Source organism: Quercus lobata, chromosome 11, assembly GCF_001633185.2.
Source record: "Quercus lobata isolate SW786 chromosome 11, ValleyOak3.0 Primary Assembly, whole genome shotgun sequence".
In the NCBI taxonomy this organism is placed as follows: Eukaryota; Viridiplantae; Streptophyta; class Magnoliopsida; order Fagales; family Fagaceae; genus Quercus; species Quercus lobata.
In genome coordinates, this window is record NC_044914.1 from 44553169 (window position 1) to 44624550 (window position 71382).

Genomic DNA, 71382 nt, shown 5'->3' on the forward strand with positions numbered 1-71382 from the left:
ACAAGGCTCATTACAAAGGGGTCCAACACCACCATCTGCACCAAATCCAGGCACCCACATTCCAACTTCAACATTTGGCCAAAAGGCCTTTGTGAGTCATGACAACAAGTTTTCATTACAAGGCTCATTACAGAAGGGTCCAACTCGGCCATCTGCACCAAATCCAGGCACCCACATTCCAACTTCAACATTTGGCCAAAATGCCTTTGTGAGTCATGACAACAAGTTTTCATTACAAAGCTCATTACAGAGGGGTCCAACACCACCATCTGCACCAATTCCAGGCACCCACATTCCAGCTTCAACATTTGGCCAAAAGGCCTTTGTGAGTCATGACAACAAGTTTTCATTACAAGGCTCATTACAGAAGGGTCCAACTCGGCCATCTGCACCAAATCCAGGCACCCACATTCCAACTTCAACATTTGGCCAAAATGCCTTTGTGAGTCATGACAACAAGTTTTCATTACAAGGCTCATTACAGAGGGGTCCAACACCACCATCTGCACCAAATCCAGGCACCCACATTCCAGCTTCAACATTTGGCCAAAAGGCCTTTGTGAGTCATGACAGCATGGTTTCATTACAAGGCTCATTACAAAGGGGTCCAACACCACCATCTACACCAAATCCAGGCACCCACATTCCATCTTCAACAATTAACCAAAAGGCCTTTGGAGGCCACAATATGGCTCTTTTCAAAAGCTCACTAGCAGAGGGTCCGGTTACTCCATCTAACCCTAATCCACCCACCCACATCCCTTCGCCTAATTAACCCCTCTTCAAATTGACCAAAGGGGTTTCCCAAGTCACCTTGAAGTCATGGTTCCCCGCTCATGGTGTAGAAACGGATGAAATAAAACCCATTAAAATTAACATTAATCAAATAAGAAATGGAAACAAACACGGCTAACAGCCATTCTTTTCACTTTATGTTGTTTTATATTCTTTGTATTCATCCTGTTATTTGCTACAAACATATGTATTAGAAATAATTTTATGGAGTTCATGATGAGATCTCTCTCTCTCTCAGAGTGAATCCATGTGTTATTTTTGTCCTAGCTACGAGGTAATAGTACGTATATCCTAATATATTTCATCTTACTAGGTGATGAATTGCATGATCCATGATGGGCATGCACGCTATAATTTTTCTTAAATTATTTTATGGGATTTTTTTAATGGTCACCCTATGCTATATGATGTTATTAATATTTAGGGAATTAGTTTCAAATTGTATTCATGTCATGTCATTGAGGAGAAGGGAAAAATATCAGGGAGAGTATATTATTAAACATAAGATAGTTATTCAAATTATTAAAAATAATATAACTATTAACATTTTGGAAATAGTTTCAAATTATATGCATGTGATTTAATCCTTTAGCTAGTTAATTAATATGGACTAGTCGTAGAACCTATGCGATGCATGGAAAAATTTGACAATTTGTTTTTTGGTTAAGTAAAAAATGAAAATAATAAATAAGATTTATAAGTATTAGTCCAAAACCTTTTTAAAAATGATGTAATCATTTTCTAATAAAATATAGTTTATACAATTAATATATTAGATTTTCTAAATTAGGCTATCTATATTTATTATTTGAAATTGTTTTAAATTTTTAAAAAAAAAATTTCAAGAAAACATAATACATTTTACATTCAATTATTATACAAGGTGAAATATTTTGTAAATAATGTAATGTGTGATTAGAATTTGTTTCTAGTACTCCTTGTAAATGGTTCATTCTCTATACATCTTAAATAACCTAAAAAAAAAAAAAGCAAATATAAGTAACTTCATCACTTATATTAGAAAAAAAATATATAAGACTTTAATTGGATATGAAAAATGTAATTTTATCAAGAATTTACCAACATTAAGTTGAGAATGTGATATAACTGTCAATGAAGTGGCCCATTTTTCTACACAAACTCCTTTTCCAAAGCATCACCAAAGTGGACCGAATGAACCAAAATGCTATGCTAATGTGACTCAACAAAAACATATTAACAATAAATACTACGACTCAACTTTAGATATTATATAGATGAGATCAACAATGTCTATACAGATTAGAATCAAGTTAGAGTTTGTATAATTCTTAATTTTAAAATTGCAACGTTTGATTGCTTTTTATTTTTTCTTTAATATGAATACCAAATTTCATGTTAAATTTTATAAAATTGTAAATTATAACCTTTGTGGTAATTTTCTTTTGCCACCTAAAGTTTCAAAATTTTGACTCGATCTCAGTTATAGTTTGAATTTGTTCCCTTTCATTAATCTCAGTTGTTGAGGTGGCCATTAAGTGCCACCTCAGATCAACACGATGTGGTTTTAATGCATGCTGACGAGCCTAATCCAACTAACAAATCACTTCTACCTTCTCCGATCTTTGTCATTCTCCACTGTATGCTGCTGTTCCAATAAGATCTTGACCACTTTTGGCAAGATCCAGTGAGTCTCTGCAGGACAGATTAGCTCCACATCTGACACATTTGAAACATTAGGAACAAAATTAACGAATATAAATGTTAAGGACCAAAATAGTAATTTACCCTAAGGACAATATAAAATAGAGACAACCATATATCAATTTGTGTTTATAAGTGTAGTTGATAAACTGGTCTTGCTAAATTGCTAGTCAAGTGAATATTGCATACTGTTAGTTTTTAGACCTCTTAAAAACACAATTGGATTAACCTAGGTAATTAGCCAAGTTGTTACTTAGTCCAATTTAACAAATACTAGGTTATCACAATCAAAACAATCATATCATGTAAAACAGCGGAAAGATAAATAATATACAGATATGATCACCTAGGAAACCAAACCGGTAAAAACTTGGGGAGGATTTAATCTAGCTATTCTCAAGGTAAACTTGAATCCACTATCTTGAAAGAATCGAAGTTCATACAATAAGACTTACAAGCCCCCACGCTTGACTTCTTATTGCTACCAACCAGTAGAACTTATTGACACGACCATGTGCAAGCTCCAAATCCACGGACTCCTTCTTTCTTGGATTCACCATCAGATACAAGCACACCCGCTTGTGTTTCTTTAAGCTTCAATGGCAGCAACTGAGTTGATCATCAAAGTGTAGATAACATCTCCTCCTTGAAAACCCTAAGTTTTGTGTAAAAGAAAACTCCTCTAGATCTCACAAGAGATTTACACAAAACAGAAAATATGAGCAACAATACAACTCTCAAGCAACCAAGACTTTAGAGAGGTTTGGGTACAAAACCCTAAAACCAAAAGAGGCACAAGAGGGACTCTAATCTCTCTCGCTTCAGTCTCAAAAACGTGGCTTAGGGTTTCCTTTATATAGTGGGAGAAGTAGATCTGAAACCCTAATCCTTAATGGGCTTAAGCTGCTGTTTGGGCCGACTTAAAATTCTACAGATATGATTTTCGATTGATCGAGCCTGTTCTTCGATCGATCAAACCAGGCAGAATATGAAGTCTTCTTCTTGCAGCTTGTATGTTCTTGGATCTTGACTTGAATCACCTTGTGCATTGTCTAATAAAACCTATAGACTCTAAGATCTATATCTAGACAAGTTTGTGTTCACGATTTGCCAATTTTTCTAAACATTTTGAACCTAACACATACAACAATTTCAAGGCATGGCATGGCATGTTTTATGCTACAAAAATTTGAGTAGTAAAGAAACAGTACATTCACGAGCCAAATGTTAATGCAGATATAATACTGATACAAAAAAGAAAGAATAAGAAGTGAAGGTATTTGTTGAGGGGAAGGTATTTGTTGAGGTGGTAGGGGTAGCAGTAATTTGGTGCAAAATTTGGAAACCTGTTATATTCAGATCAAATGCATAATGAGCCAGTGAGGACAGTCAAAAATCTAAAGCTCATAAATATATCAGTTCAATTTGTTGATTACGCAAAGCATTTCTAATACATCTTCTAGTGCAGTTAGGATCTTATAGAGAAAGAAGCAATACATTTTTGTATAAACTGAGAAGGCAGCTGATGGGATATGTATATGCCCCTCATTCTCTTCTTATTTTTATTCCATATTTGTTTTGGTTATGCATACTATTAGCATTTTTCTAGTGATAACATTAGCATCTTTAATACATGTATTGAGACTTTTTGTTTGTATATTTCTATATTTTCCTTGAATTTATGCTGTCAACTTTTTTCAATTTGTATCTTCATTTCTGGTTGCTAGTTTTCACTGTTTGGAACTGGCCATATAATTGGTTAACAATATTCTTATATACTAGCCAACAGTTGTTGGGCAAAAGCCTCAGGGTCACAATGTTTTTTGCTGGACTCCTATAGCCACGTACTTGATTTTTGTTTGACATGTTCTAGTTTGTATTACTGAGACATTTTTGCATCATCTTGTGCTTTACGGACGCCTTTGCCATTAAATTTAAAGGTAGATTGCCTAACTGATTTTTTAATTTTTGATTTTATCCCTCACTTCTAAAAATCCTGTAGTGGTCCAATCCCAAACCTCTTCTTTAATGAGGGAATGCCAATACCAGAACTACAAGGCTATTGACGAAGAAAAACCATTTTTTAACTTTTCCAAACTATGTACAAATTTTTTAGAACAGCACCTTGATACTTCCAGAACAGTGGTGATATATTGCTAATTCACCTGAAAGGTTACTCTAGTGGTTTCATAGATTTTGATAAATTTTTTACCAGTTTCCAAATAATCTTATTGTCTTAATTAAACAAGGCATAAATAATGGCTGTTTTTAGTCATCTTAAAATTGGCCTGATAACTTGGTCTAGTCTATAACTTTCTCAACAGCATGCCTTCAGTTGCTGTCATCCATGAGAGTCTGATCAATCTTAGGCTAACATTTCAAGTCAATTTTAGGTCCTGTACTTATTAAATGCATATAGTCAAAAGTGTTATGGACTTATGGCAGCTCAAGACTGGCACAAACATGTGCCAAGCCGCCAAGCAACACGGAAACCAGGATCTAAAGAAGTGAAAGGAGGCAATATTCATTGATTTCCATTAGGATTATTTTAACATACTAACCCAACACTTTCACAGAATCAACCAAAGTAGGCACTCAAAGAGGCAAGCACCAACTTTCAATCACACAACCTGAGACAGCAGCAACTATCTTCTACATCTCTCCCAGCTAGACAGAACCTACTTAATTATCCAATAAGATGGTGAAACTCGATTTAGAAGATTAACAATAGCAAAGTTTGGCTCTTTAGACAAAATGATTGAGAAACTCATCCACTGGAGTGTATTTTACATCGGGATAAAGCTGTGCGGCTTCCACTCCAAATGATGGCTCAATTTCAAAGTTGGTTGGATCTCCCTTCACAAAGATAGAGTGATAAACTGCTAAGTACACATTAATTGGAGGTGAGGTTTCTGTAAGAACAACAAAATAAACAAACCAATGTTAAAACACTTGCACCCTTGCCAGCATTTAGTCAATTAAATATACTTTAATCGCTTTCAAGTTCAAGCAATTCAACCGAGAATTAATGTTGCTGAACATCAAAGAAACTTATTGGTAATTTTGAAACTCCAAGAACCAAATTACACATGCCTCGTATTCATTCCCAAAATCATTAGGATTGCCTTTAGATTTGACGATTTGAAGAACAATTTTTAGTCTAAATTGCTTGATATAAATTAAAGAACAGATTATGATTTAGGTTTTGGGGATTTTTCTCAAACAAAAACACTTGCAATAGATTTGAAATGACTTCTTACACCTAATCATCAAATCCACATATTACTGAAGCTCAAGTCCATTCATAAGTTTTCATCAATAAAAAATAATTTGCTATTTCATACCCCTATTCAAGTCATATAAACTAAAATTTGAAATCCAAATCCTCATTTTTAAGTACTTTTTTTCAAAATGAACCATAGATTCTTTTCTTTCCCCTTATAAATCCTAAAATTTATGAAGAGATATTTCTCACTAACCTTTAATGTTCTTTAGAAGTTGTTCCTCTGGAAGATAGATTCTCTTGAGGGTTTTACCAATCTTCTTCTCCCACAAAGACACAAGATCATTGAATGAGCAGATGTTTCCAGGAGGTCTGATGTAGAGAGCTTTGTTCAAGGTTCTTGGATCATCCACAACTCTGATAGTATAAGTGCCAATGTCCTCTTCTCTGTTAAAAATTGCTGCAGATTTTTTTAATTAAAGGAAAAAAAAAAAAAAAGCCTTGTCATTCGCTTTCCATTTTGTTAAATATACAATACATTTTCAACTTTATCCATATACATAGTGGGGGCCTGCATTGAAAAGTATGAGCAACTTAGGCAATGAGGATGCCTGCCAATTGCTTCACGTCTATACTAATTTGTACTCCAGTTGCTTCGCGTTAAGACAGAGTCTTTGAGCAGTCAATTTTGTCCATATTGCAGTTCAAAAATTAAATCTTGTGAAGTCCTTTAGTCAAGTAGGATTAGATTGTGGGAAAACAATGTGAATCAAAAGTAAACATTATTACGTGTGTTTTATGTCCTTTCCAGGAATCTCTTGAAACTATTGTGATCAAATGACAAGTATGAAGAAAACCCATGAAGAAGTTAATTTAATTTCATAATAGCATTATGAATGAAAAATGTTCTTGTACCTTTTGGATTTCCATCCCCTAAGATAATGACTCTTTCTCTGGGGGGGTCCTGAGGCTCCAGTTTGTGCCAAAGTGGGGAGGTGGAAGCCAGAAAAACAGTTGGAACACACAATGGTGTAAGGAATTTTCTCAGCTGCAATCATTTGATGAATTTTAGACTTAATGGCAGATACTGTTTTCATAGGTTCAACTGCTTGGCAACGCTCTGCTTCGTTTGCAAACTCTGAAGGAAAGAATCTCTGACAATGAAAAGCATTTTCACAATAAACCATGTAATTCAAAGACTTCCAACTCTATTCATTTAGTCAGGTTAGCACATCAATAGAAATTCATAGTACATAAGAAAAAGTCTATTGGTTTTGGAACCATAATACAACAATGTATAATCATTGCACAGTCAGTTAATGGCTCAAATGGGAAAATATTACATTATAGGAAAAAAATTCTCATAATAGGATCATGCTCAAAGAAAAAAAAAAAAAACTAACATGAGGAATAAAAAAGCTCTAAAATTTATGCTTTACATAAGATCAGTCCAACTTTCTTTCTTTCTTTCTTATTTAATCATACATGAATCTTACTAGTCCTTACAATTTTTGAAAGCTCATTTAGTGTGTAAAACAATAGTGAATGTTTAGACCCCAATTACAAAATAACCAACACAAACTTATACTCAAACAATATAAGTGCGGAATGATAAATATAAGCCATACCAAAATATTGCAAACTACTCCAAGCCAAAATTTAATCACAACACGGTAGTAATTAAAAGCAAAGAGTAAGGGTTAGAGAGAAGCAAACGCAAGATAACATTAGCACGTGTTATCAAAAAGGAAATCGAAGAACTAGGCAAAAAACCTCTCCGCCGCCCTCCAAGCGGTAAAATGATCTACTAGAAAATCAGTTGGAATACATGAATAGCAATAGACCCTTTAAGCCTAATCTACCCGATGCACTTAAGCTCTCCTAGCTTCTTGCTTCAACAGGATTACGCCTAACCTTGTCTTCTATAGCTTACCGGATCCCACAATAAGCCCATTACATCAACCAAAATGAATTGGTTCTCTCTTGAATTGCTTCCCAAACACCAAGAACCTTCTCATTGATATGAATATGGTGAGGTAAGAATTTGGCTAAAGATCCTCTCAAGGGTATGATAATGGAGAGGGTGAGAGTAGAGAAATTTGGAGAGTCAAAGGTATAAGATTGTGGATGAATCAATCTTGTTGTTCTCTAGGGTTTATGAAAGTTCAAATAGTGTATAAAACACCCTTGAACGTTTAGACCCCCAATTACAAATTAACCAATTAAAGTTTTATGACAAACAACTAGTGTGCCGAAAATGAATAAAAGCTATAAACAGAATTGGTAAACAATCTAAACCAATTAAAATCACAACCCACAGCAGATAATAAAAGGAAAAGATAAAAGGGAAGGAAGAGGCAAACAAACGGACAACACACGATGTGTTATCGAAGAAGAAACCGAAGCTCTCGGCGTAAAACCTCTCTGCCGCCCTCCAAGCGGTAAGTAATCCACTAGAAAATGTAGTTGGGATACATGAACAGTAATAGACCCTCCAAGCCTAATTTACCCGATGTACCTAAGCCCACCAAGCTTCTTGCTCCAACGAGGTTACGCTGAACCTTTTTCTTTTCTAGCTTACTAGATTCCACTATAATCCATAGCATTCGCCATCCTTGGCATCTTCAAATGCTTCCCAAAACTCCAAAAACACTCAATACTCTAAATGGGTGTGGGTAGTGTTTGGATAGAAATCTCCTCTTAATAGGTATGACAATGAGAGAGAGAATGAGAAGAGACTACAAAGATTTCTCTCTAAGAATGAGTAGCTCTCTCTAATTGGGTGGGTGTTTTGAAGAAACCTCTCTTAGGGTTTTTCTTTCTAAATAGCCACACATATTTTGTGGGAATGAGAGGTATTTATACTGGTGTGAGAATGGAATGCGAAGAGTCAATTTTTCCAAAACAGGGTTGGCTGGCGACTTGACCTCGCGACTTGACTGAGTCGCGAGTTCAAGCCGCGAGCTAACTGAATGGCCAGTTTGGATTTTTGTCCTATAGTGCTCCAGCTGGCATGACTGTTTAGCTCCTTTGCATACTCTATGTGTGTGCAACTTTTGGCGGCTTGCAAGCCTCGAGCCTCTCGCAAGATCCAGCCACGAGTCCCTGTTTCACTGCACAGTCTTGAGCATTTCTTCACACTCTCTCACACACTACCCTTACATGATTCCCACCTAAATACAAGGTTTCTAAGTGCTGTATTACAAGCAAATTTATCACGGAATAAAGCCAACATATGGTTGATTAAATTCAACCTTACAGTTTATCTCTCAAAATTCTCTCTGGAAGCTCTCAACATTTCATGGGTACAAGGGTATTTATGGAAGGGTATGATAAGGAATGTGAAAATTCATTTTTCTGCAAAACAGGGTGCACTGGCGAGTCACTCACGATTGGGACAAGTCGCGAATTCCAGTTGCCAGATAACAGAATGGTCAGACTGTACTTTTTATCTTGTAGTGATCCAATTGTCCTGACCCTTCAACTTCTTGCATGCTTCACACATGTGCTAGATTCTGGCGAGTCACCACTCGCGAGTCAGTCACGAGGTCCAATTGTGAGAAGCCTCTTAATGCACACACTTGATCAATTCTTCACACTCTCTCTCACACAACCCTAACATTATTCCCACCTAAATACATGGTTTCTAAGTACTGAATTACAAGAAAATTTGGCATGAAATAAAACCAACACATAATTGAATAAATTCAACTTTACAATTCTGCTTAATAATAAATTACTAAAATGATGCCCTTCTTTTTCTTTTAATAGTTAATTAAACAGAGTGCCTGATCCTCCATTAGAAACTCAACACATGGCTATATTGTTGGGTTGTATTTGAATATGTATGAAAAAGGTTAATAGAATGCAACACATTGTCTACTATGTGGTAAAGACTAGTATCACTGCCTAAAAGATTCATCACCAAGAGAAGAAAATAACAACCAAATACCAAATATATAATCACTAGAACTCTAAAATCAAAATCCACATTTTTTTACTTTATTTTTATGTCAGGAATTATTATTCATCTTTTCATTAACAATGTATTCAGAGTTCTTAAAGCAGTCAATTAATTCTTAGAGAGTTCTTAGAGTTCACTTTTTCTATTCTTTGGTCAATACATATGCAAAATTAGATACTAGAAAAAAAATTGAAAAAAAAATTATGGAGGTAAAGAATGGACAAATCACTATTTTTATCCATGAATTACGTGGCAAAGTTCATTTTCGGACCTAAACTATTGTCCCTAAACTACCACTTATGTAAATCTAGTTCTTGAAATTTTTAAAACAGTTCAATGTTACTCTTGCCCCCACTTTTCTTTTAGAGATCCAGAGATTTTTTCGTAAAATTACTTTACATATCCAGTAATATCTTACTATTAATATAAGACGATAGATTTTGAATGATGCACAATTTGGGGATTGAACTCTAGATTTCTTATACAACTATCAGAAATTTTACCAATTGAGTTAGCTGGAACTCATAGTTTAGGAATGAAATTAATGTTAGTTTTTAGACCCCTTAACACAATATGTTTAACCTAATATTAAGCCAAGTTTATTAATTAGATCTAGATTAGACTAATATTTGTATAACAAATATAATGTGGAAAAATAAAGAATACAAAAATCTGATGACCCAAGAAAACCTAACAATAAGACTTAGACTACTAATATCATATTGCTACCTCGAGTAGAAAACTTACTATCACGACCACATGACAGCTCCGAGTCTACGGACTACTTTTTTCTTTGATCTACAACAACCACAAGTTCTTCTACTTGTGACTTTGAGACTCTACTCAAAGGTTTCAGATCTTCTTTATAGTTCTTTATGTAGCAACTAAAGAAATCATCAAGTTCTTGACGTGAATCTTGATCTTGATAACTCTATGTGTATGTATGAAGGTAAACACCTCTTAGATCTCACAAAAAGATTCAATACACAACTCAACAAAAGACTTCTAAAACATAGCTAGGGTTTTTCCTTTTATACTTGGAGTGAAACGCAAAACCCTACACGTCATACAAGATTGGGCTGGTTTAATAATTCTGCAAAAAATTACTCATCCACGAGGTTCAATCGATCGAGCCTAATTTTCAATTGATCGAGCTTTGCAGATTTTGAATAGTAATTCCTACAATTACTCAATTCCAATTTTACATTAAACCACACTTTGAGCAAGCCTAAACCTAGACTCTATATTTTGATCATGGTTTGCCAACATAATACACATTGAAGTTCTAATACATTACTTCCTAAAGTTTTAGAACCTAACAATTAAAATAACAATTAGAAAAGAAATTTTTATCTAAAAGCAAGGAAGGGTTATTACTCATATTACCTTAACATTACTAGCTTCTTTAATAGCAGCAATGATTTTATCTTGATCGGCCAAATTATGGTGACCAATCGTAGAAATCACCACATCCACGCCTCCTTTATTGCCCTCACCAAACTCCCATGCTCATACAAATCTCTATTAAACATATGTAACACCATAGCAACATTAACCAAATGATTTGTAGCACGAGTCTCACTCACTTATTATTATTATTATTATTATTATTATTATTTAAACCGACTATGTTTCCAATAAAGAAATCCAAAGTTCAAAATTGATCTCCTCCATTGTAATTATAGAGAAAAAAAAAAAAAAATCCTACCATGTCATGATTAGTAAAGAAGGCATTTATTTTCATAATTAAGGGTAGGATTGGATTTGGAACCCAATTCATTCATTATTCTATGACAAAAGATTTGACAGTTGAGTCAACTAAAACCAACATTAATACTATTTTTGGATTGCAATCATATGGGGTTCTAGAGATAATAAGTAATCATCGCCTCCACCACAAGAATGTGGTCTTATATTACTATAAACGTAAGTAATAACAGTGAAAATGTATGAAAGATGTTGAAGCTTATGTACAAAGACAAAGAAGGCTCCTAAGGTGATTAAATGGTGGATGATTTTGGATTTAGCATGGTTAGAGAGGGAGCATTCTCGGACAAGAACAAAAGTAGGATGGCCAGCCTCAGCACTGGCTTCAACTATGAATTTTCCAATGTACCCAGTTCCTCCAATGACCAAGATCTTGCTTTTTGCAGCTATTGGAATTGTTTGGAACCCACTTTAATAATATTAAATTGCAGACAATATCATAGGGATTCTTAGTAGTAAGAAGACTTTGAGAGGATTGAACTAGGAAGGTGCTGCTTCATATTATAGTTGGAGAGTTTTGTGTTTTGAGTTTTGACCGTTTCTGCTTCTCAATGAGGGAAATTACCTTGTGATTATGATAGTCATAGGTTTGTTGGGGATTGACTAAGCTTTTTGTAAAGTTGTGATTTACAACTATGTTTTGTGTTGGCTTCATTCCATGACAAAATGTGTTGTAATTGCTTTAATTTTGTTCTTTGTATTTTGTGGGATTTTATTGTATTGGGTTTAATATTAAGTTGGTGAAGAATCAAGCATAAAATAAAGAATCAACGGATTTCGTGAAAAGCTAACCCGTGAAAAAGCCATGTGAGGAGCACATGATTAGAAGCTGAAGAGTCGTGCCAGGCTGTTGTTTTCGTGAGTGTCTCGCGGGTAAGGCCTTCCCGCAAGGTAGTCGCGAAAGATTCTGCTTGGAGGTTTTTTTATGTGTGACTTTCTTACCCGTCACCCATACTATATATACCCTCATTACCCATAAATGTAGAGGAGGCCTTTCAGAGAGAAAAACCCTAGATAGATTTTCTACAATACACACACCCATCTTTTAGAGAGAGAGCTACTCATCCTTAGTGAGAAATCATTGTAGCCTTTTCACTCCTTCCCTCTCCCATTGTCATATCTTGAGAGGAGATTTATACCTAAACACAACCCACAACTTTTCAGAGTGTAGAGAGTGTTTTGGAGCTTGATAAGCTTTGGGGAATTGCCACAAGAAGCCGATGAGGCTTGGCGGATGCAATCGGGTGTATTGCGGGATCCGGAAAGCTAGACAAGACATGATTTCGAGAAGCCTTGTTGGAGTAGGAGCTTGGAGAGCTTAGATACATCGGGTAAATTAGGCTTGGAAGGTTTCTTGCTAACTCATGTATCCCAACTGATTGTCTAGTAGATTAATTACTGCTTGGAGGGTGGCGGAGAGGTTTTTCACCAAGTTCTTCAGTTTCCTCTTCAATAACACATCAGCGTGTTATCTTGTGTTTGCATTCTCTCTTCCCTTATTCTTGTGCTTTACTTTTAATGATTGTTGTTCATGCTTATGCACTAGAGTAGTTTTATGGGTATATTGCACTTCATTTACTCTTATTTCACACTTAGATAAGTTAGAGTAAAAGCAATCTAGCCGTAATCTTTTAATTAGGGGTCTAAACAAGCTCTTGTGTTTTAACACATTTTCGAGGTTTCACATTTTTCTTAGTTTATTAGCTAAATTTATTGTGCAAATTCGCGGATGTAACTTTTGTTACAAGTTTGACATGGCGGATTGTAAGTGATGGATCCTTACAAAAATGATAGATAACAACTCACAATTGAATCTACTACATGCCTACATCAAACTTGTGGCAGAAATTGCGGTTACTTAGAACTCTACTTTAGGTACAATCTTTTAAATTAATATTACTTTCTCTCTCTTCTAGTCAAAGATTATTTTTATTTGGGGAAAAAAACTCTTAAGAAAAAAGAGGAAAAAATTAGCCAACTTATTTTGTCAAATTATTATATTGATCCTTTAACTGGTAGATAAAATTCAATTTGGTCTTATAACTTTTATAAGCAACCTAATTTCATCCTTAATTATTCCCGAAACTCTAACAAGACCATTTGATGTGAAACAAGTCATATTTAAAATCTTTAAAAAAAAAAGAAAAAGAAAAAAAAAAGAACTGCTCCTACTGTCATCTTAGATAATCCTATCAATTTGGGTTTAGACGTGTAGTTGATAAAGTGGTTGCTTGGAGTCAAGTTGCATTGTTTTTGCAAAAGTTACAAGGCATAACTTGTTTTATGGTAAACAAAGTTGCTTAGTAAAGAAACATTTATGAGCCAAATGTTATTTGGACAATAATGCAGATATAATACCGAAACAAAAATGAAGATTGAATAAGAAGTGAAGGTATTTGTGGAGATGGTAGGTTTGAAGTAATTTGGTGCAAACTTTGGAAACCTTTTATATTCAAATCACATGCATAGTGAACCAGTCACTAATCTAAAGCTCATATATATCAGTGCAATTTTTATTCATTACCTGAAGCATCTCTGATAGGCCAAAAACGTATTGACCCCTTGTGATAAATTAACCAATTAATTTAACCAAGTGAATTAATTAAGTTAATTAATATGCAAACACGTGGTAGCACAAAGAAATCATCAATAAACTAAGTATGTAGCGGAAAATAAATTTGACAGGGTGATTTGATTACGAATGGGGAAAACCTACACAGTAAAAACTCCACCGGGTGATTTTCAGGTCACCACTCCCGAAATTCCACTATTATCACAACAAACGGTTACAAGAAAAGGAATCCAAGTACCTTATACCAACTTACAGTTGAACTCTTACCCCAATACCCAATTAGACTTGTTTTGTAGTGACAATTTCTCCTTTCGATGCACGGCTCCCAAGTACATGACTAACCAATTGCGCGGATCCCAGTACGTAACTTCAATCACCAACTAGAGAAGGTTGTTGGCTGCAAAGTTCTTTAACTCATCCCAACGATGAAGATCAAGAAGATTCTTGGTCACAAAACCCTACGGTGCACAAACACAGCAACTTCTTCAAGAACGATGAACTAGGGCAAATTCTGTCTTCGATCACAATTTGCTTGAACAAACTTTGCTCAACACTTACGCAACTTGTAAACACTTTGACGGCCCTTAAAATAATCCTTTTATATGTTTAGAGTTGTGAGAAAGGAAAACATAAACACATAAAACCGGATTGGAGTCAAAACAGAACTAGAATTCTGTTTTTCATAAATCTTGACAGATACCTGTCTATTGAGATGCTGTCGAGCAGCTATTGAGCCACAGGACTGGAACAGCTTCTTAAGCTCGATGGATAGCTAGTTGTCGAGCTTTAATGACAAGTACTTCTTCAGCTTGTTTCTTGGACAGACTCGTATGTCTTCAACACTTGATCTTGAAACACAGTTTCTTGAAGTATTAAACACATTCTAGATCTACCCAAATACAAGTAAAGTGCATTTTTTCAAAGGATTAGCCAATTACATAAAATAGTGACATATGTTCCAAAACAAGTGAATCACATATGTCCTAACAATCTCTAATACATTATCCAGTGCAGTTAGTGTTTTATTGAGAAAGAAACAATAAATTTTGTGTGTACTGATACAATGAAGTCCAACTCAGAAGAATAAAAAATATATATCATAATGTGTGGTCACTTGAACAAATTAAAAGACTATATAAAGGCCACTTGAACAAATTAATATTTTTTCCTCTTTTTTTTTTTTTTTTTTTTTTTTTTTGGTATTGAATATTACATGCAAGTGGTTTCTTGATATACTTTTTTTGTGGCGTACCAACTTTTTCTACATAGTATCAAATTTAACTTGAATAAAACCTTCAATAGGCACATAGAATCATAGACGCATGCATAAGAATTTAGCTAAAAATATTAATGTGACAACAAATTTGATTGATGTTACTTTAAAAGCAAACCAATTCCATCACCTTTTTTTATTATAATTATTATTAATTTTTTGAGTTATGATAGCTAATTACAAATTGGTATTTGGTTCACTTTTGTCTATTCGTTTCAGTTTGGTCTATTTCAGTCCATTTGGTCTATTTAGTCTACTTCAGTCAATTCGGTCTTGTTTAGTGATCTTCAATCCACTTCGATCCATTCAGTCCACTTCAATCTAGTCCATCCAATTTGGTCCATTACAATCCTTTTGGTCAACTTCAGATTTTTCGGTCCTATATGGTCCATGTCGTCTACTTCAGTCCAACCAGTGTATTTCAGTCCAAGTAGCTCCATTTTGGTATGATTCAGTTCATTGGTTCTAATTCTGTCCAATTTGGTCTTTCCGGTCCAATTCGGTCCATTCTTTTCATTTGGTCTATAGCAGTCCAATTCGGTACTTAAGAATGGAGTTGATCATGGGAATTTAAATAATAATCTCAATTGTAATTATAATCCAATTTGGTCCACAAGAGTACTATCAGTTATTTGAGTAATATCAATTGTAATGATATTTTCTTTAAAAAAAATTGTAATTATATGATAAGTTTTGGCTATCATAATAATCTCCTTAAGTTAATATGAATTTAAATAATAAATATGAAGCTTAAAATTTTTATTTGTACCAAAAGAAATTAGAAAAATATAATGTATAATAACAATAGTTAGAAGAATATATATTTGTAAAAATAGAGTAATGGAAATTACTTTTACATAAATTTTAATTATTAGAGAGAACAAATTATCTACAATAAAATTTAGATTATACCACATCTCAGTATAATTATATATTCGCATGCATCACGTGATCAGTTTGCAACTAGTATCACATACTCTATTCATGTCCACACATGATTTTTCATCGACCAATAGAAAATAATTTCATACTCTATTCAAGTCATTTAAACAAACCATAGATTCTTTTCTTTTCGATCCCCTAAAAAAAATTCTAAAACTTATAAAGAGAAATTTCTCACTAACCTTTGACGTTCTTTAGAAGTTGTTCCTTTGGAAGATAGATTCTCTTGAGTGTTTTACCAATCTTGTTCTCACACAAAGACACAAGATCATTGTATGAGTAAGAATGAGACTTCCAATTATGTTCAAGGCTCTAATGGTATAGGTGCCAAAGTCCTCTTCTCTATTAAAAATTGCTGCAGATTTTTTTTTTTTCCACACCGCGTCAAAATATGTATAAGAATAAGAATGAGACTTCCGTTTCCAGACTTTGAATTCTTATTCAAAGTATTTATGACTTGTAAAAGGTTTGCAAAAAACTAAAGCCAGAACCTAATATTTAAGCTGCAGACATTCAAGTCCCAAGTAAAGTAAGTGTGTTTCCACGTACCAAAACTTAAAAAAGGGAAAACTATTTGCTTCAAAACCGAGTTTTCCCCCTTCAAAGAACCCGAAGAGAAAGCAAATGGTTCCAGGGCTCAGTCAAGCAAGGTCTAACAAAACCCTTTCATTTTCTGTCTTTCAATTCATTCCAAATGGCCGAAGAGAAAGCAAAGTAGCTAGTTAGAAGTAGTTGTCATTGTAGTTTCAGAAGTAAAGTATATACAAATATTAATCAAATTAAAAGGTTGACAGAATTTTAACAGGTGTAACTTGATTGCGATTGACATGACATTTGACGTGAATGTTAAGAATAAAGAGAATAAAAATTTATAACAAGTGTAACTATGGAATTTCTGAAATATTAATATAATAAAAAGTTATTAAATAATTCACTACAAAAAAAAGGTCCTCTGGCCGCGTTTTTAAAACGTGGCTATAGCCTATAGCCGCGTTTTTTTAGGCCGCGCTTTCTGATGTGGCCTAAAACCTGTGACTATAGGACTGACGGTCCTATGGCCACACTTTTTAACCGCGGCCCAAGACCAGGTCCTATAGCCCCGTTTAAAACGCGGCCTAAGGGTCTGGTCTTAGGTCGCGTTTTAAACGCGGCCTAAGGGTCTGGTCTTGGGCCGCGTTTTAAACGCGGCCCAAGGTTTAATGTAGTCTGATATCTTTCTATCTCAAAAGTTTAAGGGCTGTAGTACCTTAATTATTCTATTGATCAGATGGTTACAAAGTATAGAGAATGAATACTCTGGAAAGCTTGTGCCACATACCACCTAAGATCCTCTTATACTGTCTCTTGAATTCCAATTAGCATTTGAGTCAAAATCTTAAGATAATCAAGGATTTTAATTTATATGGTAACTGTACTAATTAATGTAAGGCTTATAGAGAATACACGATTTTATGTTATTTTTTGAAAGAGAGGTTACACAAAATTAATTTTGAAAATAAGTCTTGAGTTGATGTTGTATATAATTAATACACAAAATTAAGATCGGAAAATATTTTGAACCTTATAAATTCTCTAAAAGATTCTCTTAGAGAGTATCATATCAACCTTATTAGATCTTTGAAGATATATTGATGAACTGGTTGATACAAATTAAAGCAAGAGCTAGTCATATATATGGGTGAGAATGCCATGACACTACAAAAAACTCATCCTACAAAAAACTCGTCCTACGCCGGGATAACTCCAGTTTTTTAATTTGTAGTGATGTACTATTGCATTGGGCAAAACTTTTGCTCCATGACACAAACGGACAAGTCACTTATTGATTAGCATGTTAATTTCTTAATTAGGGGTCAGACCCCTAAGGTTGGCTGATGCTATTACCATAAAACTGCTCATTGCATGACTTCTTCACGCACGTGAAATCTGGAGACTTCATAATTCAAAGCAAATAGCAGTTTCCTCCTTAATTTCTGACCCATTCAACTTTCATTTCATAGCAAAGAGAGTCAAGAGTAAAATGGTTAGAAACTCATATTGTTCCAAGTCATACAAGTTGATGCATATAAATGTAACCCATCTCGTCCTCATATTCATCAATCTTCATCAAATTGTAAACTTCTATCTTAGCTTACACAACAAGATGGGATATCTAAAGGTGTTTCCTGTAGTTATGACATTGCTTTTTCTTATGAGCATGCATGCAAATGATGCTGGCAGAATCTTGCATGGAGAGAACAAGAATTGATGAACAAATATTCAATCAACCAAAGGGCTTCTGTGGGTTACAATATTGCTTCTTTACAAGGCTCACTAGCAAAGGGTCCAGTCACACCATCTGCACCAAATCCAAACACCCACATTCCTGCTTCAACAATTAATAACCAAAGAGCCTTTGTGGGTTACTATTTGGATTCCATACAAGGCTCACTACAAAAGGGTCTAACCCCACCATCTGAGGCCAATCCAAGCACCCACAATCATGCTTCAACAATTGATCAAAAGGCATTTGTGTGTCATGACAACATGGGTTTATTACAAGGCTCATTACAAAGAGGTCCAACCCCACCATCTGCAACAAATCCAAGCACCCACATTCCACCTTCAACAATTGGCCAAAAGGCCTTTGTGAGTCATGACAACATGGTTTCATTGCAAAGCTCATTACAGAGGGTTCCAACCCCACCATTTGCACCAAATCCAAGCACCCACACTCCATCTTCAAAAATTGGCCAAAAAGCCTTTGTGAGTCATGCCACCACGGTTTCATTGCAAGGCTCGTTACAGAGGGGTCCAACCCCACCATCTGCACCAAATCTAGGCACCCACATTCCACCTTCAACAATTGGCCAAAAGGCTTTTGTGAGTCATGACAACATGGTTTTATTACAAGGCTCATTACAAAGGGGGCCAACCCCTCCATCTGCATCGAATCCAGGCACCCACATTCCAGTTTCAACAATTGGCCAAAAGGCCTTTGTGAGTCATGACAACTTGGTTTCATTACATGTCTCATTACAAAGGGGTCCAACCCCACCATCTGCACCAAATCCAGACACCCTCATTCCACCTTCAACAATTGGCCAAAAGACCTTTGTGAGTCATGACAACATGGTTTCATTACAAGGCTCATTACAAAAATGTCCAACCCTACCATCTGCACCAAATCCAAGCACCCACATTCCAGTTTCAACATTTGGGCAAAAGGCCTTTGCCCAAATGGTTTCATTATAAAGCTCATTACAGAGGGGTCCAACCCCTCCATCTGCACCAAATCCAAGCACCCACATTCCACCTTCAACATTTGGCCAAAAGGCATTTGTGAGTCATGATAGTATGGTTTCATTACAAAGGGGTCCAACCCCTCCATCTGCACCAAATCCAAGCACCCACACTCCACCTTCAACATTTGGCCAAAAGGCCTTTGTGAGTTATAATAGCATGGTTTTATTACAAAAGGGTCCAACCCCTCCATCTGCACCAAATCCTGACACACACACTCCACCTTCAACATTTGGCCAAAAGGCCTTTGTGAGTCATGACAGCATGGTTTCATTACAAGGCTCATTACAAAGGGTTCCAACCTCTCCATCTGCACCAAATCCAGGCACCCACACTCCACCTTTAATATTTGACCAAAAGGCCTTTGTGAGTCATGATAGGATGGTTTCATTACAAGGTTTATTGCAGAGGGGTCCAACCCCACCATCTGCACCAAATCCAGGCACCCACATTCCACCTTCAACATTTGGTCAAAAGGCCTTTGTGAGTCATGATAGCATGGTTTCATTACAAAAGGGTACAACCCCTCCATCTGCACCAAATCCTGGCACCCACACTCCACCATCAACATTTGGCCAAAAGGCCTTTGTGAGTCATGACATCATGGTTTCATTACAAAGGGATCCAACCCATCCATCTACACCAAATCCAAGCACCCACACTCCACCTTCAACATTTGGCCAAAAGGACTTTGTGAGTCATGACAACATGGCTTCATTACAAGGCTCATTACAAAGGGGTCCAACCCTTCCATCTGCACCAAATCCAGGCACCCACACTCCACCTTCAACATTTGGCCAAAACGCCTTTGTGAGTCATGACAGTATGGTTTCATTACAAGGCTCATTACACAGGAGTCCAACCCCTCCATCTGCACCAAATCAAGGCACCCATACTCCACCATCAACATTTGGCCAAAAGGCCTTTGTGAGTCATAATAGCATAGTTTCATTACAAAATGGTCCACCCCCCCCCCCCCATCTGCACCAAATCCAGGCACCCACACTCCACCTTCAACATTTGGTCAAAAGGCCTTTGTGAGTCATGACAGCATGGTTTCATTACAAAAGGGTCCAACCCTTCCATCTGCACCAAATCTAGGCACCTACACTCCACCTTCAACATTTGGCCAAAAGGCCATTGTGAGTCATGACAGTATGGTTTCATTACAAGGCTCATTGCAGAGGGGTCTAACCCCACCATCTGCACCAAATCCAAGCACCCACATTCCACCTTCAACATTTGGCCAAAAGGCCTTTGTGAGTCATGGCAACATGGTTTCATTACAAAGCTCATTACAGAGGGGTCCAACCCCACCATCTACACCAAGTCCAGGCACCCATATTCCACCTTCAACATTTGGCCAAAAGGCCTTTGTGAGTCATGATGGTATGGTTTCATTACAAAGGGGTCCAACCCCTCCATCTGCATCAGATCCAGGCACCCACACTCCACCTTCAACATTTGGCCAAAAGGCCTTTGTGAGTCATGACAGTATGGTTTCATTACAAAAGGGTACAACCCCTCCATCTGCACCAAATCCTGGCACCCACACTCCACCTTCAACATTTGGCCAAAAGTCCTTTGTGAGTCATGACATCATGGTTTCATTACAAAGGGGTCCAACCCCTCCATCTACACCAAATTTAGGCTCCCACACTCCATCTTCAACATTTGGCAAGAAGGCTTTTGTGAGTCATGACATCATGGTTTCATTACAAGGCTCATTACAAAGGGGTCCAACCCCCCCCCCCATCTTCACCAAATCCAGGCACCCACACTCTACCTTTAACATTTGGCCAAAATGCATTTGTTATTCATGACAACATCGTTTCATTACAATGCTCACTACAGAGGGGTCTAACCCCACAATCTGCACCAAATCCAGGCACCCACATTCCACCTTCAACATTTAGCCAAAAGGCTTTTATGAGTCATGACAGCATGGTTTCATTACATGGCTCATTACAGAGGGGTCCAACCCCACCATCTGCCCTAAATCCAGTCACCCACATTCCAACATCAACATTTGGCCAAAAGGCCTTTGTGAGTCATGACAGCATGGTTTCATTACAAGACTCATTACAAATGGGTCCAATCCCACCATCTGCCCCAAATCCAGGCACCTATATTCCAACTTCAACAATTAACCAAAAGGCTTTTGAAGGCCACAATATGACTCTTTTCAAAAGCTCACTGGCAAAGGGTCCTATTACTCTATCTAAACCTAATCCACCCACCCACATCCCTTCTCCTAAATAAGCCCTCCAAATCGACCAAAGGGGTTTCCCAAGTCACCTTGAAGTCATGGTTCCTCGCTCATGTTGTACAAACAGATGAAATAAAACTTGTTTAAAATTATTATTAATCAAATAAGAAATGGAAACAAACACAGCTAACAGTCATTCTTTCCACTTTATGTTGTTGTTATATTCTTTGTACACATCTTGTTATTTGCTACAACATATGTATTAGAAAGAATTTTATGGAGTTCACGATGATCTCTCTCTCTCTCTCTCTCTCTCTCTCTCTCTCTCTCTCTCTCTCTCTCTCTCTCTCTCTCTCTCTCTCTCTCTCTCTCTCTCTCTCTCTCTCTCTCTCTCTCTCTGAGAGTGAATCCATGTGTTATTTTTGTCCTACGAAGTAATAGTCGTATATCCTAATATATTTATTTCATCTTACTAGGTGACAAATTGCATGATCCATGATGCACATGCAAGCTATAATTTTTCTTAAATTATTTTATAGGTTTTTTTTTAATGGTCACTCTATGCTATATGATGTTATTAATATTTAGGGAATTAGTTTCAAATTGTATTCATGTCATGTCATTGAGGAAAGGGGAAAAATATCAGGGAGAGTATATTATTAAACCTAATATAGTTATTCAAGTTATTAAAAATAATATAACTATTAATATTTTGGAAATAGTTTCAAATTATATTCATGTGATTTAACCCATTAGCTAGTTAGTTAATATGGTCTAGTCACAGAACCCATGCGATGCATGGGAAATTTTGACAATTTGATTTTAGGTTAAGTAAAAAATAAAAATAATAAATAAGACTTATAAGTGGTAGTCCAAAACCTTTTTTAAAATGATGTAATCATTTTCTAATAAAATATAGTTTATACAATATATTAGATTTTCTAAATTAAGCTATCTATATTTATTATTTGAAAGTGTTTTAAATTTTTTTTTTTTAAAAAAAATCAAGGAAACATAATATGTGTAGGGGCATTAGGTCTCAGAGACCATCGTTTATGTGTGTCTTGGGCCCAAGGCCCAAGCCAAGGACTAAAGACCATCCAAGGAGGGGTGAATGCCATCAAGAGTATCCGTGCTAATGGGTGATGAGGTTAGCCTTAGCCATTATGGCACAAGAGGGTAGGCCGAGGACAGATGTCACCTCGGACTGATAATGCCGAGGTCTGAACAGGTAGTTTGCCATCCAGAAAGGTATTCCCGAGAGTTCTACAAGTACAGACAAGCATTGCAAATATATTAGATAAGGAGAAGCCCCAAAATATTTGGGGAGAAAGCTGCTACCTCCGCATTAAATGTACTGCAGCTAACTCCCTGGCCACATTAATGTAGAAATGATACCTGAACAGTGTATTTTAGCCTTACAGTTATTACATGAGGACTTATGGGAAGTGCTGATAGGAAGTGCTGATGGGACAAGTATCAGCACTAACCATCTAGCATACAGGTAGAAGGTGGAGATGAAAATGACGGAGAGTATAAAAGAAGAAGGAAGAAACGAGATTGGGGGGTCGGAGAAAAAGAGAGAAACAAGAGAGCATCCCAGAATCAAACTTGTAATCGGACTTGTGAGTAATATAAAAGAACAGACCTCCTCGGACTTTGCCGAGGACGATTTTTTCAATACAACCCTTTTTCTTTTCATTCTCCTATCATCTAAATCCTTCCCAGTGTTTATTTGATTAACTAAAGCCCAATTTTCCAACTCATTCTCTACAAATTCATTGTTTTTGGACTTTTTGGGCCTAAGTCCATCCACATAGTGGGTTAGGAACTCAAATCAGGTCCTTACAATATGTTTTACATTCAATTATTACACAAGGTGAGATATTTTGTAAATAATGTAATGTTTGATTAGAATTTGTTTCTAGTACTCCTTTCAAGTTGTTCATTCTCTATACTTAAATAACCTAAAGAGAAGCAAATATATGTAAGTTCATCACTTATATTAGAAAAAAAAAATACGAGTTTTTTTTTTTTTTTTTTTTTACTGAAAGAGGTAGTATATATATATATATATATATATATATTTTTAGAAAGTTTCAACCTATAGTGTCCGCTCTTGATAATACCTCTTTATCATTAGACCAAGACAACAATCAGTTTTTGATGTAGGCGGGGATTGAACCACAGATCTCTTATACAACCATCAGAGACTTTACTAGTTGAGCTAATTGGAACCCACAATACGACTTTAATTACATAAAAAAAAAAAAATGTAATTTTATCAAGAATTTAGCAACATTAAGTTGAGAATGCGATATAACTGTCAATGAAGTGGCTCATCTTTCTACACAAACCTCCCTTTCCAAAGCATCACCTAAGTGGACCAAATGGACCGAAGTAGATTGAAATGGACTGAAGTAAACCGAAATGAACCAAAATGCGATGCTAATGTGACTAAACAAAAACATATTAATAATAAATACTACAACTCAACTTTAGATATTATATAGATGAGATCAATAATGTCTATACAGATTAGAATCAAGTTAGAGTTTATATAATTCTTTACAATGTTACACTATAGTATAATTGTTTATTATTTTTAATTTTAAAATTCCAACGTTTGATTGCTTTTTTTTTTTTCCCTTAATATGAATACCAAATTTCATGTTAAATTTTATAAAATTGTAAATGACAAACTTAAAATTTGTGGTAATTTTTTTTTTTTTGCCATCTAAAGTTTCAAAATTTCAAAATTTTGACTTGATCCTCTAATATTAGTTATAGTTTAATTTGAATCTGTTCCCTTTTGTTAATCTCAATTGTTGAGGTGACCATTAAGTGCCACCTCAGATCAACACGATGTGGTTTTAATGCACGCTGACGAGCCTAATCCAACTAACAAATCACTTCTACCTTCTCCGATCTTTGTCGTTCTCCACTGTATCCTGCTGTTCCAGTAAGATCTTGACCACTTTTGGCGAGATCCAGTGAGTCTCTGCAAGACATAGTAGCTCCACAATTAACATATTTGAAACGTTAGGAACAAAATTGACTAATAATATAAATGTTAAGGACAAAAATAGTAATTTACCCTAAAGACAATATAAAATGGAGACAACCAAATATCAATTTGTGTTTATAAGTGTAGTTGATAAACTGGTCTTGCTAAATTGCTAGTCAAGTGTATAGTGCATACAACAATTTCAAGGCATAGCATGTTTTATGCTACAAAAATTTGAGTAGTAAAGAAACAGTACATTCACGAGCCAAATGTTAATGCAGATATAATACTGATACAAAAAAGAAAGAATAAGAAGTGAAGGTATTTGTTGAGGTGGTAGGGGTAGCAGTAATTTGGTGCAAAATTTGGAAACCTGTTATATTCGGATCAAATGCATAATGAGCCAGTGAGGACGGTCAAAAATCTAAAGCTCATAAATATATCAGTGCAATTTGTTGATTACGCAAAGCATTTCTAATACATCTTCTAGTGCAGTTAGGATTTTATAGAGAAAGAAGCAATACCTTTTTGTATAAACTGAGAAGGCAGCTGATGGGATATGTATATGCCCCTCATTCTCTTCTTATTAGCATTTTTCTAGTGATATCATTAGCATCTTTAATACATGTATTGAGACTTTTTGTTTGTATATTTCTATAATTTCCTTGAATTTATGCTGTCAACTTTTTTCAATTTGTATCTTCATTTGTAGTTGCTAGTTTTCACTGTTTGGAACTGGCCATATAATTGGTTAACAATATTCTTATATACTAGCCACCAGTTGTTGGGCAAAAGCCTCAGGGTCACAATGTTTTTTGCTGGACTCCTATAGCCACGTACTTGATTTTTGTTTGACATGTTCTAGTTTGTATTACTGAGACATTTTTGCCATTAAATTGTGCTTTACGGCCTCCTTTGCCATTAAATTTAAAGGTAGATTGCCTAACTGATTTTTTTAATTTGTGATTTTATCCCTCACTTGTAAAAATCCTGTAGTGGTCCAGTCCCAAACCTCTTCTTTAATGAGGGAATGCCAATGCCAGAATTACAAGGCTATTGATGAAGAAAAATCATTTTTTAACTTTTCCAAACTATGTACAATTTTTTTAGAACAGCACCTTGATACTTCCAGAACAGTGGTGATATATTGCTAATTCACCTGAAAGGTTACTCTAGTGGTTTCATAGATTTTGATAAATTTTTTACCAGTTTCCAAATCATCTTATTGTCTTAATTAAACAAGGCATAAATAATGGCTATTTTTAGTCATCTCAAAATTGGCCTGATAACTTGGTCTAATCTATAACTTTCTCAACAGCATGCCTTCAGTTGCTGTCATCCATGAGAGTCTGATCAATCTTAGGCTAACATTTCAAGTCAATTTTAGGCCCTGTACTTATTAAATGCATAAAGTCGAAAGTGTTATGGACTTATGGCAGCTCGAGACTGGCACAAACATGTGCCAAGCCGCCAAGCAACATGGAAACCAGGATCTAAAGAAGTGAAAGGAGGAAATATTCATTGATTTCCATGAGGATTATTTCAACATACTAACCCTACACTTTTACAGAATCAACCAAAGTAGGCACTCAAAGAGGCAAGCACCCACTTTCAATCACACAACCTGACACAGCAGCAACTATCTTCTATCTCTCCCAGCTAGACAGAACCTACTTAATTATCCAATAAGATGGTGAAACTCGATTTAGAAGATTAACAATAGCAAAGTTTGGCTCTTAGACAAAATGATTGAGAAACTCATCCACCGGAGTGTATTTTACATCGGGATAAAGCTGTGCGGCTTCCACTCCAAATGATGGCTCAATTTCAAAGTTGGTTTGATCTCCCTTCACAAAGATAGAGTGATAAACTGCTAAGTACACATTAATTGGAGGTGAGGTTTCTGTAAGAAAAACAAAAGAAACAAACCAATGTTAAAACACTTGCACCCTTGCCAGCATTTAGTCAATTAAATATACTTCAACCGCTTTCAAGTTCAAGCAAGCAATTCAACTGAGAATTAATGTTGCTGAACATCAAAGAAACTTATTGATAATTTTGAAACTCCAAGAACCAAATTACACATGCCTCGTATTCATTCCCGAAATCATTAGGATTGCCTTTAGATTTGACGATTTGAAGAACAATTTTTAGTCTAAATTACTTGATATAAACTAAAGAACAGATGATGATTTAGGTTTTGGAGATTTTTCTCAAACAAAAACACCTGCAATAGATTTGAAATGACTTCTTACACCTAATCATCAAATCCACATATTACTGAAGCTCAAGTCCATTCATAAGTTTTCATCAATAGAAAATAATTTGCTATTTCATACCCTATTCAAGTCATATAAACTAAAATTTGAAATCCAAATCCTCATTTTTAAATATTTTTTTTCAAAATGAACCATAGATTCTTTTCTTTCCCCTTATAAATCCTAAAATTTATGAAGAGATATTTCTCACTAACCTTTAATGTTCTTTAGAAGTTGTTCCTCTGGAAGATAGATTCTCTTGAGGGTTTTACCAATCTTCTTCTCCCACAAAGACACAAGATCATTGAATGAGCAGATGTTTCCAGGAGGTCTGATGTAGAGAGTTTTGTTCAAGGTTCTTGGATCATCCACAGCTCTGATAGTATAAGTGCCAATGTCCTCTTCTCTGTTAAAAATTGCTGCAGATTTTTTTAATTAAAGGAAAAAAAAAAAAAAAAAAAAAAAGTTGTCATTCGCTTTCCATTTTGTTAAATATACAATACATTTTCAACTTTATCCATATACAAAGTGGGGGCCTGCATTGAAAAGTATGAGCAACTTAGGCAATGAGAATGCCTGCCAATTGCTTCACGTCTAGACTAATTTGTACTCCAGTTGCTTCGCGTTAAGACACAGTCTTTGAGCAGTCAATTTTGTCCATATTGCAGTTCAAAAATTAAATCTTTTGAAGTCCTTTAGTCAAGTAGGATTAGACTGTGGGAAAACAATGTGAATCAAAAGTAAACATTATTACATGTGTTCCATGTCCTTTCCAGGAATCTCTTGAAACTATTGTGATCAAATGACAAGTATGAAGAAAACCCATGAAGAAGTTAATTTAATTTCATAAAAGCATTATGAATGAAAAATGTTCTTGTACCTTTTGGATTTCCATCCCCTAAGATAATGACTCTTTCTCTGGGGGGTCCTGAGGCTCCAGTTTGTGCCAAAGTGGGGAGGTGGAAGCCAGAAAAACAGTTGGAACACACAATGGTGTAAGGAATTTTCTCAGCTGCAATCATTTGTTGAATTTTAGACTTAATGGCAGATACTGTTTTTATAGGTTCAACTGCTTGGCAACGCTCTGCATCATTTCCAAACTCTGAAGGAAAGAATCTCTGACAATGAAAAGCATTTTCACAATAAACCATGTAATTCAAAGACTTCCAACTCTATTCGTTTAGTTAGGTTAGGACATCAATAGAAATTCATAGTACATAAGAAAAAGTCTATTGGTTTTGGAACCATAATACAACAATGTATACTCATTGCACAGTCAGTTAATGGCTCAAATGATGGGAGGGGAAATAGTACATTATAGGAAAAAAAATTCTCATAATAAGACCATGCTCAAAATGAACGAAAAAAAAAAAAAAAAAAAAAACTAAGTTGAGGAAAAAGGGCTCTAAAAATTATGCTCTACATAAGATCAGTCCAATTTTCTTTCTTTCTTATTTAATTATACGTGAATCTTAGTAGTCCTTACAATTTTGCTCCATAATAAATTACTAAAATAGTGCCCTTCTTTTTCTTTTAATAGTTAACTAAACAGAGTGCCTGATCCTCCATTAGAAACTCAACACATGGTTGTATTGTTGGGTTGCATTTGAATATGTATGAAAAAGGTTAATAGAATGCAACTCACTGTCTACTATGTGGTAAAGACCAGTATCACTGCCTAAAAATTCATCACCAAGAGAAGAAAAGAACAACCAAATACCAAATATATAATCACTAGAACTCTAAAATCAAAATCCACATTTTTTTACTTTATTTTTATGTCAGGAATTATTTTTCTTTTCCTTAACAATGTATTCAGAGTTCTTAAAGCAGTCAATTAATTCTTAGAGAATTCTTAGAGTTCACTTTTTCTATTCTTTGGTCAATACATATGCAAAATTAGATACTAGAAAAAAAAAATTTGAAAAAAAAAATTATGGAGGCAAAGAATGGACAAATCACTATTTTTATCCATGAATTACATGGCAAAGTTCATTTTCGGACCTAAACTATTGTCCCTAAACTACCACTTATGTAAATCTAGTTCCTGAATTTTTGAAAACAGTTCAATGTTACTCTTGCCCCCACTTTTCTTTTAGAAATCCAGTGATTTTCGTAAAATTACTTTACATATCCAGTAATATCTTATTAATATAAGACAATAGAGTTTGAATGATGCACATATGATTACAATAGAGTTCCAGTTTTTTCTCTCATATTTGTCGAGAAGGTAATAGAGTTGCTGATAAGTTAGCAAAAAACTCTCAACTTTTGTTGTACCCTCAAATTTGGGTTGAGGGCATCAATTAATAAATTGCTTCTGGATTTGGATTTTCAAAAACAAGAAAAAAAGAAATTAATACAATCAATAGTTTAGGAATAAAATTAAAATAACAGTTAGAAAAGAAATTATTATCTAAAATCAAGGAAGGGTTATTATTCATATTACCTTAACATTACCAGCTTCTTTAATAGCAGCAATGATCTTATCTTGATCGGCCAAATCATGGTAACCAATCGCAGAAATAACCACATCCACCTCCTTTATTGCCCTCACCAAACTCCCATGATCATACAAATCTCCCTGCATATTAAACATGTAACACCATAGCAACATTAACCAAACGACTTGTAGCACGAGTCTCATTCACTAACTTATTATTATTATTATTATTATTATTATTATTATTATTTGAATTTTGAACTGACTTCCAATAAAGAAATCCAGAGTTCAAAATTCATCTCCCCATTTTAATTATAGAATCATCAAACAAAAAAAAACCTACCATGTCATGATTAGTAAAGAAAGCATTAATTTTTATAAGGGTTAATTATACTACGGCAAAAGATTTGACAGTTGAATCAACTAAAACCCACATTAATACTATTTTTCGATTGCAATCATATAGGGTCTTATAGATAATAAGTAATCATCACCTCCACCACAAAAACATGGTCTTATTTTACTATAAACGTAAGTAATAACATTGAAGATGTATGAAAGATGTTGAAGCTTACGTACAAAGACAAAGAAGGCTCCTAAGGTGATTAAATGGTTGATGATTTTGGATTTAGCATGGTTAGAGAGGGAGCATTCTCGAACAAGAACAAAAGTAGGATGGCCAGCCTTAGCACTGGCTTCAACTATGAATTTTCCAATGTACCCAGTTCCTCCAATGACCAAGATCTTGCTTTTTGCAGCCATTGGAATTGTTTGGAACCCACTTTAGTAGTATTAAATTGCAGACACTATCATAGGGATTCGCAGTGGTAAGAAGACTTTGAGAAAATTGAGCTAGGAACGTGCTGCTTTTTATTATAGTTGGAGAGTTTTGTGTTTTGAGTTTTGACCGTTTCTGCTTCTCAGTGAGGGAAATTACCTTGTGATTATGATAGTTATTGGTTTGTTGGGGATTGACTAAGCTTTTTTCTTAGTTTATTAGCTAAATTTATTGTGCAAATCAGTGGACACAACTTTTGTTACAAGTTTGACATGGCAAATTATAAGTGATGAATCCATATAAAAATGATAGATAACAACTCACAATCTACTACATGCCTACATCAAAATTGTGGCAAAATTGTGGTTACTTAGAACTCTACTTTAGGTACAATCTTTTAAATTAATATTATTTTCCTTCTCATCTAGTTAAAGATTATTTTTATTTGGGGAAAAAAAACCCTTAATAAAAAAAGAGGAAAAAAAAATTAGCCAGCTTATTTTGTCAAATTATTAAATTGATCCTTTAACTGGTATATAAAATTCAATTTGGTCTTATAACTTTTATAAGCAACCTAATTTCATCCTTAATTATTCCCAAAACAAATCATACTTCAAATCTTAAAATAAAAAATAAATAATAATAAAAAAATAAATATAAATATAAAAATAAAATAAAAAAATAAAAAATAAAAATAAAAAAAAACTGCTCTTACTGTCACCTTAGATAATCCTATCAATTTGGGTTTAGATGTGTAGTTGATAAAGGGGTTGCTTGGAGTCAAGTTGCATTTTTTTGCAAAAGTTACAGGGCATAACATGTTTTATGGTAAACAAAGTTGCTTAGTAAAGAAACATTCATGAGCCAAATGTTATTTGGACAATAATCCAGATACAATATTGAAACAAAAACGAAGATAGAATAACAAGTGAAGGTACTTGTGGAGATGGTAGGGTTTGAAGTAATTTGGTGCAAACTTTGGAAACCTCCAAATCTTCTGTCCCACTTTTCCTGTTCCACCCTATGCTTCACCAATAAAAACTTGCTACATGTTCACCTAATTAATTAATTACTACCATTAATTAATAATGGTAGTATTAATAAGTCAATAATGATAGTATTTAATTAGTTAGGTGAATATGTGGTAAGTTTTTATTGGTAAAGCATAGAGTGGAGCAGGAAAAGTGGGACAAAAGATTTGTATTCAAATCACATGCATAGTGAACCAGTCACTAATCTAAAGCTCATATATATCAGTGCAATTTTTATTGATTAACCGAAGCATCTCTAATACATTATCCAGTGCAGTTAGTATTTTATAGAGAAAGAAACAATAAATTTTGTGTGAACTGATACAATGAAGTCCGACTCAGAAGAATAAAAAATATATATCATAATGTGTGGTCACTTGAACAAATTAAAGGACCATATAAAGGCCACTTGCATTTGATAATAGGAATTTTTTTTCTACTGCTGCTCAATTTGGAGCTTTATGGAATGTTGCATAAGATTTTTGAGCTGCAAGACGAACAGAGATGACAGCGTCCAGGAAATCTTTCGCCAACACATCCAGCAAGAGGTTCCCTAGATGGATGTGTGTTCAAGTAGAGAAGGCAGATGGGATGTACCCCTCATTCTCTTCTTATTTTTATTCCATATTTGTTTTGTTTAAGCATACTAATAGCATTTTTTTAGGGATACTATTATCATCTTTAATACATGTATTGAGACTATTTATTTGCATACTTTTATAAATTTCCTTGATGTTGTGCGCTATTTTTTAATTTGTGGTTGTTGGTATCCACTGTTTAGAACTGGCCACATAATTAGTTAACAATATTCTTACCAGATACCAGTTGTTGGGCATAGGCCACAGGGTCACAATATGTATAGCTGGACTTCTCTAAAATAGTCATGTCTATGATTTTTGTGTGACCTATTCTAGTTTGTATTAATGACAAGACGTTTTTACAGAATGACAAGCAAAATTTTGCTCTAATAGCATTCTTTTTGTTTTATGACTTTATCCCTCTCCCCTGCAAATCCTGTAGTGGTCAAATCCCAAAACCTCTTCTTTAATGAGAGAATGACAGAATTACAAGGCTATTGATTAAGAAAAATCTATAACTTGGTCCAATTTATAACATTGTCAACAGCATGCCTTCAGTTGCTGTCATCCATGAGAAGAGTCCTGATCAATCTTGGGCTAACATTTCAAGCCAATTTTACACCTTGTACTTATACAATGCACAAAGTTCTTAACCACATCCCTATGTTATGGAATTATGACAGCTCAAGACTGCCACAAGCATGTTGCTTGGCACGTGCCAAGTAACATGGGAACCAGAGTCTAAAGAAGAAGTGAAAGGAGGCAGTATTCATTGATTTCCATTTGGGTTATATCAACAAGGTAACCCAACATTTCCACAGAATCAACCAAAGTAGGCACACAAAGAGGCAAGCACCAATTTTCCATATACAGACAGCAGCAACTATCTTCTCCTTCTTTCCCGGCCAGAAACAACCTACTTTATTATCCAATAAGATAGTGAAACTCTTTAGAAGATTAACAATAGAAAAGTTTGGCTCTTAGACAAAATGATTGAGAAACTCATCAACTGAAATGTATTTAACATCAGGATAAAGCTGTGAAGCTTCCACTCCAAATGATGGATCAATTTCAAAGTTTGTTTGATCTCCTTTCACAAAGACAGAATGATAAACTGAGAAGATCACATTCAGTGGAGGTGAGGCCTCTGTAAGAACAACAAAAGAAGCAAACCTATGTTAAAACACTTGCACCCTTGCCAGCATTCAGAGCCAACTAAATATACTTCAATAGCTTCCAAGTTGAGCAATTCAACTGGGAATTAATGTTGTTGAACATTAAAGAAACTTGTAATTTTGAAACTCTGAGAACCAAATTACACATGCCTAGTATTCATTCCCAAAATCATTAGAGTATCGTTTGGATTTGAGGATTTGAAGAACAATTGCTTGATATAAATTTAACAACAAATGATGATTCAAGTTTTGGAGATTGAGCTCAAACTAAAATATTTGTGATATTATGGATTTGAAAAGACTTCTTACACCTAATCATCAAGTCCATATATTAATGAAGCTCGAGCCCATTCATAAATTTTCATCAATAGAAAATAATTTGCTATTTCATACTCTATTCTAGCCATTTAAACTAAAATTTGAAACCCAAATCCTCATTTTTAATAATTATATCCAAATAAACCATAGATTCTTTTCTTTTCCCCTTTTAAAATCCTAAATTTATGAAGAGATATTTCTCACTAACCTTTAATGTTCTTTAGAAGTTGCTCCTCTGGAACATAGATTCTCTCAAGGGTTTTACCAATCTTTTTCTCCCACAAAGACACAAGATCATTGAATGAGTAGATGTTGGCGGGAGGTTTGATGTAGAGAATTTTGTTCAAGGTTCTTGGATCATCCACAGCTCTCATGGTATAGATGCCAATGTCCTCTTCTCTGTTAAAAATTGCTGCAGAATTTTTAATTTAAAAAAAAAAAAAAAAAACTTGTTAATTTGCTTTCCATTTTGTGAAATATACAATACAATTTCAACTTATCCATATGCAAAGTGGGGGATTGAAAAGTATGAGCAACTTAGGCACTGGGGATGCCAATGGGAATTAAAAATAAACATTATTACATGTGTTCCATGTCCTTTCCAGAAATCTCTTAGAACTATCGTGATCAAATGACAAATATGAAGAAAACCCATAAAGAAGTTAATTTAATTCATAACATTATGAATGATAAATGTGTTTGTACCTTTTAGATTTCCATCCCCTAAGATAACAACTTTTTCTTTGGGGGGTCCTGAGGCTCCAGTTTGTGCCAAAGTGGGGAGGAAGAAGCTAGAAAATAAGTTGGAAGACACAATGGTGTAAGGAATTTTCTCAGCCTCAATCATTCGACGCGTTCTAGCCTTAAGGGCATATGTTGATCTTAAAGGATCAACTGCATGCATACGATCTACATCACTTCCAAACTCTGAAGGCAAGAATCTCTGATAATGAAAAGCATTTTCACAATGAGCCATGTAATTCAAAATTTTCCAACTCAATTCATTTAGTCAGGTTATCACAATAATAGAAACTATTCGCAAATGAGAATAGATAATTATATTTTAGTTATGGTATAATATATAATTTGTTCTCTAAATTTTGTGGAAAATAATTTGTTTTTCAAAAAATTAAACAATTTCCAAAATTATTTTTTATTTATCTATCTCAAAAAATATATAATCATTTTACTATTTGGATTTGTTTGATTGATATTATTCATTTTTTAGGCAATCCATATTTTAATAAATTATGTTATTGTACTATTTTCCTAATTTGTTTTTCTTGTACAACTAAACTGTTTGAGTTTCAAATATATTATTCAAAATTTTCATTCTCTTAAAAAGAGATTATTATAATTGTAATTTTTCTTATTATAGGAATAACTTTGAACTATTGATTGAGTTTTGTTTACTAATATAGATACATGAGATTGGAAATGCATATTTCTTAGACATTTCTAAGAGACTATACCATATTATAAATTTAATAATTAAAATTATATGTAGGAAAAAAGTAAACTTTATGTCTAAAATTGAAAAGAAAATAATTTTTATCACAAAATAAAGAGAATGTGATCTAACAATTTTTTTTTTTTTTTTACTACATACACTTTCATTTATTAAGATTTAATTGCCTTGAAGTGGATCTTCATATTGTATTTTTGTTGCTACGCTTTTGTTATGCCTTCTCATCCCCCACATCATTGGCCATATCCTCTCATCCCTCACATCATTGGTCATATCATTATTCTTTTTATTATTTATTTTTTACTTTTAATTTTTTGACAATATATAAATATATTGCCTTTACAAATTCATCTTAGAAAGTTTTAACTTGACATGTTCATCTACTTTAATTTTGATATTATAACTAAATAATAAATCAATGAAAATTCAAAACAAAAATATTGTCTATACATATTCATCTTGGGTGGTTTTAATAGTTGATAGACACATTCAAATACATAGCCAAGATTGTATTTTGATATAAATTCAAAATCTCACTTCCAATATAACTAAGTATTATGTTAAAAATAAAAATAAAAAATAAACAAAAGCTATGAGAGGGAGAGAGAAGACCTGTGATTGAAAACTTTAAAAAACCAAACACCCTACCAAATCGTATTAACCCAAAATAGTATTATAAAAAAAATACAATGATTCATCGACCTAAAGTAAAGTCGCAAAAAAGAATAAATAATATATATATATATAGAGAGAGAGAGAGAGAGAGAGAGAGAGAGAGAGAGAGAGAGAGAGAGAATAATCACCTTTTTGGGGAGAGAAATAGAAAATAAAATGAGAAGAAGAAGTGTCAAAATAAAAAATATAGTTATAAGTTAAACACCAAATTATCCAAGCCATGCTATATAATAGAATAACATTATATTCTTGTAAACTATCTTTATATGCAATAGAATAACATTTAACAATTATAGAAAAGAAAAAAATAATAATAGCTTAAAAACGCAAAACCAAATTGTATCAATACAAAGTAAAATTCTAAAGAATACATAAATTCATCAATCTAAAGTAGAGATACAAAAAATGAAAAATTCACACAAAAATAAAACATGAAAGAGAGAGAGAGAGAGAGTAATAACCTTTATCATGTGAGAAAATATGTATAAAATGGGAGAGAGAATGACATATTTATAGTAATAGAATGGGGATAAAAAAAAAGCCAAAATAAAAGGAAGAGGAAGGGATAGATGAAGAGGGACATTTAGGTTGAGAGTAGTGAAGAGATGAAAAGGTAAAAGGAAAATTATAGTTGGAAGTAGTGGAGAGAAATGAGAATATGTAAATGATGTGACCACTGATGTGGCTCAACAAGAGTATAACAACAATAAATGCGACGCTTCAACTTTAAGATATAATATATAGATTTATTGTACATAAGAAAAAGTCTAATGGTTTAGGAAGAATAATCCAACAACATATTCTCATTGCACAGTCAGTTGATGGCTCAGATGATGGGAGGGGAAAATATTACATTATGGGAAAATTTTAGTTTTATCAATATGGGGATTAAAACCTCTAAAAAACTAAATAAAATATGTGCAATGTTCTTTCTTACTTTTTTAAACATGAATCTTATTAGACCGCTGCAATTTTGCTCCATAGTAAATTGGTAAAATGGCGCCCTTCTTTTTCTCTTAATAGTTAATTAAACAGAGCGCCTCAATCCTCTACTAGAAACTCAACACAGGGCTTTATTGTTGAGTTGAATTTGAATAAATATGTATGAAAAGGTTAATAGAAAGTGGTAAGAACTAGTATCACTGCATAAAAGATTCATGACCAAGAGAAAAATCACAACCAAATATCAAATGTATAATGACTAGAACCCTTAAATCAAAGTCCACATTTTCTTCTTTTGATTAACAAGGTGTTCTGTGTTATTAGAGCAATCAATTAATTCCTATGCAAAATAAAGTTCTCCAATTGCAACTCAACCCTAGTTACCCAACTCACATAACTTTTTAATATTCACCAAATTAAAAACTGTATTGTTATTTCCTTTTTCTTTTAGGTTATTCAAGCATCACAAACCATTGTTCTTCATATTATATCATTTTCTTTGGTTAATACATATGTTATAATTAGATACTAGAAAAAAAACGAAACAATAATTATGGAGGCAAACAAGGGGCAAAGTTTCATTTTTATCCATGAATTATGTGTTAAAGTTCAATTTTGTCCCTAAACTATCACTTATATTAATTTAGTTCCTGAATTTTTGAAAGCAGTTTTTTTTTTTTTTTTTTTTTTTTTGAGAGAGAGAGTTTCAACCTATGGCGTCTGCTCTTGATGAGCTCTTTTATCATCAGACTAAGACACCAATCAATTTTTGGTGTAGGTAGGGATTGAACCTCAGATTTCTTATACAACCATCAGAGACTTTACCAGTTGAGCTAATTGGAACCCACAATTTTTGAAAGCAGTTCAATATTACTATTGTCCCAAATTTATTTTAGAAATCAAGTGATTTTCATAAAATTACTTTACAAATCTAGTGAGATCTTATTACACAAGACCAAAGAGTTCCAACAATATACAATATATATGATTTCGATAGTTGACTTCGATGGTGAATGGGAGTTATGCTAACATTAAACCGTTTTCAAAACTTTGTAACCAAATTAACACAATTAATAGGCCAAGAGCTTTGTAATTTAACTGGTGCCTCATGATGTTTCAAACAAAATGTCTAGGGTTCAAATCCCCCTTCCTCCAACTATCGAATCATAAAAAAAAAATAATAATAATAATAATAATAATAATAATAATAAATCAATAGTTTAGGAATGAAATCAAAATAATAGTTAGAAAAGAAATAATTATACAGAATCAAGGAGGGGTTATTACTTATAAATTACCTTAATATTACCAGCTTCTTTAATTGCAGCAATGATCTTATCTTGATCGGCCAACAGATGGTGACCAACCGTAGAAATCACCACATCCACCTCCTTTATTGCCCTCACTAAACTCCTATGATCGTATAAATCTCCCTGCACATTTAACATGTAACACCACAACAACGTTAAACAAATGACTTGTAGCTCAAGTCTCGCTCATATATTACCATTTTGAACCAAACATATCATGATTAGGAAGAAAGCTATCATGAAACTCAATTTGTTATTGCTCTTTATGATAGATATGATAAAATTTCAACCATGATAATTGCTTTTTATCATTAAGCCAAGACAACCATTGGTTTTTGTTGCAATTCGAATTCCAGATTTTTTATTCAATAGCTGAGACACTTTAATGGGGTAACTAGAACCCACATTATTTCCTCCGCCATTAAAACTTGGTTTCATATAACATTGAAAAGGTATGAAACTTGTTGATGTTTACGTACAAATAGAAAGCTGATGCCTAAGGCGACAAATTTCTGGATGATTTTGGTCTTAGCAGGATTACAGAGAGTGGATTCTCGGACAAAAGCAAATGTAGGATAACCAGACTTAGCACTGGCCTCAACAATGAATTTTCCGAAGTACCCAGTTCCTCCAATGATCAGGACCTTGCTTTTTGCCTCCATTGGAATTTGTCTTTGTGCAGACAATATTATGTTACAGAGAGAGAGAGAGAGAGAGTCTCGGTGGCAGTTTGAATTTGAGAGTAATATATTGTCCCTTAACATTATATATAGTTAGAGAGTTTTGTGTTTCAACTGTTTTTGAGTCTTGACTGTTTCAGCTTTCTCAATGACGGGAATGCCCTTTTGATTGGGAAGAACTGAAGGTCAACTATTATTATAGTTGTCACTTGTTAGTAACAAAGGTAGTTTATTAGTTGTTTTTCGAAAAAAAAGGAAGTAGTTTATTGGCTTAATTAAGAAATTATAATCTTTTAAAGTTTATTTTTATTTTTATTTTTTTCTCTACTTGAAGGCTTAAAGCAATATATGCCAGTTATTTTACCGGACTCCACATTAAATGCATTTTTTTAATACAAAAGAGTCTCATCCTTTTCTACGGTATTTGTAAATAAGCATTGTTCAAACGGTATTTGTAAATAAGCATTGCTCAAACTGAATTAACGATAAAATAAACCAACCCCAACACTCAGCGGATGAACTGTCAGGTAATAAATAGGGCCCAAATTTTTGCAATTTTAGAGAGGGGGGAGTGGCAGACAGAAGAGCAGCATAATTAGCATTGGTTTAATTTATTTTGTGAAGTGTTTTGGTTTTGTACCAGAACCGTGGGATTGAATATACCAACAATGGACATGTTCTTCATCCAAACTTAAGAAAAGCATTGCTCTTGCCTAGACAAATATTAACCCTTTTTTTTCTTTTTTCTTTTTTCTTTTTTTATAGGTACGATAGAAAAGAGCAATTATCATTGAGTGGAAGACAAGTTGAATTTCTATTATATCATGGACAAGTAAACCACAATTTCATCTTCACAATTTACTTCAAAGTTGGTGGTCCTCGTCATAAATTAACTAGTATTAGTTGTTCTAATTCAATATTAAAATACATTGTTCCTCTTGAGCAAGATTTGAAAATTAAGATCTAACTCTCCAATTCATATTGTTCTTATTAGAAAAAGTAAATCACAGCTTTGATACCAAGTGAAAACAAAATGAAGAAATAAAATAATGTGAAGAGGCAAAGAGAATGCGGAAAGAAGAAGTAAAATAATGTGAAGAGGCAAAGTGGAAGCATGAGACAAAATTACATGATTAGGTCTGACAGCCTACATCTACAAACGAAAACCCTTGATAACTACATTTTTATTATTAAGCATGGTCTATTATTTATAGGAGGCTAAAACCTAGACTAATAAGATTACAAGACTTGCAAAACAAATAGAATTACGATTTCTTTAATAGCCACAAGAAGGATTAGAATAGAGCCTTGACCAGGAATTAAGCCTTATATATATTTAACAGTTATTAACTAAGCCAAATTCTAAGCACTGCTATTGAATAATATTGACAATAAAAGTAAAAATTATTTAAGATTTTCTATTCATGTTTTGAGATGACCAATAATTGCTATATACTCTGCAATAGTCTATTTTGTCTTTCAATTTAAAGCATCCTACAACAAGAACAATTATCCCCTGCAACAGTGAGACACTAAATGCATATACTAGCACAAGAGATATCTTCTCCTACAATAAGTAGTACCTCATTTAAGTGGAAAGAATGAAGGGTTGCATATGCCAAGGCTGGAAAGAATGGAATTAGCATACCATTGGGAAGTGGTCATAAGCAAGATGCCTATTATGAATATGTTGCCTTCTTCAGAAATATACAACATGCTACAAAAGGTCTGAGAGTTCAATTCTCCTAGACAAAGAATGACTTGAAAGATTATAAAGCTAGTTGGTCTGAAATTCTGGGTTATAGTTTCACCTTTCGGGGATAATGTGGATTGTGGATGTTGTGGTCAATGAATTCTTTCTCATCATCATCCCCTTCCTATCGAATCACAGGTATAACATTTGTAGTTTATTTTTTTAACTCAAGTTAAAAAGACTTATTGCACAAAGTGTTCTGAAATTTTCCATCATTCAAGCTCAATGTTTTTCCTGTAAACACTTAAAAAGTTATTTGTAAGTTTAAAAATTCCTGACTTTTTTGCATTATACATGATGGAAATATTATATTTCAAATATAAGCACTGCTGGCTGCCAAAACGGTACGAATCTATGAGATAAACTATATGACAATTTCACTCAAGAATGCAGCCAATTACAGCTCTAAATGTTAGAAAGATAATAGGTTGTTCAGTTACCAATTGACACTGTAAAATTGCTATTCATATAGTTTTTTTTTTTTTTAATTATTATTATTATAAATTATTCAAATGCAAACATTTTTTTTTAACCTTGTCAATGGTAAACTACACAATTGTCCTTGTAAAACAATGAAGTAGGGAAACAAGGATCACTGATTACAACTTATTAAACAACATTGACACATTGTTAGAGGTTCTTACAGTAAGGTGTCTAAATATTCGCTGATTGTAGTGTATTTCAGATGTGGATACAGTTTTGTCCCGTCAACACCACCAGACAACTCAATATCAAAGTATGTATGATCACCCTTTATGAAAGCAGAATATAGGAATATGAACTTCATGTTCTCGGGATATGGGATCTCTGCAATCAGTACAAAAAATTAAACAAGAAGCTAAACAAGAAATGTTATAAACCAAAAAAAAAAAACAGTTCAAGTAAATAACCAACAAAGAAAATCTCAGTATACCATATATCTTAGTCTGGAAATAACACCATAATTTTGTCCTTTGAAAACCAAGTAAACCAAGCAAGAGGAAGTCCTAAATGTGGCATCTAGCCTTCTGACTAAGATCTTGGACCAAGCAAGAAGAGTATTGAGCACAGGAGTAAAATCTAACTTCTAGATATAGCTATCTATGGTTGCTTTCTAGTGTAGATCTCACAAAGTAGCCAGTTACATGCATACTCCATAAATATCTGATTTGCAAGGATTAGACAGATGGAAAAGGAATATGAAATTAGTTTTTCCATGGAATTTCTACATTTTTTTCTCAACTTACTACAGTATTACAAAACTGCTAATAGTATTTCAAGAATAATCAATTCCAATTATTTTAAGATCATTTGGGAAATATGATCTCTGGTATTGTAGTGATTTGCAATTTATATTAAATTTTATTTCTTCAAAATTTCTCTCCTTTTGTTTTTCCTTTTCTCACCCCTTTTTAGTAGCTTAGGTGCCACTTCAAAGTCTTTGAGTTGACAATTAGCAGCCACCTAGGGCACAAAGAAGTTTTTTGAATACTAGTAAAATACCTTTTATTTTCTTAAGGAGCTCTTCTTCTGGTTCATATATCTTCTCAAGCTTCTTCCCAATCTTACTCTCCCAAATCTCAATCAGCTCATTGACGGAGTACACATTTCCTGGGGGCCTCAAATACACCACCTTATTCAACGTGCGTGGATCGTCCACTGCACTAATTGTGAAGGTAGCAACATCACTTTCCTTCACAAAGACACCTGCAGAAAAGCCAAATAACCAAGCAGTAGATTACCAAAAGTCCTAGGTTCTAAAAAAACAATCAAGACAGCACAGGGAGCTGAGTTAGATCTTGATCAACGTACCTTTAGTATCTCCATAGCCAAAGATGGTGGCCTTGTCCCTTGGAGGAGTCTCTAGGTCCGGTTGAACAAGTGAAGGAATTAAAAAGCTCATAAAAAAGTTGCAGGAAATGATAGTGTAGGGAATGCCTTCAGCTTCCACAAGACGTCGAATTTCAGCTTTCTGTGTGTAGAAGTCGTATGCCATGTTTGATATCTGAACCTTATCTGGGTCTGCTCCAAATTCTGACGGAATGAACCTCTGGATCAGTTTATGATTATCAGTATTATAAGATAAATAAAATATAAGATTGAGATGTTCTGTACGATTGTAAGAGATCATAACACAGTTTACATAGAACGCAAGAGATTCAAGATAAAAATTGGTTCAAATTCGGACCAGGAGATATACTAATTTGAACCAAACTAAATCGTAGAGATATTATCTCTAAGATTGTTATGAAATTCACAGGTAATACAATGCATCTCTTCCATTTTATTACCATGCTTTACCTAATTTACAAAGTGATGGGAAACCATCTTGACTTCATACATACACACATATGTACATTGAGAAGAAAGAAACATTTTTACATTCCTCACAGACTATCATTCATACTTAAGATTTAAGAATGACTCAAAATTTTCAGTACAACTTCTGGCAGCTCAAGGAGAACAGCATACTTTGGCAGCATTTGTGTGTGTATGTGAGAGAGAGAGAGAGAGAGAGAGCGTGAGAGAGAGAAAAAGAGAGAGAAGTACAAGCTAAACAAACCATGACATTGTATTGTGATTAAAACCAACAAAGAACCTTAATTAATTCCTAAAAACTGCTAATTCAAAAGTGTTGACCTTATGGATGCAATAAGAATAAGAACACACAGGCTGCCTTTGGTTCATGAACACATTTCTTTTGTTTCATTTATTGTAAATGATCTTCTCTTATCATTTTGCTCACGTTCCCATCACACAAAGACACACATCTGAGGACTAAAATGGTCATAACAAGTGCACAAAGCTCCCACGAATCCAAAAATGTCATTAAACATAATATGGCCCAAGAGGCTCAAACCACTTGTAGGCCCATGTACTTATAGAACAAGTAAATAATGTATGTTTAGTCTAAGGTTCTCTAGTATGTAAACCCCTATATTATTGTAATACAACAACTTAGAGCATTCGCATAAGTTCGGGCAAAAATTCCTGTCTATTTTAACTTTTTCTAATTTTTATCTTGGAATCAAATGTGTAAATTTGACAGATTTTTCTATTATACACACTGACCTGAGTGCTTTCCCTCGTTGTAAAATCACTGTCTTACTTCTGGGTTTTTTTAATTAATTTTTTTCAATCTCTCAATGCTCAACAATTTTAACACCAAAAGCATAAACAAATAAACTGGGAGTGAGAGAAGAAAGACCTTGATACAGCCAGCTTGTTTAATAGCTGAGATAAGAAGCTTCTGGGCAAGAACCTGTTTAGAAGAAACAGCAGAAACAACAACATCCACTTGCTTTATCGCCTCTATAAGGCTAGCTTCATCTTCCAGAGAACCCTGATATTCAAAAGAAATGCACATATTATATATCATATAACACTAAAAAGTAGAGAGAAAAGCAAAACCCAGATGGGAATAGGTGTGAAAAAGTGACCTTGAGGAGTGTGGCTCCGGAGTTGGAGAGGGAGTGAAGCTTTTGAGATTTGATTGGGTCAGAGAAAGCAGAGTCTCTGAAAAGAGCGAACGTTGGGTGAGAAAAATGGAGGCTGGCTTTGGCTAAGTGGAAACCCAGATTTCCTGTCACTCCAATTATCAGTATTCTGCTCTTCTTCTCCATCTCTCTTGATTTTCACTGAAAACTCAGAATCTCCAAAATGGCTTTCAGTTTAGTTTCAAAAAGAAAAAGTTTCCAAAGAGTTACTTCCTAAATCCACTTCTCCCTAAATCCCTTATTTTTTATTTAACAAAAAAATATATTACCACACCAATTTTCACAGTGTGGCACTAAATTTACTCTTTATTTAACGGTGGTGTTTCTTTCAATTACCAAGGGTTAAATTTAATCATTTTTTTAAAATATAATAGCATCAGTTAATAAAATAGTCATTAAATTTAATTTAAGAATTATGGTATCTTTTTTTCTTTAGATGTCACTTGATTGTAAAAATAGAACCAAATTATGTCATTGACTATGAGTCTATTTGGAAATAATTTATTTAGCTGAAATTAAAAATTTTTTGTTGAAAATACAGTAGATAAAAATAAAAGTTAGCTGAAATAGTATAGTAAAACCCATGAATAGTATCAAAAAGTATAGTAGAACACATGAATAGTAATAAGAATAAGCTAATTTTAAATTCTAATCTCAAACGCAACCTAATAGTAATATACAATAAATATTATGTATGTACTGTACGATAGATAGATAGATAGATATATATATATATATATATATAAATTTATTATAACTTATTAAAGAAAAGCTATGGGATTAGATGAAATCTCCTTCAAAGTTTGAAAGTGCTAAGATCCATAACAAATTCTTAAAAAATTTGAGACAAAGGCTTTATTTATTTATTTTTTTTTCATTTTTCTTTTTATATTGCCAATTCATATTATATACTTAACATCTTTGCATTTTTAATGTTTTCAACAGAGATGTTCATAGTTTAAATTTCTCTTTGCGTTATTGTAACAGATGTATTTAATCATATTAATAAGAGAGGTCTGACCTTTTATAACATAGTCGTTATAACATGACATAGGTGTTACGTGCTTACATATCTTATGATATGCTTTCCTCATGTAATTTTATTCCTATTTAAAATTATAATACCAAAATATTCAACAAATTAAAAAATAATGTTAATAATATTATTGAAATATTTTCTTTAATTCCTTTCAAAAAAAATTATTTTCTTTAATTTAACAAAAAGCCACACTATACAATGGGAGAGGGGATGCGGTTTTAACAAAAAGCTACATTACAAATTTCATTCAAAAGTTATGATAACTTTTAAGGAAGGGTGGAACAAATTATAATATGAGACAAGCATAAAACTATAAGGTGTTTTTGGACTTTCCCCAAAAATTACAATCTAAGATAATAGGCAATGTTTGAAAATGAATAATAAGTGTTAAATTGATATGCTAATGTCTCTAATTTTATATTAAGTAATTTACCTAACCATAATTATGCCACATTCATTTTAAGTTTTAAGAAAATATACTCAAACCTCTTTATAATTTAAATTTAAACTAAACATTTTAATGAATCAAGGAAAGGAATTGAAGCATTTTACACAATAGTTTATTTAAGGGCAAGATGCAAAAAGGCTCCCGAGGGTTGGGTCAATTGCAAATTGACCTTTTATACTATAAATTTTGTATTATTTATCTCAGATATTTAAGAATTATTCAAATTGACCCATCCAACTCAATTTCATTAACTATTTTGATAGAAAAATGTGTTATGCACATATTATTTTTAAAATGATTTTTTCTTTTTAAGTAAAGAGGTCATTTGCACACCATGTGATAAATTTTTTTTTTTTTTTAACTATAGTTAGCAGAAATAAGATATGATAGTCAATTTTAACGATTCTTAAATCTCGAAAGTCAATAATACAAAATTGATAGCACATGAGATGAATTTGTAAAGAACCCCAAACTATGCGAGCCTTTTTGCATTTTGGCCTTCATTTAATTCCATAGAAATGGTTTTAATTACAAGAACATCTTAAAAAGAAAAAATAAAGAGTATATTTATTTTTTATTTAAAAAAAAAATACTTATGCAGAAGCCTTATGAACGAAACGACATCATTCGAGCAAAGAGAAAATTCAAAATTGGGACTTTTCAAACCTTTTAACGGCTATTTTAAGGGAGCCTTTAAATTTGAAATTTGAAAGAAGGAAAATTGTAACTGAAGCCTTCTATTCATATTTTTTTTTCTTTTGGAGGAGTATATATAGATTTATAAGCTGCAAAACCCTTCAAATATTTCCATTTTCAAACTCAGAGCAATTCCCCATAAGAAAAAAAAAAAATCATCAACAATCAAGCAGTTGAGCCTCTCTTTTCCTTTCTTATCATCCACTTCACTTCTTCAAGGTCCTTTTATTTCTTAATTTCTTCTTCTTATTCATTATATTGTTCTTGAATCATGTTTTTTTTTTTTTTTTTAATATTTATATCAATGCACTTTGAATTACAATGTTATTTCTAACATGGGATTCCTTAGATTATTAATTTGATTGCCGAGAAAATTTTTGTCTATCAATATATATGTCATCTGGGGAAATGAAATTATTTAGTTTAGAATTTAGATATTACATATAAAGTTTGGTTTGAGTTGAGCTTTTTTTGCATTTCTCAGAGAAAAGTAGAAAACAGAGCAAATCTTATTTTCCTCTGTTTTTGCAGTAACCAAATAGTGGGCAAGTGGTTGTTCTGTCTATGACCCATTATAATTTCATTTCAGATTTATTGTTGGAGAGATAAGAATCACAAGAAATTCAATTCAAGAATCACCTTAGCCCTGTTTCTCTTATATTAGTTTTCCTTCTTGCTTTGTTTAATCATTATTTTTCTGGGTCCTTCTTTGCGTTGGATTATGGTTTTGTTTGGTTACAGAGAAAATTTTTCTTTTAATATATAATTGAGTAGTTCTTCTGAGAAAATGAAAGAACTTTAGTTTAGAATTTATACATAACATTTTAAGGAAACAGAGCATCCTTATTTTCCTCTGTTTTCTAGGTAAACAAATAGTGGGCAAGCATTTTATCTGTTTATTACCAAATTCTCATTTCATTTAAGATTTTTTGTTGGAGAGATAAGAATCACTAGAAAGTTAATTCAAGCATAACCTTAGCCTTGTTTCTCTTTCAGGTTGGTCTTTTGAGTTCGTCGCAAAAATGAATGACCTTATGACAAAATCGTTTCTTAGTTACGTGGAGCTTAAGAAACAGGCCATGAAAGACCTAGAAGCCGATCAGGATATCGAGATGGGAAAAATTGACCCCGCTGATGAACAGAACCTCTCACAATTTTTCGAAGAAGTGGCTGCAATCAAAGCTGACATGGAAGAGATCACCAATCTTCTTCTTAACCTTCAAGACCTAAATGAAGAGACTAAGTCTAGTCACAGTGCTAAAGTTCTTAGAGGGATAAGAGATAGGATTAACTCAGACATGGTCATGGTTCTTCGGAAAGCAAAAGCTATAAAAGCAAGATTGGAGTCACTTGATCGGTCTAATCAAGCTAATCGTAATGTTTCGGTGGAATACAAAGAAGGAAGTCCAGTTGATCGAACAAGGATTTTGGTGACTAATGGTTTGAGAGTCAAATTGAAGGATATGATGAATGACTTTCAATCTTTGAGAGAAAAGATTGTTAAAGAGCACAAAGAAGGACTAAAGAGGAGGTATTATGCTGCCACCGGAGAGGAACCAAGTGAGGAAGATGTTGATAAGATGATTTTGGAAGGTGGGCAGGTCAATGTTTTTGAAGGGAGGGCAGATTTGATAATGGAGAATAAGGAAAGGCATGAGGCTTTGAAGGAGATACAGAGGAGCTTGACAGAGCTTCATCAAGTTTTTCTAGACATGGCTGTGTTGGTGGAAACACAAGGGGAACAGATTAATGATATTGAAGAGAATGTGGCTCGCACAGCGGCTTACATTGATGGTGGAACCAATAAACTCTTCGACGCTAATCAGATGAAGAAGAAAAGAAGAAAATGGGCTTATTGGATAGGTGCTTTGGTGCTGGTTTTGTTGCTGATATGCTTTATTTCCATCGTAGCTTCTTGAAGTTTCTCATGAATTCATAGGTTGGCTAGAATGTGGTTTTGGTAGCTGGGGAGGTTTGGTTTGTGAATATACTGGAGCTTTTCTTGTGAAGGAGTTCTATACTGAATGCCGTGTTTTGATTTCCACTTTGGTTATACTTGTCATTTGGAGGGCAATTTGTGATGATATCTCTTCATCTTTTATTGTTGGTTTCTTTGCAATTTGAATTTTGTGAACAAAGTTTTTCTGTTGAGCTTTGTAAAATTGTTAATGAGAGTTTCTTTCACTATGCTTCTCCTCTTGTTATCAGATTAAGACTCATCTTTTGAGGCTGATATTTTACTTGTCTCCCCTCTCTCTATCTCTTCGTGTGTGAAAGCAATTTTAATAGTTAGTTCTATGCGGGGCAGCTTGTCTAATGATTCTGTGCATTTTCTGATCATTTAGCTGAATCCCTAAAACATAATTGAACAATGAGGGCTCCCCAAAATTTAATTAGTAAACAGTGAGTGTGAGGCTTGTGCTTGAAACCTTTCGTTGATTAGTATTGCAGAACTTAATTGTAAACGGTAAGGCAGCAGGGTTGGGAAAGGGACTTGTTAATGTTGAGGCTTGTGCTATTTATCTATAATTTGAAGCGTGGATTATGTTAGATACTGTACAGTGAATCCAATGGCAGGGGTTTTTGATTTTTCCCATGATTAAATGAGCTGAAATTACAAACAATGACTTAAATTGTATAATGAGAGGGTTTGCTTGGCTCCAGGAAGCTTAAACATCCAACCCTTGTGGACAAATGAATAAGTATACAATTGAGGTTTTAAGACAACTTGAAAAGAATCTGATACAAATTTTAATTTTTATCTCTCAACACTTTTTAGGAACTCAACTCAAGAAATTGTCACCACCTAATTTTCCCTTTAGTATTCTCAGGAGTTTCAAGCAGCTAACAAAGAGGAAGGTCCTTAGGTGGAGGCAGAACAGATTGATCCACACCTTTTCCATTCTCCACCACAAATGCTGTCTTTAAACCCCAGCTAGTGTGAAGCTCCAGATGACAGTGCATGAACCACACACCTATACAATGAACAAACACCATATGAATATTTACAATTTTTAGATTTTAAGAAAAAGCTCTTTTTGATTGAGAATTATTGTTGCTTATTTACTAAACTTTCAATGCAGTCTTTTATTTGGTTATGTTGTTGGACATACCTGGATTGTCAGCCCTGAACCTCATGGCAGTCCAACCACCTGTTGGAACCCCAACTGTGTTTCTTTCAGGAGGATCCACCAAGTTAAATTTGGCTGGATCTTTTGAAGGGTTGAAGTTCCCAACTCCAGTCCCAACAACGAAAAAATTGTAACCATGAAGATGGAATGGATGGGACTCAACACTGAGAAGGTTTGTGTCTTGTAAGACCAATTCCACTGTTGAATTAAAAGCAATCTTGCTAAGTCGGGTGCCTAATGTAGTGCCAAGGTTTGCAGTAAGTGGTGCACCAGTATAATTGAAAGGTGTTGGAGGGCGGTCTGGGAAATCTGTTCTAAACACCCCCTTGATGTTGAAATAGTGAGCTTGAAGAAGGCCCATTTGGGGCATTACAAAGGTGATGTTGTTTAAGGAAGCAATGAGTTGTGTTCCATTTAGACAAGTTGGACAAGGATTTATTCCCAGACCAATTGTGTAAAAGAGATGTCGGTCAACTTTGAGTGGAACATTTGCTGGGAACTGAGGAGAATTGAGGCTTCGAAGTTTGGCATTGTAGCTTAGTGCAAAATTTGTGTCATTGAGTGCTGGCAATTGAGGAAGGATTGGGAGTACTGTGTTTGGAATGCCTTTGTATTGTAGCATTGCTGTGGCAGTTTTGTTGTCAATGGAAAGTGGTGCATCCATGAAAGGCCTAGCAGCCATAAAATATCTGCTTGGCACTTGGGAGGCTTGAACAAGAACATTTGTGGTCTGTCCTGGTGCTATCAGTATTGCTTGCGTTGTGAAGGGTTTGGTATACACTGCATCAACCTCTACCACTGTCAGGTTATGACCAGCAATGGCAAAGAAAAGCTCATCATTAAGCGCAGCATTGATTATTCTCAAGAGGTATGTCTTTCCTTGTTCAACCTCCATTGCAAAGGTATCTGAAAAAGAAAGAAAAGATAATGAAGAAGAAGCTGATAAAGGGAAAAGTGCATTTAAGGCACATTGAAATAGTGGCACCCAAAACTTCCTGAGAAGTGAATCTAGTGATGTTAAATAGATAATATTGATAGACTTCAAGCCTTCAAACTGATTTGACTTACGTTTATCAGAACATGGAAAGAGTGGCCCTGGCTTTCCATTAATGGTATGTGCATCAGACATGTTTGGTGGCAATCCTAACTTGTTCCCTTGATTAACAAGCTCTTCAACATCATTGTTCCACCATTCGCCTATAAAATTTACAAAAATTATAGCAATTGCATTTTGTTTTACGTGTAAATGTGAAAGGACAGAATTGCAGACTTATTAGTCTAATTCACCTAGGAGTATAGTTTCTTCTCTCTCAGGCTGAGGGAAAGGAAATGGAGTCCCTTGTTTAGGCATGATGACAATTGCACCATAGACAGTGGCCCTTAGCCAAAAGATATGTGCATGCCACCAGAGTGTTCCCCTTTGCACCGTCACATTAAAATCATAAACATAACTGTTCCCTGTCTTGATTGGACATTGTGTTATATATGCTGGTCCGTCTGCCCAGCCATTTCGATATTGCTTTAATCCATGCCTGCAAATAATGTCATATGTTACGTTAACAAAACCATATTGACTTATTTCATTGAATGAATGTTGTTCCAATAGAGCATGTTATGCATGTCTTACCAATGAATGGACATGTTATATTGGGCAGAGTTGGTCACATTTATTAGAACTCTGTCACCTTCTCTAACATAAATTGTAGGCCCTGGGAACATCCCATTAACCGTGACAATTGGCTTGGTGTGGCACAACCTGCTGACATTCGTCACTTGAACCTGAGATACCAGAAAAGAAAACCATCATATATAGAACTTAAGCCAAAAGAGAAAACACCAAAGTTTACATAAAATTGCTAATGTCAAATAGTTACATTGAACTGGTACTTCTTTACAGAAGCTTCGGTTGGAATAAAAACAAACCCAAGCATGCAAAAGAAGTAAAAGAAAGGAACCAAGGGGAAATTTTCACGGTTCGCCATGCCCATAACTGTAGCCTAAATATTTGAATTCTGTTAAGTATGTTCGGATGAAATATGAGGGTCAAGGTCTAAAGTATTTATAGGGATGAATACAGGGGTAATAGTCCAATTATTAGTCTGTTTGTAACCAAAGGAGAGAGAGAGGTGGTGTTGTTGAATTAGGTAGAGTTTGCAGAGATTGTCAATTTTAAATAAAACCATGAGGTTGTCTATTTAAATCTTGTAAGCAAAATGCTGATAGGGAACAGTAGTAGTTGAATGGCCTATGTCTTTTATTTAAATAATACAGAATGAGCATGAGAGCTACATAGAGCCAAACTTGACCACCCGAGCTTAACCGTTAAGGAAAAGTGTTATACATAAACTTTTCCATTTACTTCATCAATGCACATTCATTTCTGAACTTTTTGCCGGGTGGGATTTGTTTGGTAAGCTTAGTAAATGGTCAAATTTTAGATGTGAGCATGTTATATTTGATAGATGAGTGTGTCATGAACACATATTAAGTCATTGGGTATTTACTAGGTAGATCTAAGCTATATAAATGATTACGAATCTTAATTGTAACTTGATTAATCCCATAAAGCAGCACACTGATTAGCCAACTTGTTATTGGTGAGTTAAGAATGTAACTCAAACTTGTAAAGGGAGTTAAAAATGTAACCCAGTAAAGATTCATGATATCTGGAACTTTTTAATTTTTATCTTCCTCTTCACAAAAGACGGGTAAGTAAATTATTAAACTTTTTTTGTCTTCCTTATAATCTGCCAAGCAAAGAAGAAAAACCTTGCTTCTAAGCCTTTGAATATTCTAAGCCTTTGAATATGTTGTTTGTTCAAGCCTATGGTTGTTTAGTTATCATACTTGCGAAGGACTTCAACTTTTGTTACACCTATAATAAATTAATGGTGGTTTTTTGAGGTAACCACGTTGCCAACCAAAAGACGGTCGGACAGTACACCTTACTGTTGACAGGAAAACTTAAACTTAATTAGTGATCTTTTTGGGCTAGACAGACAGACCCACAGGATTTACACTTTGCAGTTGTGCTACCTGCCTGTGACTTAAGTACCCATATCAAATTTATTTATCTACATCTATATCTATATTTATATATAATTAAAAGTTGGAGGGTAACATTTATTATTGTTATGCTCCTGTTAAGTCTTCTCATCCTCCACGTCATTGCCTGTCATTATTGTTTTTCATATTTATTGTTTACCTTTAATTTTTTTTGATAATATTAAATATATAAATACATTGGTTTTATAAATTCATCTTAGACTGTTTTAACTTTACATATTCACCTACTGTAATTTTGATGTTATAACTGAGTATTGTCTATACATATTCCTCTTAGATGGTTTTAACTTTACATATAATTTTATCCTTTTATCTTCCTTTATTTTGACTTTTCTTATTCTCATCTTCTTACTATAAATTTATCACTCTCTTCCATTTTATGCATGCTTTCCCACTCTCTCTCTCTTTTCATTTTTTGTTGGATTTTTTATGAGGTTTGTACTCCCATTGTCTTATTATTGACTAATTTATATGTGTTACTTGATGCAAGTATTTTTTTATCATTTTATTTACAACACAAAATAGTTTTAATGTTGTTGACCAGATTTAGGGAAAAATCATATTATAATATGTTCATATTTTGTGTTGTTGTCAGGTTTTAGTTTATTTAGAAAATAGCAGAATAGTTTGGACAATATGACGGAGAACAGTTAATGCAATTGAAGAAGATGGTATTAGTGCAGTTTCCTTTCATTATTTCTAAATATGTTGTTTAACAAATTAGCAGCAAATTGTTATGTCTTTATTATATGATATTTTTGGATGCTTGAGTAATTGTTTTAAGCATTTATGAATATTTTGTATTGCTCATATTCCTTATCTCATTTGTGTATTCTTTGAGATTTTTAAGAAAAAAAAATTCAATTTTTTGTTTAAAATTATTTTTTTATCTACTCATTTTTCATATGTTGGATTAGGTGTTAGATTAGATTATGATAGTATTAACACAAAACTTCTTATTTTTACAAAAAAAATTTCTCTAAATTTCCCCTTTGTACTCTTGGTTACAATCATTATATATAAAGTTATAACCAACACTTTTTTTCTTGGGAATAATGACATATTTCTATTGCGTCACTTCAAAACCTTATCAAAAATTTTGAATTTGATTATGCATTGGATATTTGGCTTGATCACATCACGTTTGAAATGTTTTACATGTTCAGAAGAAGTTGTTTGACTTTGATGTGATTTTTATTTTTCCCTTTCTTTTTTTGAATTGTAATTTTTGTTGGTTTTTTAATAAGTTTTTTGGTGTTTTTGATTGTACCGTAGATACAATTGGATTTTAAAAAGTTTTTTTAAAACTAAAAAAATAATTTTCTAATTTTATATACTTTTAATGATACACAAAATGTTACAAATTGTAAGGTTGAATTTAATCAACTATCTTATTGGCTTTATTCCATGCCAAATTTGCTTATATTTCAGCAATTAGTAACCCTGTATTTAGGTGGGATTTTTGTAAGGGTAGTGAGTGAGATAGTGTGAAGAAATGCTCAAGAGTGTGCAAGAAAAATAGAGACTCGCGACTGGACCTCGCGAGTGACTCACGGCTGCAAGCCGCCAGAAGCTGCACACGTACTAGGCATGCCAGAAGTTAAAGCGTAATGCTAGCTGGAGCACTACAGGACAAAATAGGACAACTAGCCATTCAGTTATCTCGCGGCTGGATCTTGCGACTCAGTTAAGCCACGACCCAGCCCTGTTTTGAAAAAAAAAAAACCTGACTCTTCACATTTCATTCTCACCCAAGTATAAATACCCCTCATACCCATGAAAGTAACAGGCTTCCAGAGAGAAACCCTAGAGTAAAACAAGATTGATTCATCTACAATCTTAATATAAGAGACTCTTCAAATTCCTCTACTCTCTTCCTCCCCATTGTTAAATCCTTGAGAGGCCTTTTACTAAAACTTTTTCTCACAATATCCATTACTGTGAGAGGGCTATTTGGTATTCTGGGAAACAGTTAGGAAGGAACCAATTTCACATTGGTTGATGCTATGGTCAAGTAGCGGAATCTGGGAAGTTAGAAAAGAAATAGGTTCGGCGCAACCTCGTTGAAGCAAGAAGCTTGGAGGGCTTAGGTACACTGGGTAAATTAGGCTTGAAAGTTCTATTACTGTTCATGTATCCTAACTACATTTTCTAGTGGATTACTTACCGCTTGGAGGGCGGCGGAGAGATTTTACGCCGAGGGCTTTGGTTTCCTCTTCGATAACACATCGTTGTGTTGTCCTTGTGTTTGGATCTTGCGACTCAGTTAAGCCACGACCCAGCCCTGTTTTGAAAAAAAAAAAACCTGACTCTTCACATTTCATTCTCACCCAAGTATAAAACCCCTCATACCCATGAAAGTAACAGGCTTCCAGAGAGAAACCCTAGAGTAAAACAAGATTGATTCATCTACAATCTTAACATAAGAGACTCTTCAAATTCCTCTACTCTCTTCCTCCCCATTGTTAAATCCTTGAGAGGCCTTTTACTAAAACTTTTTCTCACAATATCCATTACTGTGAGAGGATTATTTGGTATTCTGGGAAACAGTTAGGAAGGAACCAATTTCACATTGGTTGATGCTATGGTCAAGTAGCGGAATCTGGGAAGCTAGAAAAGAAATAGGTTCGGCGCAACCTCGTTGAAGCAAGAAGCTTGGAGGGCTTAGGTACACTGGGTAAATTAGGCTTGAAGGTTCTATTGCTGTTCATGTATCCTAACTACATTTTCTAGTGGATTACTTACCGCTTGGAGGGCGGCGGAGAGATTTTACGCCGAGGGCTTTGGTTTCCTCTTCGATAACACATCGTTGTGTTGTCCTTGTGTTTGCATCTCTCTTCCCTCAATCTTTGCCTTTTATTTTCTGCTATGGATGTGATTTTAATTGGCTTAGATTGTTTACCAATTCTGTTTATAGCTTGTGTTCATTTTTCGCATACTTATTGTTTGTCATAAAGCTTGAATTGGTATTTTTGTTATTGGGGGTCTAAACGTTCAAGGGTGTTTTATACACTATTTGAACTTTCACAAATAATTTTTATTAAAAAAATTAATATTTTTTCTACCTTTTGAATTCTTGAGAAAAATTGTATTGTTTTCATTTTGGTACGAAAAAATTATATATATCACATTTGTGATTGTTCTTATAATAAATGAAAATATGATTATGAAATACATTACTATTTATTAAATTAGTCTAAACTGAAAAAAATAAATTTAATGGGATCATCCTAAAAATATTATCACGCGCAAAGCGCGGATCTGCAACTAGTTTTAATAATGCATGATTTCGGATCTGTTAAATTATTGATTGTCTTAAAAGTTTAGTTTTTAAGAAATTGTGAATTTAATTACTTAATCATAATTTTAACCCTAATCGAATTTCATCTCAACTTAGAAGTTAGAATCATATATGTGAGATTCTTCTAAAAAAGAAAAGGAAAAAAACTATACATGTAAGATGTGTGTATAAGGCATTCTTTAGCCTAGGAGTTGCAATAATAATACAAATGGTTCACATTAATAAAATACGTAGTTGGATGCCTTCTTTTTTGTATATATTTATGAGTAATGACAAATTGCAGTAAATTTGTTGGGTAGGGAAGAAGAACAGGATAAAAAGAATAAAGAAAGAATTTTACTTTTGATTCATATAATTATATTGGAAACGTATGTGTACATAGCTGTACAATCATGCTGCCTCTTATAGAGAGCAGTGTTTATAACGAAATTCAGTGTCAAGTTAAATTTAAATGTAAATTTCAAAGAATCAAAGAGTTCAATATTATAGAAGATCTTGTATGTTCTTGAAGTATCGGCCAAATAATTTATGACGATTAAATTCTATAAGAACTAGTCGCAAACTTAAGCGATGCGTGAGAATAAATAATTATTTTGTAATTGTAATATAATGTATAATTTTTTCCCCTAAAATTTGTTGAAGATAATTTGTTCTTTCTAAAATTTAAACAATTTATATTTGATCCAATTAGGTCTACTTTGGTCCCATTTCATCCAATTTAGTTCACTTGGTCTAATTCAGTCCTCTTGATCAATTTTGGTCCCCTTCAGTCCATTTTGAATTGATTGCGCCTTATATTGATTCTTTTATAGGCTGCCTTTTCAAGTTTAGTTCAAAATTTCATTTTTTTCATAATTTTTGGGTTGAAAAGTATGAAATTTTATTATATTTGAGCTAAACTCTTTAATTTTGATTTAAAAAATACAAACAAAAATAGACATTAAAAATTAGAAATATGAGCCCAAAAAATACAATAAAAATGACATATATATATATATATATATTCAAAACTCCTATTCGGTCCATTATGTCCTCTTCAGTCCACTTCGGTTTTATTAGGTCCACTTTGGTCTTATTCGGTCCACATTGGTCCTATTCTATCAACTTCATTCCTATACGGTCCACTTTGATCCACTTTAGTTCTATTCGGTCCATTCTGTCCACTTTGGTTCTATTCGGTCCATATTGGTCCTATTCGGTTTACTTCGGTCCTACTTGGTTCAATTTGTTCCTATTTGGTCCATTACGTCTAATTTGGTTCTAATCTATCCACTTTGGTCCCTTTCGATCCAATTCGGTGTAAATTGGTCCATTATGTTCTATTCGGTCCAATTCAGTCCACCTTGTTCCCATTCACTCCTATTCTGTCCACTTCGGTCCTTTTGATGGAGTTACATATAAGGAAAAGACATGCTTGGATTGAGAGCACCTATTTTAAATATAAATTTATTAAAAAATATATAGATCTCAAACTCATAATATTAATATCTAAAATCTTAAGCATATAATTTATTATTGCTACACTTTTGTTGAGCCATATTAACGTAGCATTTCAGACCAATTCTGTCACGACCCAAACTTATACTTCAAAATTTAGAGCATGACCAACATGTTAATATCAAGTTTACCTCAATTCTAACACGAACCAACTAAAACTGAAGATGCTTATCAAAAATCGTTTCTTGTATTCCTTTTTATTTCCTTGCATAAAAACCATAATATACAAAATTGATAAAAACTTTGAAACTTTATTTCATTTCAAACTTTGCAAAATTACAACTTGGCTGTAACTTAAGATATTCATGTAAATATTACATAATTAAACTTTTAGCAAACTAAGGTTCTGAAATACATCTATGCTCAAAATGATCAAATACATCTTGATTCCTTCTATACAACAAAAGAGCTCAACTACTATTCTACAGAAAAACTATACATTCTAACAAATGAGAATCACAGATTCCTTGCCACCTCTAATACTCTCACTGCTTTCAAGAAAGAACTTGTACACTAGGGTGGGCTATAAGCATTTAATAAGAATGCATGTAAATCAAATATTTTATGGATATGCTAGCTTTGTAAAATAGTCTTCATACTATTCTTAAATAACTTATGAACTTTCAGATGAAAATACATCATTTTCCTTTCATATAATAATAAAATGACATAATAAGGAACTTAAACATAATTCAATAACTTTATCTTTAAATAGACTATAAAATACTTTATCATAAACTTTCCATCAGACTTATAATATATTCAACATACCTTTCTTATCATCATACTTTTCTTATAAATTTCAAATAGCTTAATAACTCATCTATAATACATATTAGTTAATCCAATTGTAAGTCTGACACAACTTTGAGAGGCTTCCAGCACATTTGCCAAACATCCAGCATTCCCCACAATGCTAGGAAATTCCAGGATCATATCAGAAAGTATCACACCCTTTTCGTTGTGATATAATCATCAACCATGGGGTCAATTGGCATCCTTCACAAGTTGGTCGTTCCCAATAAGGGCGGGTACAACAGAGTCCTCACCACTTATAATGGCCAATCAAAATTTCCATGGAAACGCCAGTAATATAACCCCTACTAACTAAGTTCAAATCATAACAATAGAATAACCCGAAAATTATATTTTTCTGATAATTATATTTTTACATAAATATTTCATAATAATAGCATATCCACTTCATTCTTAAATATGATGTTCGTGATATAAGTAATAGCATCAATATGCTAAAATTATCATATATATATATAAGATTTGAAAGCTCGAATTTGTGTAAAAACACAAGAGTTGTTTAGACCCCCAAATTAAAATTATGGCTCGGTTGATTTTACTCTAATTTAAACTAAGTGTGGAATAGAGTAAATGTGAGTGGACAAACAATATAATTACCTTAAGCCATATTCATCAAAATACAGCAGTAAAATGAAAGCTAAAAGAGTAGGGAAGAAGAATGCAAACACAAGATAACATGCCGATGTGTTATCGAAGAGGAAACCAAAGAACTCGGCAAAAAACCTCTCTGCTGCCCTCCAAGCGGTAAGTCGATCCACTAGAGAATGAGTTGGAGTACATGAATAACAAAAGACCTTCCAAGCCTAATCTACCCCATGTACTTGAGCCCTCCAACCTTTTGCTACCAACTGACTTGATGAAACCTTGTATTCTCTAGATCTCTGAATCACACAATTCAGCCCAATTGCATCCACCAAACAAATGGCTTCTTCCAATACTTCCCAGCAGCACTAAAACCTCACTTTACACTCAAGATGGGTGTGGTAAGTGTTTGGGCTACCAACCTCTCAAGGATTTGGATATGGAGAGGTAGGAGTTGAGGAAAACCACAATGGATTGTGTAGAGGATTGTGGATATGACAATCTCTCACTCTTAAAGGGTTTTCTCTCTGAAAAGCACTCATCTCAATATGTGAATAATGTAGGTATATATAGTGTGGGTAGAGACCTGGTGTATTAGATATAACAAATTGGCAAAACAGAATGTTTTGCGGGTGTCTCGCGGGAAGGCCTTACTTGCAAAACACTTGCGAAAATCAGCTGTCATCATCTGTCATAACTCTTCGCATTCTAGTCATGTGCTGAGCACATGCTTCACTTTACGAGAAGGCTTATCGCGAGCTACCCGCAAAAACACCTTTTGATGATGCCGTAAAATCACCAGTGAGTTACACGATCCACACTCGACTAAACTAACAACCTGCAAGAAGAAAGAAGTGATCTCGGCGAGGGCACCGGTGTGGTGTCGGCCAAATACCCTCCGACGATCAAGTTAGAATTATTCTCACAATTCTAAAGTGCTAGAGAGGGTAGATTATGCGTACCTTGATTTGTGAGGGTATTGGGGCTTTTATAGTAGTAGGTCGACCTCTCCTCTTTGATGTAGAAGTCTTTTCCTTATAGGAATCCTCTTGAGTAATCCCAAATGTGATGGACAAGACATTTCCTTGTAGAGTGGATTTTCCATTAACGCGCGTATCTTCTAGAATTACCCTCGCACTAGTATTCTGATTTCCTTTAGGACTCTTTCAGATTTCAAACGTGCGCCACAAGTATTTTGAGTTATGCCAAGCCCTGGGCTCTCCCTTGTTGTCGGCCCATGGGCTCGGATTCATCAGGCCCAACGTCATACTATTTTTCACCCCTTCACCTTTGATCTTCAATGAGTCTTGAGTCTTCACACTCTCTCTCACACACAACCTTTACAATGAAATTCCACATAAAATACAGAGTACAAAAGATTGAACAAGATTACAATCAAATTTGGTACGGAATTAAAGCCAACACAAATTAGTTGTAAATCACAACTTTACAAGATTCAACAACTCATGAATATACATCTTTACTTTAATCATACTTATATGTAATATCTCTAATTAAAAGGTTTTAATGTATAATAAATTTTTTAAACAATCATGTACTTATCAAACACACGTCATATATCCTTTACCTAAAAACAGAAGACGCGAGAGATTTGTATAAGAGGAGCTTAAGTGTCCACGTTCTCATTTTTGTCACCTAAATGAAGGACCAAAACTTATTACTAACAAATCTTCCTAAGCATATAAACTTATACATGAATCACAACCTAACTCTCAACTCAAGAAAATCTTAATTCCCATCACACAAAAGTTCCCCAAATACAAGATACATTTATCAAACACATAATGTACCAAATCATAGAGAAACCAAGGCATGCAAAATTTATCTATGATCCAGACATACCAAATGATGAGCATACTAATTTATTTCTCAAAACATTCACCCTAACTTTAGAATTAAATCCTCAAAATTAGCTATATCATTTACTGTTCACTGCTTATTTCAGCAACATATACCTCATTTATAAAATACAAATGGGTTATCCATTCACATCCAATTTTCATGCAATTTTACAGAGCCACTCCGTTAGATGTCTAGTAGATACCATATCAATTTTAGAGTCAAAGTATAAAACCATGATTTACTAAAAATCATAAAAGTAACATACTCAAATCTGTCCTAACAGAATTTCATTCAGTTTAGAAATTAAACCATTATTTTTATATTGATCCAATTGTTGTGAGGCCACTTCCATTACAACCATGTGTGTCTTAGAATTCATAAGAATTACTCTTAGCATCCTAATTTATAGAATATTATTTAATCTAGCTTTTTCCTGTTGTAAACACCTAATCTATCACAGTGACAACTTTAACACCTTTCTCACAAAATCATCAAATAATTGCTGTTGGAAATAAAGGAGAGATAATACCTGACTTTTTCTTAGAAATTACACAATTTGATTTTACCAAAAGAGGTGGCAGAGATGAGGCATGGACCAAGTCACTGTATTGAGACAAATCGTGCCGTCTACGATAAGTCCGATGTAGTTAGACAAAATATTTCTGCACGTTGTCCCTAGGATACAATAGCCCAGCCACCTTTGCTAATTATCCTTGCGAGCCTATACTGCTCGTAGGATATGAGGTCTCTATAGTACTTTCCTTTCTCAAAAATTTTAGTAAAAGATAAAATATTTTGTGAATAGTAAGAAGCAATAGATGGTAAGTGTTTAGGACAATAATAAAAAATTGTTTTTTGAAAGTCTATAGCTTTTTAATTCAAAAAATAATGTGTATTAGAAACTTTTATTTCTTTCCATATATATAGAGCCAGACATGTAGCTTGTCCTTAGCCAAAGAATAAAAACGTTGGCTAACTTTAAATGCTCATAAAGTTGTTCAAATCAATATATGATCAAAAGGTTTCTTTATATATGTTATATGAATCATTCAAAAGTTTTTGCCAATGTATATACGTTGAGGTAATTAAGTTAATAGCCAAAATCAAGTTGTCTTTTATTGTCATAATGCTATTGAAAACAAAATAACAGCCCTAAAGTGGTTGACTTTTAGATATCAATCAATACTTTCCTTTGCAACTTTGACTACACAAAATAATTACAACCAAGAATGGAAAGCAAGTTGTAATGCTATAAACCATCAACAATAAATTATATAAATATATAATTGTATAATTTCTAATACTTTCCATCTATAACATTACTATTAAATATATTAAAAGAAACGTTTTAAAACAAAAGTTTATAAAGGAAAGTATACTAAAAGCTATCATATATGGTATTAAAAATCACATTAATTTTCAGGAATTTGCCTAACTAAAACCATTGACAATAGCTATTCAAATTTTGAATTATATTTGAATTTCAAATTTTCACAATCAACATATCTGACATTAAGGGATAATTGATTTTCTCAATTCACATAAATGAGTGTTAGAATAAATATGATATTTTTTATAAAAGTATCCAACAATTGCAAATGGCCTTCATTTCATGTAGGTATTTTTATACCTATACTATACATGTTATAATACATTAATAGGCATTCAATTGACCATAATATCTTCAATCTTTCAACTTGCTAACACAAAACCACAAATTCCAGCTTCTAACAATCAAAATAGAGAATATGGAATGGAAACTAAAGCAAACCATTACACCATTAAAATTACCTAGAACAAAAAATAATCTTATTTACTTACCCACAATTGAAGTTAAAACTTTAGTAAGAGTTTGATTTCTTCTTAGAGAGAGAGATATCTATGGTTTCAGTGAGAGATGGAGGGCTGTTGGTGAGAACAAAGAAAGAAGAAATAAGAACATAGAAACAAAAGAAATGGAATTCGGTGCAGCAAAGAAAAGATTAGGGGGAGAGGCTTGTGTCCAGTGGAATTGGCCACTGGACAAAAGCCATTAGGGAGAATGTTTTGGGTGGGGCATGTGTCTTGATAAGGGTAACAGGGTGGATGACTCACCCATATACATTTTCAGAATTTACACTTACCACCCCTCCATAACCTTATATTCTAAAAAGGCCCAATGAATAAAATAGTTATGCATATGTACCCTTACCTTTTAAAAACTTCTTTCTATATCATTAAAAACAGAGCCTAATCTTTTATAATATCAAAATATCAAAACTTTATGCACTTAAAGTAATTAAGATAATACTAAGTATATAAATCCATAAAATTAATTATGCAATTAGGATGGGATGTTACAACTTCAGTCTGATTAAATTTAAGTGAAATTTTTTCTAAATATGAAGGTTATGAATATACAAATCTAATCTTTAAGGTAGTTACTCATTTGTTCTAAAGTCATTACTTTTAAATGAATTGCATGAGGTTGATTATACCTTCAAGCAAAAAATAATATAAAAATATATGTATAATTTTTGTTTAAATAAATTTGTATTGAATATGATAATCAAAACTCATAACAAACTTGTACTGAATATGTATAAATTATTCTCTAAATTTTATTGTACATAGTTTGTTCTCCCTGAAAATTAAACAATTTCAAAAAGTAATTTCCACCATTCCATTTTTACAAATATATAATTTAATCATTTTTTTAATGTTTTTGATTGATATTATTCTTTTTTGAAATGGTCCACATTCTTCTAACTATTATTATTATTATTATGCAATATATTTTCCTAGTTTCATTTGTTACAATTAAAATTTTAAATTTCAAAGTTATTAATCAAATTCTCATTCTCTTGAAGAGCTTATTATGATAACCAAAACTTATTATATAATTACAATTGATATTACTCAAATATTTGGTAATACTTTCAACCCAAACTTATATTTTCCCATTCTTAAGTCGGTACACCAAATTGGACTGAAGTGATTAGAAATACACTAGATGGACCGAATAAACCGAAGTGGACTGAATGGACCAAATTGGACGGATTGGACCGAAATGAACCGAATAGAACTAGAGAAGACCGAATGGACCAAAATTGAGTGAAGTGATCCAAATGCACTGAATAGATGAAATAGACCGAATCACACTGAATTGACTGAAGTAGACCGTATGGACCTAATTGAACTAAAGTGGACCGAAGTAGACCGAATTGGACCAAAATTACCAAAGTGGACTAAAATAGACCAACCAAACTGAACAAATGAAGTTGTCCGAAACTGACCAAAATGGACCGAATGTCAATCTGTAATTAGCATAGTCAAAATTGTGTTTTGATATAAACTCAAATTAATTCTTACTTCCAAAATAATCCAAGTATTAACTCAAACAAAAATTAAACCGAAACTATAAGAGAGAGAGAGAGAGAGAGATACTACTTGTAACGGGGAACTAAAAAATACAACACCAAAACATATGGATCCAAAATAAAGTTTTAAAAATTACAATGATTCATCAATATAAATTAGAGTCGCAAGAAAGAATAAAAAAATCAAGAAAAATAATCACTTTTTCAAGAGAGAATAATAAGAAAATTATAGAAAATAATATGAGATGAAAAAAAGTAAAATAAAAATATATAGTAATAAATACTAAATTACCCAAGTCATGTTATGTTTCGTAATAAAATAACATTATATTCTTATATAATATATTTATAATGTAATAGGATAACATCTATGAAATCAAAGAGAAGAAAAAAGATTACAAATTAAAAACACAACTTAATCACATCAACCCAAAGTAAAGTTCCAAATAATACAAAAGTTTGTCAACCTAAAGTAGAGATGTAAAAAAAAAAAAAAAATGAAAAACAAAAATTTTGAGAGAGAGAGAGAAAGAGAGAGATATAACACTTTGTGTGGGAAAACTATGTATAAAATCAGAGAAAATTGTAATTTATAGTAAGAGAAGGGGAATTAAAAAAAAGCCAAAAATAAAGTAAGATAAAAGAATAGAGAAAAAGTGATATTAAGGTAGATAGTTTTGGGGAGATGAAAAAGTAGAAGAAAATGAAAAGTTGGAGAAAGTATAGCAATAAGTTGGGAAATTAATAAGAAAAAAAGAGAGTTAAAAATAAGAGAGAGAATGTTGGAAATGATACGTTTTAGCTTTTAGATATATATAGATGTGATGTAATACCCAAGTTTTACCTCTCTAATCTCAACATACAACATTATCATATTACATATTAAAGAATAGGCACAATCACACTCAATCAATTTTAATACCTATTTGAAAATTCAACTTAACTATAAGTTTATTCAGATGTTATTACGTGTGGTAAAATGTATTAAGTTAAAAAAAAAAAAAAAAAAAAAAAAACCGATGTGACAATCTCTTATTAAATGACGTAAAATATAAGTTTTACATATCATCCTTACCAAATTCGAACTCTTACTTAATATGAGATGTATTGTGGTATACTAGTTATTTCAATTATTTCAAGGAACATTCACTGTGACATTGGTAGAGCCTCTCTTGATGAAGTGAGTTGGTGAAGGTCTAAGCCAACCTTGCCCTCCAATAATGTCCTTTGTCAAGAAGGGTGTAGCCTCTTGGTTTGATAGGCTCTTTGACCATCCAACCCTCTTAGTTCTATTGGCTCCTGGACCATAACACTGGTACTCACCATAGTACACAGTGCTGTTGTACCCAAAAAAATAATGTGAAACGTGTTAGAAATAGAATACTGGCTAACAACAAGATTGTTACATAAATAAATAAATAAATTGTGGTGATAGAATAATGGTTAATTATTAAATTTATCATTTCTTAATAACTAAATTTTTTGGTAGAAGCAATAGTTTATTAATTATGATATAGAGTAAGTGGTTGTGGTTCTAAATTTCAACCATATTTTGAGTTCAAACCATGTTTTCACGGTTGTGGTTCTAAATTTCAACCATATTTTGAGTTCAAACCATGTTTTCACACTACCTCCCATTGAAAAGGTTAAAAATTTCTTGTGCTGGATTTCACTTATACTAGTTAAATGGTAGTCTGAGCCCATGTGGGAAAGGAAGTGTTACAATAATAATTAAATGATTAAATTCAGCATTTCCTATTAGACTTCACTTACACTTATTAAGGGAGAATTTGAGTTCACATGAGATGGATTAGTTAAAATAAAAGCAATGATTATCTCACACTCGTAATGTTCAAACTGGTGTCCGATGTATATGGAGTGTGTGCATTGAAAGATAGTTACATAATTAAATTTACCATTTCGTAATAGCTAAATTTTTGAAAGAAAGAAGATGAATTATTTAATGTTACATAAGCTCAACTATGAATTGGAATTATCATATACCTCTGCTTGCTTAGATCTCCCCAGTCATCCCAGCCCTGTGGCACTACCGCACTGGACATGTAAGTTAGTGCAAAGACCACCCTAGAGTAAGGACCCCATGGTCTTCCAAGGAGAGCAGTTCCTACACCAGTGATCGTACAATTCAAGAAGGTATAGCCAGTGTCCTCTGATGATGAATTCCTATGTTGAGTAGTTATAGCTCCACCTACAGTTGAGAGAGAATGAAGATGGCATTGCTGCATGCATGGACACAAAATCTACATCAAGGTCTCCATGTACGTAGCAAATTCAAAATATTATATGAGTTATATGTCATGGGGTTTAATTTCTTTGTGAGTTAAAGGGATATACTCACTTCAAAGAGGGAAGCAGCATTTCCACAAATGAAATCAGTGCCTCCTTCTATATAGCAGTTGCTGTAATAGTGTCTACCAGCATCATCCAGGAGAGTATCTTGATACGAAAGAATATAGCAACCATAGAAAGCAGCTCTGTCTCCCTCTACTCTAAGGGCAACAGCTCTGCCTGATGTCCCAAACGTATTCTATATAGAAAAAAAAAATACATAACAAAAATTCAAAACTACTAATTAGAATGCAAAATAAATATAAAATTCCATAGAATTGGCTGTTCATTTGGATGAAATTTTTTGAAAACAAGAATTTGGATCAAATTTTTAGTTTAAATGAATTGAATAAAGTACAAAATTAACTCCAAAAAATTTCTATTGATGAAATTCATATGGAGATTTATAATGATTGAAGTGTAAGATCTTAGTTCAAATTCACAAATTCATAAAGCATTTTTGTTGGAGTAAATTCTCAAAGCTCAAATATATCATAGCATTTTTGTTGGAGTAAATTCTCAAAGCTCAAATCTAGATATTAAATCCTTAAATCCAAATGTAAACTAAGGCAAATTAGGATACTCCAGTAGAGTTTGAATGTAATTAATTTTTGTTAAAATTAATAATGGTTAAATGATTATATTTATTATTTAAAAATAGTTTAATTTTTTGAAATAATCAGTAATTTATCAAAGTATCATAACATGTAGTCCTAAGTTCAAATCCTATCTCTACTCTATCTCTCGTCTAAAAAGTTAAAGAATCTCATGCATTGACTCTACTTATTAAGGGAGAGTTAAATCCACATGTGAAATGAAATGTTAGAATTAAGATTAAATGATTAAATTCACATTTTTCTAACTGCTTAAATTTTTTAGACAACTAGTAATATATTAAGTTCACTTAGGAGTTGGGGTGGTGGGGGCCTCAAAATGAAGCCAACCATTAATTATGCATGAAATTGGAGATACATATACCTACATGTTAGAAGTATTGGTTAAATGATTAAATTTATCATATCCCAATAATTTAAACTTTTGGAACAATCGGTAATTTAACATGGTATCAAAGTTTTGATAATTAAATGATAAAATTTATCATATCCCAATAGTTTAAACTTTTAAGACAATAACACTACAAAATACAAAAAGTAAAATATGCAGAAGAGATTCATTTCAAATCCATTTTGGAGTAATTAATTTGAATGAGATATCCAGTGCAAGTATATGACTTGAATTTATTTGATGTTGTAATTTATAATTGAAGATGATAGTTGAGTTTTTTAATTGATAAATAACTTCCATGCTCATGTATGAAAGCTATATTTCTTGGGCAGGTTGCGAAGGTTTCGTGCATGGAAGGGGAGTAGGGGACTCACATACCACACTAATCATTTAGATGTTCCCTATAAAATCAAGAAGTCATGCACAAAACTGTACTGTATGCCTATGATAATAACGTATGTAATCATGCATCTAATATATACAATATTCCTCTCATAGTACATAGGTCTGTGACTTCACGTACAATCGTGAGATCACTTACATCTTTTGAAAATGATGTTGTATACATCAGATGCATAAGATGGTTATTGCACTAAAGATATTGTAGACATGAGGTCAGCCACATACCTGAATTGTGAGATATCGTGCAACAAAGTCAGAAGCGAATACAGAAAGAGTTGCAGATTGAATTATCTCCCCAGTGTCACCCCATGTTATGGTGGTGTTAGAGGCCAGTGTGCCACTCAATGTTATGAAGGGTTTATCCGCAGGCACTTGAAGTTTTTCCCTGCTTAACCATACATGCATAAGATAATAAGAGTCCAGTTAAACGTAGATACAAACCAATTAATCATCATGAAAATAGTACAGCCACACAAACACACAGACCTGTATGTCCCTGGCTTAATCCAAATGAAATACAATTCTGAGTTTGCAGATGGAACTGCATCAATAGCATCTTGTATCTTCTTAAAATCTCCATTGCCCGATTGATCCACACTTATGAGAATTGCTGTTGACATGTCCGTGGTATTGGTGCCTGTGGTGGTAGCTGAATTTTCCATGAAAGAACCTAAAAAAACTATTGCAACCAAGACTGCAATCTCATAACCATTATAAATCTTCATTGCCATGGCACCCATGTGCGCGTGTGATTACTTTTTTTCGTCTCGATGGGGGTGCAAAGTATAAAAATGTTTTATCAAACTATGGTTTTAGTGAGAGAACTTAGCAATGATATTATCGGGACACACAAGTCGATAATGGTTGTGGCCTTATTGTATGGGCATCCCAAAGTGAAGGCCAACACATTGGTGGCCAGCCATGCATGTCCGATTTTTATATAGTTGAAGTTCAAAGATCACGATCTTCATGTAAGAGTTAATGTGTTTTGCCTATGATGAAGTTTCCCAAACAAGAAATGCTCTAAGTTTGACAAAAACCACTAGAATAATTTTTTTTTTTTTTAATTTTAAATTTGCACTAAAGAAATGCTCCAAGTTTGACAAAAACCATATTGTATAATTTTTTTTTTAAAAAATTTTGACCCCTAAAATAAAGATTTGAAAATCTAATCTTAATTTTTTTTTAAGCCCAACTTATATAAGCTTGAATATATGACCTCTTAAAAATCTATTTTTACAAATAAGGTTATAATTAATTAGAGAAATGGTGTATGTTCACAATATTTTCACAATACTTTCACAACAAATCATAAGTGACAGGTTGTTACTTTGCTGTTACTGTTGGGAAAAAAAATTTCAATGTAGTCTCAAATTAGAATCAGTTTCAACTTACCACTTACGATTTGTTGTATAGGTGTTATGAAAATGTAGTGAACATAACAATTCTCAATTAATTTATACTTTTGACCAAATATGTGAGTAGAGTGGCTAAATTTGAATATGCTATTAATTTGTTATTTTTTGAATGAGGACCAAGGGCATGGTTCATTCAATCAGTGGGTATTAAATGTTGATACTAAAAGATAATTAACCAATTAGACAGAGAGTGATTTAAAAAAAATAAAAATAAATAAATAAAATTTAAAAAAAAAAAAAAGGACAAGAGGCATGGGATAGGGGAGTGATTGAGGGAAGACAAAAGCAAAAGTTAACATAAAATAAAAAAATAAAAAAAAATAAAAAATTCTTAATACAATTATAAAGACCAATATATAGTTATCAAAGTTGAGTTGAATTTTTAAATAAATAATAGTGGGCATAACACTTCTCAATTAATTTATACTTTTAACTGAACATATGAGTTTAATTATAATTTTGACAAAATATGTGAGTGGAGTGATTAAATCTGAATGTGCTTTTAATTTGTTACTAGCATATAACCCATGCATACACATTGATGCATTTAAAATTAAATAAATATTTTTGGCGAAACTACACTATTGGTCCCTCAAGTTTACCTTGTGTGCGCATTTGGTCCTTCAAGTTTCAAGTAAGCACAATTGGTCCCTTAAATTTTCAAAATGAGCAATATAAGTCCTTTTATTAACTTCCGTTAGTAGTGTTGCTTACATGGTTAACGGAATAATGACATGTCATTTTTTTTAATGACATAGCATTTTTTTATTAAAAAAAAAATTCACACATAAAAAAAAAATTAAAAAAAAACTGACCCGTTCTAATTCAAGTCTTAATCCTAACCCGGTACCAAATTAAACTCATTTGCAATCTAATTCACAAACCCACGAGAGAAAGAGATTGAACAGTTCCAAGCTCTACCGCTAATACTCAAATATTGGAGTATATCTCTAAGTCTCTAACAGAGCTCCAGACATGATGCATGTGGAGGAAAATAAGATTGTTATCAACTTTGTTAATGGGGCCTCTGGTGGCAATATGACTGTCGAGGTTACCAAAGAGAATCCACATATGAAGGACCACCAAAAAGTATTGGAACCCAGAAATCTAGATGGAGTTTTTAGCAAGCAAGAAGATTAGTCCTAGAAACGGCCGGCAATGATAGTTGTGATTATGGGGGTGCCATGTGTGGCTTATGGCAGTAAAGGGAAGGTCATAATTCAACTGGGAATAGCATTAACAAAACGCCAAATGTGTTGATGCCAGAGGAGAATTCCTTTTCTATATTGTGATTTTTATTGAGAAACAATCTGGATTTGGCAGATATGAAAGCCATTTTCGAGTAGGTTATTGCAGGGTTGGACAGTTGCTAAATTTTACAGTTGTGACTTGTGTGAGAGAAGCAGGGAGGCAAAGGCCACCGTCTCCAGCAGAGGGCAGCGGTGTCACTAGTGGCTAGGGCTTTGGAATTGTTCAATCTCTATTTTGTGGGTTTATGAATCAGATTGCAAATCAGTTTTAATTTGGTACCGGGTTAGAATTAAGACTTAAATTAAAACAGTTATATATATATATATATATTTTTTACGTGTAAATTCATTTTTGTAATTTTTTTAATAAAAAGAAATGCCAAGTCATTAAAAAAACGACAGGTCATTATACCATCAGCCACGTAAGCAATACTACTAACGGAAGTTAACAGAAAAACTTATATTGCTCATTTTGAAAACTTGAGGTACCAATTGTGCACACAGAGTAAACTTAAGGGACCAATAGTATAGTTTCGCCAATATTTTTATTATAAAAATATAAATAGGTAGTCAAATTATTTTAAGAAAAGTAAACATCATTAGTCATACTTTAAATTCTTCCCTAAATTTAATATTACTTATGATTTTTTTTTTCTAATTTTTAATAGGATGGAATATGCATGTGGTGATTTTTGTTGTGTGGTGATTTTTATTGAGTAGATGTGATTGATTTTTTTTTTCATAGTTCATTAATATTAGGCTCTTAATATTTTGCATTCATTAACTCACTTGGCACAAAGATTAAATTTTTTTTTTTGAGAAAAAAAATTAAAAAACTTAAGTGGACACGTAACACAAAATTAGCCCACAGTTGAATTTTAATTTAGAATCTAATTGAATTTTCTCCAAGTTTTGACTTTAATTATACTAGTGTATAATCCCGTGCATATGCATGGGTACAATTAAAAATATTTACAATTATATATATATATATATAAGTTCAAATTATACCTGGTGTAAGAAGTACACCTTTTTAAAGTCATATATATATATATATATATATATGAGATTTACTCTCTCTTTTTTATACACAAACAAGTTTACTCTTTTTTTATTGTATTTTTTTAATTGTTTATTTATATTAGATTCTTCCTCTTTTGCTTCATCTTTTGCACAACATTAACTCGCCTAGAACAAATAGTTTTAAAAAAAAAATCAATTTTGGCTTGAAATAAATAAATAATATATATATATATATATATGTGTGTGTGTGTGTGTGTATGTGTGTGTGTATATATATATATATTTGTTGAGTGAGGACTGGGGGCATGGGTCATTCAGTCAGTGGATAGCAAATGTTACATTAAAAGACAATTAAACATAGGATGATTCTAAAAAAAACAAATTAGACAAGGGGCATGGGAGTGACTAAGTGAAAACAAAAGCAAATGTTAACGTAACAAAAATTTCTTAATACAATTTAAAAAACCAATCGTAATCAAAGTTGAGTTGAATTATTAAATAAAATATTGTAAAAGAGTGTAGACATAAACTAATT

The 71382-nt window shown here is 33.3% G+C and overlaps 8 protein-coding genes and 1 pseudogene across 9 annotated transcripts in view; 3 read left to right on the top strand and 6 right to left on the bottom strand.

The window, feature by feature from the left end:
* Positions 1–775, top strand: part of LOC115966951 (leucine-rich repeat extensin-like protein 5) — a 786-nt gene extending 11 nt beyond the window's left edge. Inside the window, exon 1 of the mRNA XM_031086076.1 lies at positions 1–775. This exon is cut by the window's left edge and continues 11 nt beyond it. Coding sequence (XP_030941936.1) covers positions 1–775 — 775 coding nt within the window.
* A 4448-nt stretch (positions 776–5223) lies between these two features.
* Positions 5224–12017, bottom strand: LOC115966952 (annotated as a pseudogene).
* Positions 12018–18466: 6449 nt separating this feature from the next.
* LOC115966953 (extensin-like) lies at positions 18467–21763 on the top strand. Its single transcript, XM_031086077.1, has 4 exons — positions 18467–19315; positions 19466–20428; positions 20572–21192; positions 21356–21763. Exons 1-4 carry the CDS (start codon positions 18467–18469, stop codon positions 21761–21763), a joined length of 2841 nt encoding a protein of 946 aa, XP_030941937.1.
* Positions 21764–26252: 4489 nt separating this feature from the next.
* Positions 26253–30199, bottom strand: LOC115968960 (phenylcoumaran benzylic ether reductase Pyrc5-like). 2 transcript variants are annotated; one of them, XM_031088503.1, is made up of 5 exons: positions 29998–30199; positions 29425–29559; positions 27856–28093; positions 27191–27394; positions 26253–26620 (listed from the first exon to the last, which is right to left on the bottom strand). In XM_031088503.1, exons 1-5 carry the CDS (start codon positions 30178–30180, stop codon positions 26454–26456), a joined length of 927 nt encoding a protein of 308 aa, XP_030944363.1. In that variant the 5' UTR covers positions 30181–30199; the 3' UTR covers positions 26253–26453. The 2 variants fall into 2 exon arrangements, with proteins under 2 accessions (XP_030944363.1, XP_030944364.1); XM_031088504.1 differs by having other exon boundaries at positions 26461–26564.
* A 1779-nt stretch (positions 30200–31978) lies between these two features.
* Positions 31979–38382, bottom strand: LOC115968982 (phenylcoumaran benzylic ether reductase Pyrc5-like). Its single transcript, XM_031088536.1, has 5 exons — positions 38173–38382; positions 37682–37816; positions 34004–34241; positions 33507–33710; positions 31979–32952 (listed from the first exon to the last, which is right to left on the bottom strand). Exons 1-5 carry the CDS (start codon positions 38353–38355, stop codon positions 32786–32788), a joined length of 927 nt encoding a protein of 308 aa, XP_030944396.1. The 5' UTR covers positions 38356–38382; the 3' UTR covers positions 31979–32785.
* Positions 38383–40716: 2334 nt separating this feature from the next.
* Positions 40717–43819, bottom strand: LOC115967532 (probable pinoresinol-lariciresinol reductase 3). Its single transcript, XM_031086651.1, has 5 exons — positions 43546–43819; positions 43314–43448; positions 41918–42155; positions 41609–41812; positions 40717–40933 (listed from the first exon to the last, which is right to left on the bottom strand). The coding sequence occupies exons 1-5, from the start codon at positions 43726–43728 to the stop codon at positions 40767–40769; spliced, it is 927 nt and encodes a 308-aa protein (XP_030942511.1). The 5' UTR covers positions 43729–43819; the 3' UTR covers positions 40717–40766.
* Positions 43820–45855: 2036 nt separating this feature from the next.
* Positions 45856–47989, top strand: LOC115969162 (syntaxin-112-like). Its single transcript, XM_031088741.1, has 2 exons — positions 45856–46004; positions 46782–47989. The coding sequence occupies exon 2, from the start codon at positions 46808–46810 to the stop codon at positions 47702–47704; it is 897 nt and encodes a 298-aa protein (XP_030944601.1). The 5' UTR covers positions 45856–46004; positions 46782–46807; the 3' UTR covers positions 47705–47989.
* A 416-nt stretch (positions 47990–48405) lies between these two features.
* Positions 48406–50925, bottom strand: LOC115968933 (laccase-11-like). The gene is made up of 6 exons (XM_031088476.1): positions 50791–50925; positions 50544–50695; positions 50204–50448; positions 49985–50113; positions 48899–49822; positions 48406–48760 (listed from the first exon to the last, which is right to left on the bottom strand). The coding sequence occupies exons 1-6, from the start codon at positions 50902–50904 to the stop codon at positions 48630–48632; spliced, it is 1695 nt and encodes a 564-aa protein (XP_030944336.1). The 5' UTR covers positions 50905–50925; the 3' UTR covers positions 48406–48629.
* Positions 50926–64535: 13610 nt separating this feature from the next.
* On the bottom strand, positions 64536–67896 carry LOC115966954 (putative pectinesterase 11). The gene is made up of 5 exons (XM_031086078.1): positions 67643–67896; positions 67382–67541; positions 65760–65948; positions 65405–65640; positions 64536–64737 (listed from the first exon to the last, which is right to left on the bottom strand). The coding sequence occupies exons 1-5, from the start codon at positions 67894–67896 to the stop codon at positions 64536–64538; spliced, it is 1041 nt and encodes a 346-aa protein (XP_030941938.1).
* Between the last annotated feature and the right edge of the window lie 3486 nt (positions 67897–71382).

Bases quoted from the DNA above. Each gene is read 5' to 3' on its own strand.
- LOC115966953 (XM_031086077.1), top strand. From the start codon at position 18,467: ATGAACAAATATTCAATCAACCAAAGGGCTTCTGTGGGTTACAATATT. The intron at 19,316-19,465 runs GTGAGTCATGAC...AGCTCATTACAG, and splicing joins CAATTGGCCAAAAGACCTTT to AGGGGTCCAACCCCTCCATC. The intron at 21,193-21,355 runs GTGAGTCATGAC...TGCTCACTACAG, and splicing joins CATTTGGCAAGAAGGCTTTT to AGGGGTCTAACCCCACAATC.
- LOC115968960 (XM_031088503.1), bottom strand. From the start codon at position 30,180: ATGGCTGCAAAAAGCAAGATCTTGGTCATTGGAGGAACTGGGTACATT. The intron at 28,094-29,424 runs GTAATATGAATA...TTTCATTGTCAG, and splicing joins AAGAAGCTGGTAATGTTAAG to AGATTCTTTCCTTCAGAGTT. The intron at 26,621-27,190 runs GTTAGTGAGAAA...TTTTTCTTACAG, and splicing joins ACTTCTAAAGAACATTAAAG to AAACCTCACCTCCAATTAAT.
- LOC115968982 (XM_031088536.1), bottom strand. From the start codon at position 38,355: ATGGAGGCAAAAAGCAAGGTCCTGATCATTGGAGGAACTGGGTACTTC. The intron at 33,711-34,003 runs GTACAAACACAT...AAAATTCTGCAG, and splicing joins AGGGGATGGAAATCTAAAAG to CAATTTTTAACAGAGAAGAG. The intron at 32,953-33,506 runs GTTAGTGAGAAA...TTGTTCTTACAG, and splicing joins ACTTCTAAAGAACATTAAAG to AGGCCTCACCTCCACTGAAT.
- LOC115967532 (XM_031086651.1), bottom strand. From the start codon at position 43,728: ATGGAGAAGAAGAGCAGAATACTGATAATTGGAGTGACAGGAAATCTG. The intron at 43,449-43,545 runs GTCACTTTTTCA...TTTGAATATCAG, and splicing joins CCGGAGCCACACTCCTCAAG to GGTTCTCTGGAAGATGAAGC. The intron at 41,813-41,917 runs GTACGTTGATCA...GCTTTTCTGCAG, and splicing joins TGGCTATGGAGATACTAAAG to GTGTCTTTGTGAAGGAAAGT.
- LOC115969162 (XM_031088741.1), top strand. From the start codon at position 46,808: ATGAATGACCTTATGACAAAATCGTTTCTTAGTTACGTGGAGCTTAAG.
- LOC115968933 (XM_031088476.1), bottom strand. From the start codon at position 50,904: ATGGGCATGGCGAACCGTGAAAATTTCCCCTTGGTTCCTTTCTTTTAC. The intron at 50,449-50,543 runs GTAAGACATGCA...CATTATTTGCAG, and splicing joins TATAACATGTCCATTCATTG to GCATGGATTAAAGCAATATC. The intron at 49,823-49,984 runs GTAAGTCAAATC...TTTCTTTTTCAG, and splicing joins CTTTCCATGTTCTGATAAAC to ATACCTTTGCAATGGAGGTT.
- LOC115966954 (XM_031086078.1), bottom strand. From the start codon at position 67,896: ATGGGTGCCATGGCAATGAAGATTTATAATGGTTATGAGATTGCAGTC. The intron at 65,949-67,381 runs GTATGTGGCTGA...TTTTCTATATAG, and splicing joins CACGATATCTCACAATTCAG to AATACGTTTGGGACATCAGG. The intron at 65,641-65,759 runs GTGAGTATATCC...CCATGCATGCAG, and splicing joins ATGCTGCTTCCCTCTTTGAA to CAATGCCATCTTCATTCTCT.